The sequence below is a fragment of the Hemiscyllium ocellatum genome, chromosome 33 (genome assembly GCF_020745735.1).
Source record: "Hemiscyllium ocellatum isolate sHemOce1 chromosome 33, sHemOce1.pat.X.cur, whole genome shotgun sequence".
NCBI classification, from domain to species: Eukaryota; Metazoa; Chordata; class Chondrichthyes; order Orectolobiformes; family Hemiscylliidae; genus Hemiscyllium; species Hemiscyllium ocellatum.
Window position 1 is genome coordinate 6,572,826 of NC_083433.1, and position 68,581 is coordinate 6,641,406.

Here is a 68,581-nt window from a genome sequence, read left to right on the forward strand (position 1 = left end):
CTATCTTCCAGATCTCTGATTGGTTCTGGGTCTCAGCTCCTCCCTCACAGTCCTCCCTGTTGTGTTCATTGGTGCCTGGATTGATTGGAAATTCCTGATTGGCTGTCAGGGATTGTCAATCATGATTGGTGCTGACACACCCTGGTTGAGTGCAGGGTGTCCCAGGAGAATAAATACAACAACTCAGGAGCATGAGGTTCATTTCTAGAGTTGTCTAGGTGATAGTGAGCAGGAATAGTGAAGATGGCTGCCCAAGTGTGTCAGAACTACCACAAGGACTGTGAGGATGCTGTTAACAAGCAGATCAACCTGGAGCTCTATTCCTCCTATGTTTACCTCTCCATGGTGAGGCTTGTGAACTTGAGACTGAAACCTGAAGAGTTGGAGTTTTGTTGATTTAATGGATTGTGCAATGTTCTGGTGATTTTGAACATAAAATAACCTCTGAACAGCTCCTACAGCAGCTGCTCTATGGTTATTTAACGTGCAGTGTGGGCTCCTTGTGGTCCAGTGGTACTGTCTCTACCTCTGAACCAAGAGGCCTAGGTTTTAGTACTATCTACTCCAGCGATGTATCTGAATGTTGCTGAATTATAGTTGGGTTTTTGTATCAGACCATGGACCTACTTATTGCCAGAAAGTCACACTCTAGTGTCACTGCTGTAGTCTGGTACATCCTCATTTAGTATTGTTCCCTCATTGTTGTGGTTCTGTTTGCTGAGCTGGGAATTTGTGGCAGATGTTTCGTCCCCTGTCTAGGTGACATCCTCAGTGCTTGGGAGCCTCCTGTGAAGCACTTCTGTGATTTTCCTATGGCATTTGTAGTGGTTTGAATCTGCTGCTTCCAGTTGTCAGTTCCAGCTGTCCGCTGCAGTGGCTGGTATGTTGGGTCCAGATCGATGTGCTTATTGATTGAATCTGTGGATGAGTGCCATTCCTCGGAATTCCCTGGCTGTTCTGTTTGGCTTGTCCTATAATAGTTGTGTTGTCCCAGTAGAATTCATGTTGCTTGTCATCTGTGTGTGGCTACTAAGGATAGCTGGTCATGTCATTTTGTGGCTAGTTGGTGTTCATGGATGTGGATTGTTGTCTTCCTGTTTGTCCTATGTAGTGTTGTGCGGTCCTTGCATGGGATTTTGTACACCACATTGGTTTTGTTCATGCTGGGTGTTGGGTCCTTTGTTCTGGTGAGTTGTTATCTGAGATTGGCTGTTGGTTTGTGTGCAGTTATGAGTCCTAGTGGTCACAGTAGTCTGGCTGTCAGTTCAGAAATGTTTTTGATTGTTCCCTCACTTTTTGAATGTTATGCTCTCGACCTTCTGATGTTGAGGCTTCATTCACAGCAATGATCACTGTTTTCATTAGTGGAATGGAAAATGTGTATAATTAACTTGCTCAAAGGTATTTGAAGTATCTCAACTGCTTGTTCTGGAATCAATTGAAGTACTTTTCTTTTTCTTTCCCTAATTCAGTACAGTCACTGGTAATCTTTGAAAGAGTATCTGGCAGTAAACCCTACCATATCAGTCTCACTCTATGATGGCCAGATACTGGTGAGATCTACCCTGTTATGACCAATCTCCTCTACTAAGGCGAGTAGGGCACTTTGGTTTAATCCATTGAAAGCAGGATGTACTACAGACTCTGACACACACTAAACCTAAATTCTTGGCATGAAACTGAAGTTCAGATGAATCTAGCTTAGATCTCCATGGAATACAGGGAGAACTAGCCATTTGGATACAGAACTGGCTCACAGGTAGAAGAGGGGGTGGTGGTGGAGGGTTGTTTTTCAAACTGGAGGCCTGTGACCAGTGGAGTGCCACAAGGATCAGTGTTAGTTCCACATTTTTTCATCACTTGTATAAATGATTGGGATGTGAACATAAGAGGTATGGTTAGTAAGTTTGCAGATGACTCCAAAATTGGAGGTGTATTGGAAAGCGAGGATGGTTACCTCTGATTACAACAGGATCTGGACCAAATGGGCTGTGAAGTGGCAGATGGAGTTTAATTCAGATAAATGTGAGGTGCTGCATTTTGGGAAAGCAAATCTTAGCAGAATGTATGCACTTAATGGTCAGGTCCTAGGGAATGTTGCTGAACAAAGACCCTAGAGTGCTGGTTCATAGCTCTTTTGAAAGTGGAGTCGCGGTAGCCAGGATAGTGAAGAAGGCATTTGGTATGCTTTCATTTATTGGTCAGAGTATTGAGTACAGGAGTTGGGAGGTCATGTTGTGGCTGTACAGGACATTGGTTAGGCCACTGTTGGAATATTGTGTGCAATTCTAGTCTCCTTCCTATCTGGCAAGATGTTATGCAACTTGAAAGGGTTCAGAAAAGATTTACAAGGATGTTGGCAGGGTTGGAGGATTTGGGCTATAGGAGAAGCTGAGCAGGCTGGGGCTGTTTTTCCCTGGAGTGTCAGAGGCTGAGGGGTGACCTTGTAGAGGTTTACAAAATTGAAGGGCATGGATAGGATAAACAGGCCAAGTCTTTTCCCTGTGGTCAGGGAGTCCAGAACGAGAGGGCTGTTACATATTGACTGAATTGAAAACTATTTCAATTGAAGATCTTGAATTGCTTTTGGAGCTTTAGATGACACTTGGTTTTTTTTCTCTCCTTCCCTCAGTCTTACTTTGACCGGGCTGATGTTGCCCTGCGTCACTTTGCTGAGTTCTTCAAGGAGCAGTCCCATGAACAGGAACACGCTGAGAAACTGATGGCATTCCAGAATAAACGTGGAGGCTGAGTCCTCCTGCAGGATGTCAAGGTTGGGTTTGGTGTTTATTGTAGATGGACAGTAATTCTGAATTAAAATGCTTCATATCAGCATCTATGGTTTTTATGGTAACTCTGACACCACAGTTCTCTAACTTTTTAGTGTAGAATGTAAAGCCCCTACTTTTCTCTCCCCTCCAGAAGCCAGAGCAGGATGAGTGGGGCAATGGTCTGGAGGCAATGCAGAGAGCTCTGCAGATGGAGAAGGATGTGAACCAGAGTCTGCTGGATCTGCACAAACTCTCCTCTGGCCACACTGACCCTCATGTGAGTTCTTGGTATTGTTAATCTTTTGCTTCTAGTGTAATAAGTCGAACAACAAGTCAAAAATCAATCCCTCTCCTGCTTGTGGAGGGTGTTGTATGGGAGTGGACCAAGCTTCTGGTGTTGCCAAGATCTAAACTTTAAGAGGTTCCTCAGCAGTTTGTGACATCACTTAAGTGTCCACTCCCCTGTATTAATGGGAATATTTCTCTCTTGGTGGGGGTGGGGAAGAGAGGAGGCAAAAGTGCATTTGATCTTGACCTAATCAGTTCCCCTCTTTCCCTTCCAGCTGTGTGACTTCCTGGAGAGGCACTACTTGGATGAGCAAGTGAAGATGATCAAGAAGCTGGGAGATCACATCACCAACCTGAAGAGACTGGGAGCCCCTGAGAATGGCCTGGGAGAGTACCTGTTTGACAGGCTCACCCTGGGGGAGAGTGACTGAACTGACTGCAGGGAGCAAGCTGTGTAACTTTTTGGTATTAATTGGAGATGTGCAGAGTAAGGTCACTTTTCTTTTAAAAAGTGACCTGCCCTCTATTGTGAAATATGCCAACTGTAAATAAACTGCTCAATACTGTACTTTGTTGTTTACTTGTTTGGATGAATGTCTCATTTGTGAAGAGGTATGATGAGATGTAACCTGTTGTGGAAAAGCCATTACCACAATAAAAAGGAGCAGTTTATCCTGAGATTGCTATTCAGGTGGCTGCAATCCAGTTTGAATCCTCCCTCTTGGGAGGGTGTAATATTAGCCATTGGCTGAGACATTAGGCTTATAAATCTCCTCCTCCTCTCCAAACAGGAGGACTGGCCACAAATGTAGTCATGGCACAAGTGATCAGATTTATTCCATGTAGGTTTTTTGAGGGAGTTTGGCAACACTGGCTTCCTGGCAAGTCTGGACTTAGACCAGTCCCACTGCTGTTCCTAATTCACTGGGAATGCCCTCCATAGAACTGCTTACTTTATGTCCAATCTGTCTTGGCACATTGTGCAAAGCTCAAATGTCTTCATTGCTTTTCCAGTGTTGATCCTGTTTGTATTCTGCTAAATGCAGATACTAGCAATCCCTCCCAGAGTTCTGTAGGAGTGAAATTGAGGGAGTTTTCTCCCCTCAGTAGGGGAGGCTAAAATAACCAGGCGTACGTTTAGAGGGAGAGATGTAGAGGCCAGAGGGTGCAGTCTCTGGACTGGACTGCTTAGAGGTAGTAGTGGAGGGGAATATAACTGTCACTTTCAACACTCCAATAACTACATGGATTGGATAAGTATGGTGACTTACATCCCAACTGGGAGTAGATTAATCGAGGAAATGGGTGGTATGGAAAAGATGCTGCACCTTTTTGAGGTGCATCAACGTAGTCCTAATGTCACTGCTCTGCAGCGTCTAAGAGGCTGTCTTCATAGACAATGCTTTGTACAATAACAATTGCTGATGTGTCTGGGCTTGTTGGAAAGGGACCCTCTCCAATAGTTCTGGGCTGGGTGTGAACTCACTTGACTGGGATAGACTTCCTGAGAACTTGTGACCTCTTGGTCAGTCAGAGCTCAGTGCAAGGTCTCTGGATTCAAAGCACCAACATATGCTGCACTCAATCAAATCTGACCTATAATTACTGTCTCCTGTTGTAAGGGAGCCAATTAATACAGGAGCACAGTGATCATCAAATAACATCCTTCAGCTCCTGTCCAGTACAGATATTAGGAAGAGGAATTCTGCTCCAGGAATTACAAAAAGAAGGTTCCTTGTGTATATTTAAGGAAATAATCCAGATGATTGAGCTGAATATTCCCTCCTTGCCCCCAAAATATTCTCCAACCATTTGTCAGCAGCAATCGGGTGACAACTAACAACTTGTAAATCTACACTGATTGTAGCCAAATGATTTAATCTTTATATATTCTGCTCCATCTGGTTGTATCATTACCCCTCTGAATGGGTGCCAACCTGGTTGCTATTGCAGTTGTGATTACCCATTGTTTATGTTGGTCTCACGTGTTTGAAAAAATGCCACATGATTCATTAAAACTTCAATCTTCAGTCATCCATTTTAGAATCCCAACAGTGTGAAAGTAAGCCATTCAGCCCATTGAATTCACACTGACCTTTAGAAAAGCATCTTACCCATACACCCCTTCTTACCTTATCTCTGTAATCCCTCATTTCCCATGGCTAACCCAGCTACCTACACATCCCTGGATGCTATGGACAATTTCCCATTGCCAATCCACCACAACCTGCACATCTTTGGACTGTGGGAGGAAACTGGAGCACGCAGACACAGAGAGAATGTGTAAACTCCACACAAACTGTTGCCTGAAGGTCCCTGGTGCTGTGAGGCAGCAGTGCTAACCAATGAGCCACCGAATCACCCGATGCCTTTGTGAAACAATAAAAATGCAAAAACGTTGCAGCCTCTTTGTTTTCACACCCATCACCATTCTCACTTTGCAGGTAGTGATTGTGAAATCGGTGAGTCCCAACGAATAGGAGCAGAGGGAGCTTATTCAGCCCATTGGGTCTGACAGCCACATGTTGTGGAAAACCCATTACCACAATAAAAGGAACAGTTTATCCTGAGAGCTTGCTATTCAGGTGGCTTCAATCCAGTTTGAATTGTCCCTCTTGGGAGGGTGTAATATTGGGAGCCACCCCACTGATCTGATAATCCTCATCTCCATATTCTCGTTTGTCTCCGTAAACTTTGATCATTACAAACTTAAAAACCTATCTCAACCCATCCTTAACAGCCCTCTGCAAGAAAGAATTCCATAGATTCAGAAGGGATTGGGAGAAATTTCTCCTTATCTATCTTCAACTGGTGATGTCTTACTCTGAGATGACGCTCTCTTGTGCTGGTCACTCTCACAAGGGGAACCACCGTCTCTGCATCCACTCTGTCAACCTCCTGAAGAAACACATGTTACAGGTCATGTCTTTTCTCATTATTCTGACCCACTTAACTGTCTCTTCATGAGAGAGTCCTTCCATAGGATCAGCCCAGTGAACCTTTTCTGGTCTGCCTCCAACCCTTTAGGTCAGGGGCCAAAACTGTTCCCAGTACTCCAACTGTGGTTTGGCACGAGTCAACATTATGGTGCTGGAAAAGCACAGCAGGTCAGACAGTGTCCGAGAAGGAGAATCGACGTTTCGAGCATAAGCCCTTCAATCAGGCTTCATCAAGCCCTTCATAAGCCTTTTTGGGATTTTGCCCAAAACATCTGTTCACCTGCTCCTCAGATGCTGCCTGGCCGGCTGCGTTTTTCTAGCACCACACTCTCAACTTTGATCTCCAGTCCTCACTTTCTCCATCTGTAATGGAACCCGATGTCATTGTGTCAAACCTCAGAGAAACTGTCCCATAAAGCAGAAGAACCAGTTTAGGTCAGATTGTTCAAATTCATTCTTATCCATCCATCGACAAACAGAAAGTTAGGAGTTTGTTCAGGATCTATTCATCTATAAGCAATGATCGCAAGATTGATTCCAAATCTCTGATTGGCTCTGGGTTATGGCCCCTCACCAATCCCCTCCTCCTTTGTTCATTGATGCTTATATTGCATGGTGATTCCTGATAGGCTATTGGGGATCATTAATCATCATTGGTGCTGCCACTCCCTGTTGGGTGCAGTGTGTCCAAGGAGGATAAATAGAAGAGCTTGTGGGTGAGAGGCTTAGTTCTACAGTTGTCTAGGTGATAGTGTGTTGGAATAGTGAAGATGGCCTCCCAAGTGTGTCAGAACTACCACAAGGACTGTGAGGATGCTGTCAACAAGCAGATCAACCTGGAGTTCTATTCCTCCTATGTTTACCTCTCCATGGTGAGGATGGTTCTCCTGGTCTCTGTGTTTGTAGAAGTTGCAGTTTCTCCAGTTTAATGAAATTGCTTTATGCCATACTCTATTCCTGGGAGGGAAACCATTTTGAGTGGTGAAAGATTTCTTGTTGAAGTTAACATTGAGCAATGCCTGCTCCTTGTAGCAGCTGTCTTCTGTGGGGGTTTAATGCTGGACTAACTCAGCTACTTCCTATGTAACTAACCAACAACACAATCAGGTTAACTGGCCAGTAACTTGAAGCAGTGGTTATTATTAGGTGACCATAGCTGGAGCAATGTTGTATGTGTCCTCACTAATGTTTGTTGTCTTGAGCTGAAGATAGCAATGTGGGTCTAATGTAACTTTTCTTGGGTACTAGAATGTGTAGTCAGGAACAATTTCCACAACAGAAAGGAACATTGGTCGGTTTCTGACAGTAAACTGTCTCCTTGATGCCTGTTCTCTTGGAGTCAGTTCCACTATCTGCAGAAATGGAGTGGCAAGAAATTCCTTCCCACCCCCCCCCCCCCCACCTGAGGGCAAGGGGTGGTATATTCTAACAATTTCAGTTTTAAAATTGTTCTTTAAGCAATTTGCTTGTCTAAGAGCTACCTGCTCAACAAGTTTTAAATAACAACAATCTTAAACTTGGCTTTTTAACTTCTGAAACAAAATTGCTTATGATTTTTAAATGTGAAATGGCTTGTTTGACTCCTGCCCCCTCCAGTTCTCTTACTTTGACCGGGATGATGTTGCCCTGTGTCACTTTGCTGAGTTCTTCAAGGAGCAGTCCCATGAGGAACGGGAACATGCTGAGAAACTGATGGAATTCCAGAATAAACGTGGAGGCCGAATCCTTCTGCAGAATATCAAGGTTGGACTTGATTTTTAAAATTAGATTAAACAACTGCTTAATTTGAAACAACTTGATTCTATTGGCTTAAGACTCTAGTTAAATCCTTCATTTTCAACTTTTTATCCTCCTTTCCTTTTTGTGCATTTTTTTTAACTTAATTCTGTCTGTTTCTTCTCTTCCAGAAGCCAGAGCAGGATGAGTGGGGCAATGGTCTGGAGGCAATGCAGAGAGCTCTGCAGATGGAGAAGGATGTGAACCAGAGTCTGCTGGATCTGCACAAACTCTCCTCTGGCCACATGGACCCTCACGTGAGTCGCTGATGTATTTATGTCTGGGCTCTTCCATTAAATGGATAAGACACTTGGCCTTTAGCCTCTGATTTTGTACCTAAACTGTAGTGTGTAGCCTGGGAGTGGACCCAGCTTCTGGTGTAGTCATGATCTGAGCACTTTCTCGAGGCTGTTAAGCAATCTGTGGCATCCCTTAACTGTCAGAATCCTAGAGATGTACAGCATGGAGACACCCTTTTGGTCCAACCTGTCCATGCTGACCAGATATCCCATCCCAATCTAGTCCCACCTGCTAGCATGTGGCCCATATCCCTCCAAACCCTTCCTTTTCATAAACTCTGCCAAATGCCTTTTTAAATGTTGTAATTGTAGTAGCCTCCAATTCCTCAATCCTCCACTCCCTAGCTTGAGGGGAATACCAGTCTTGGTGGAGAAGGGTATATTTGATCTTGACATAATCAGATTTTATGTTTTCCTTTCCAGCTGTGTGACTTCCTGGAGAGGCACTACTTGGATGAGCAAGTGAAGATGATCAAGAAGCTGGGAGATCACATCACCAACCTGAAGAGACTGGGAGCCCCTGAGAATGGCCTGGGAGAGTACCTGTTTGACAGGCTCACCCTGGGGGAGAGTGACTGAACTGTGTACTTCTCAGTTGGGCTTTGAAATGTAACTTGAAATAAAACACTTAATATTTACTTGTTTGTGCCTCTTAATTTGGAACCAACATCTAAGCAGTGATGGAAACCATTTAAGATCACTCTTTCAATATGCCAATTCTGGGTCCCAGCTCAAGGCCAAAGAGCATTGTTTGAAAGACTTTTAATGTAAGTTGCCTTTTTACAATCTAATCTTGGGCTCTAGAAAATGGAACAATGTCACTTGGTCCATTGACTATTTCAGCACAATCATGACTGAGCATTCAACTCTACCTTCGATATCTTTAGCCTTAATTCTATTTCTCTGATCTGTGTTTTGGCTTCCACTGCAGTGTTAGGGAAATCTGTGTAGGCTTTTCAAGGATGGAGAAATGTTTCATTAGTCCTAAATGACCATATTGCATCTCTTTAGAGACCTCTGGTTCCTGACTGCTCAGTTACCAAGACAACTTTCTCACAGCATTCACATGATCTAGTCCTATCCATGTACTGTGGATACAGACCCTTCAGTCCATACTGACTGTAATTCCCAATCAAGCAAGTCCCCTCTACATGTTCTTGGCTCCTACATTTCCACTTGCTTTTTGTATGAACTTATACAAATGTCTCACCAAGATTGTAACTGTACTTATTCACCACTTCCTCTAGCAGTTCATTCCACACATGAACTAATATGGTGGTTTCACAAAAAGTCAAACTTTATTCTTGTAATTTTATATAAAAAAAGTGTCTGAAATTCCTTTCTAGTCTCAGGAAAATACACCCGTCAATCACCTTATCTAGACCTGTCGGATGTCATTTAACCTCCTCTGTTCTAGCCGCTCCTTTGTAATTCAAAGCCTCCAATCCTAGCAATATCCTGATATGTTAACTGAAACCTCGAAGTTAACTGCCTTCCTATAGTAGAGTGACTGCAGGAAAAACCCCTCCAATGTCCTGTACAATCCCAACATGATGATCTAACTCATGACTAAGCAAGTATGCTAAATGTCTTTAAAAGCCTTGTCCACATGTGACACAAACTTCCAAGAATTATGAATCAGAGTCCCTTGGTCTCTGGTCTACAGTACTATCCAAGGGTCTTCTTTGCTTGTATAAGTCATGCCCTTGTTGTTTTACCAAAATGCAATACCTTTACACTTATCCAAAATCAAGTCTCTCTGCTACTCTTTAGCCTATTGATCAAGATCTCTTTGCCCTATTATAATTTCATGGGCTTCTGGCATTCTTTCCCCTTATCATCACCACCAACCTTCTAAGCTCCAGTGTGTATATATAGTCCAAATGATCCAGCTATCCTTCATTCAGTCCTGCCATCTGGTAATTTTTATTGGAGTCATAGAGCCCTCCAGCACAAAAATAGGCCCTTTGGTCCAAACCAGCACATGCCAACCAAAATGTCTATCCATGCTCACCCCATTTCCCTGCAAGTTGGCCCATATTCTTCTAATCCTTTCCTATCTGTATATTTGTCCAAATGTCTTTGAAGTTTTGTTAATGTACCCACTTTACCCACTTCAACCACTTCCACTGGCAGCTCATTCCATATGCATACCACCCTCTGTAAAAAAAGTTGACTCTCGGGTTCCCTTTTATTCTTTCTCCTCGATTCCCCAACCCTGGGAAAAAGACAGAGAGCATTCACCCTATCTATACGCCTCATATCTTATACACTTTTGTAAGATCTTCCCTTAGTCTCCTCCATTCTAAAGAAAAAAGTCCTAGTTTGTCCAACCTTTCCCTATAACCTAGACCATTGAGTCAGTGTAAATTTCTTCTGCACACTTTCCAATTTAATACCATCCTTCCTATAGCAAGGTGCCTGAAATTGAACACAATACTCCAAGTGTGGCCTCATCAAAGTCCTGTAATAACTGCAACATTTCCCAACTTCTATACTCAATGCTCTACCCAATGAAGGCCAGTGTGCCAAAAGTATTTTTCACTGCCCTGTCTACGTGTGACTCCACTTTCAGAGAATTGTAAACCTGAACATCAAAGTCCCTCTGAACCACTACACTCCTTAAGATTCTACCATTCACCATAAAACTCCTACCTTGATTTGACTTTCCAAAATGCAAGGCCTCACACATACCTGTATTAAACTCCATTTGCAGTCAGAATATCTATCATGAGACCAAAACTGCACACACCATTCAGAGTATGGTCATAATAATAACTTGTACAATTCCAGCAAGATGTCCCTGCTCCTATATTCTCATCTTCCTGTTGCAAAGGCCAACAGGCCATCTGCTGTCTTCCCTGCCTGCTGCAGCTGCATGTTTCTTTCAGCAGTTGGTGTTCAAGGATACCCAGGTCTTGTTGCATCTTCCCCGCATTCCAACCTCCCAAACTATTGCCATTTGGATAATCTACATTCTTCTTGAGAACTGCCATCAGCAATATGAGATTTAAGTCCCTGCATTGTTTTATGTTTGCAGTCATATTTCATTTTGCTGCTGTATAGGGCACAATGGCTCAGTAGTTAGCACTGCCAGCACCTTGGTTTGATTGCAGCCTCAGGTGACTGTCTGTGTGACATTTGCACATTCTCCCCGTGTCTGCGTGGGTGTCCTTTGGTGCTCCTGTTTCCTCCCACTATCCAAAGATGTGCAGGTGAGGTGAATTGGCCATGCTAAATTGCCCATCATGTTCAGGGATGTGCTAGGTGCATTAGTTAGGGGTAACTGTAGAGTAGTCCAGGAATGGATCTGGGTGGATTACTCTTGGGAGGGTCAATGTGAACTTGTCAGGCCAAATGGCCTGTTTCCATACTGTAGGGATTCTGTGATGATTCTATGGAAGTTGATCAATAAGAATTTATGCTTCTTACCACTTGGATGTTTTAATCCATGTCCACAGGTAGGTATTGATTGGAAGCAGTTCCTGTGGGAAGGATCAATCAATAATTGCCCTCAGAGCCAGTACAACCATAGGCTTTCATCAAAGCCTGTGGGGACCATTGAGTGACCACATGATGTCTGTCAGTTTGGTCAAAGCCCATTGTGACCATTGGACGTTCACTGCATCTTGAATTCTTGTTTCATCTAGAACGGGTATCAAGATCTGAATGCATTTTCTGTTCATGTGGATTGACTGTGTCTGCTGGTGGTATTTCTCCCTGGAAGCTCCTGCCTGTCATGTAACTAACAGTTCCAGATGGGAATCACTGTTGCTCTGTCTGGTGCACCTCAAGCAAAAGTTAATCCAAGGGAGCACATCTCATCACTTCATCCAAGAATAAACCCTTCTCAAATGAAGCCAGAAGTCAACATAGGAGATCTCAGTAACACAGCCACTTGAAGCAAAAGGATCAGAAAAATCACTTGAAAAAGCACTTCAAAAGTAATTTTTTAAAAATCATTCCATTTTTATCTAGCTGTAAACAACCAGCTCGTTGGAAGTTTGTTGAGAACTTATTAATCTGAAAGCAGTGACCTCATCAAGAATAATATCCCAAATATTGACATTTCAAACCTCTGATTGGCTCTGGGTTTTGGCCCTGCCCACCCCCCCCCAATCTCCATCCCCTTTGTTCATTGGTGCCTGGATTGATGAGAGATTGTTTGGCTATTAAGATTTGTCAATCATCATTGGTGATGTCACCACTGGTTGAGTGCAGGGTGTCCCAGGAGGATAAATGCAATAGCAAGGGGGGGGGAAGAGGCTCAGTTCTAGAGTTGTCTGGGTGATAGTGAGCAGGAGTAGTGAAGATGGCCTCCCAAGTGTGTCAGAATTACCACAAGGACTGTGAGGCTGCTGTTAACAAGCAGATCAACCTGGAGCTCTATTCCTCCTATGTTTACCTCTCCATGGTGAGGCTTGTGCTTCTATCAAAGTATTGTGGAAAATGTTGGACTTTCTCCAATTTAACACTAACCTGAACTTTTTTCTTCTTGAGAATTGAGGTACTTCAAATATATGGTTCACAACATTGCAGTGACTGCTCCTTGTTGCTACACGCTGATGCAAGGCTTTAAAGCTGAAACTATCTTGGCTCCTGCCTTTGCTTATGTAATGAATATGAACCTGGATGAATGTCTGTTTGTGTTTCTTATTGACACAGGCAAAGTTTGTTCTGTGCTGACTACAACTAGAAAATGTCTTTTTTTTTAAAACTTAACACTGAATCAGTGTTATCAGTCTTAACTCCATTTAGAGTCAACTGTCTTACTGTTGTGAATCTGTCTCTACAAACTCTTTGGTTCTGGCACCAAGATTCCAAGACTGAGTGAAGTGGTTTGTGTTGAAGTATTAATTTGAAATCTAGGCATCACTGCTTTATCACCTTCTCAGTGAGGTCAGCTGAGTTGATCAATATCATAAGAGAATCCTTGAGGTGTATGTTGTCCCAGAATGTAGGATAATCTCCTGTTATTTGAAATAAAGCTGAAGCTCTCCCTATCAGGTGCCAGTGTATCTGTAGTTCAGGTCAATTTGTAATTTACATGGAAGGTAATTCCAATAAATCTCTGGGTTTTAACAAGTTATTTTATTAAGTTTATTAACATTCACAAGTGAATTTGATCTCATTGACTAATGAAGTTTATTCCCTCCCTCCCCTTGACCTCCTGTAGGCTGTGCATATAAGTTAGTCACTTGGAATAACTTGGGAAACGTACAAACCTGGGTGACCAGCTAGTGGCTAATAGATCAGGAAAACCTCCGGAGTGGCCTTCCCCTTGAGGTAGTGGGCCATTCAGTTATATACGAACATGTCTGTATATAAAAAAACATTGTTAGGGTATCTTGGAGCACAGTGTCACGACCACTGAATGTGAAGGCCGGCCTGCTTGGCAGTGTATAATAACACCACCTGAACAAGCTTATCTTTAACCACCACATCCCAATTTAGATTCTAATGTGATTGGGCTTGAAACTGAGGCTTGGTCAGATTCTTGGGATTTGGGTTCAAATTGAATTCAATTTGATTAAGTGACCAAGATTCTCAGTCCACCTCACTACTGATGAAGGAATTTTAGTGCTGCTTTGGTGCAGTGGTAGTGTTTCCTACTCCTGAGCCAGGAGGCCCAGGGCTCGCATCCCAAAGGTACGACATGACAAACATGTTTTAAAGTGGCCGACAAGAATCATGCTGCATGCTGTAATTTCATTATGAAATCTGTTCTACTTTATCCCCAGTTCTCTTACTTTGACCGGGATGATGTTGCCCTGCGTCACTTTGCTGAGTTCTTCAAGGAGCAGTCCCATGAGGAACGGGAACATGCTGAGAAACTGATGGAATTCCAGAATAAACGTGGAGGCCGAGTCCTCCTGCAAGATGTCAAGGTTGGGTTTGACTAATCTCTCCTAGATTAAACAATTATACTTTATATTACTTAAAGCAACTTGATTTAAATGTTTATTTGGTTAGATTTGCAGTAATTGTGCTAATGTGGATTTGAAGCAATTCAATTCCACTTTAATCATGCTATAAGCCATATTGCTTCATTCACTAAAAATGAACTTGGCCTGTAAGAAAGTGACCACTTTTCCTTTCCCTCCCTCCAGAAGCCAGAGCAGGATGAGTGGGGCAATGGTCTGGAGGCAATGCAGAGAGCTCTGCAGATGGAGAAGGATGTGAACCAGAGTCTGCTGGATCTGCACAAACTCTCCTCTGGCCACACTGACCCTCATGTGAGTTGACAATGTGGGCTTCAGTCTAATTATAAAGCAATTCCTTTGCACTAAACAATTGTCTTGACATCCACTGTAGTTCAAGAGGGGCTTGAAACTCAAACTAATGAGGTAAAATTGGTCTTTTTCACCTAAAATTCCTTTCGCCTTCCAGCTGTGTGACTTCCTGGAGAGGCACTACTTGGATGAGCAAGTGAAGATGATCAAGAAGCTGGGAGATCACCTCACCAACCTGAAGAGACTGGGAGCCCCTGAGAATGGCCTGGGAGAGTACCTGTTTGACAGGCTCACCCTGGGGGAGAGTGAATGAACTGACTGCAGTGGAGAAACCTGTAGAGCTGCTGCTTCTAATACATGAAAGTGTCCTGGGCTCTCTTTTGTGAATAAACAATTCCCCAATGAATTGGGTTTTTCTCTTGTGGATGAATTGATAGTTGTGGATTTTTCCACGTTGTGGAATGGGATCACTATCTAAACATTCTGGGTCAATTGGTAAATCCTGTTATGATCCAAGATTTACAGGATGCACTCCAATGTGAGAAAACAGACTTGTTTTAATCCAAAATGATGGTCTACAGATGCTAGAAGTCAAATTGCTGGGGGGTGGAGAGAAAGCAACTTCTGATTTTTTTTTTTGCTTAACTACGTACAAGTTTTTTTAGTGACTTTCCTTGTGCTGTCAAAGTTCTCAGAATCTAAGTTTCTTGCCACAACAAAACTGCTGCAGGTGATCTGGGTATTGGTTTCCCAATGACTCCAGTATTGGGTCACTTCATTACAAGACCAAACCTAGTCAATGGTCCTCACCAGTATAGGAAGTCTCTGAAAAGCCTGTTAGAAACCCCAACAATCAACCAAATGGAGTTTGTCTCCATGGGAGTTCCCAAAGCTCACCATATTTGCCACTGTTACTAGAGGGAGAATTAATTTCCTTCCCCCTAAAGTTGTTAATGTAACATCCTTGGATTGTGGGCCCTGTCCCAAATGGGAGTCGTCCATGGGCAATGGAGTGCTGTAATCATTCAAGTTAAGGTAGTTAAACTCCTTCATAGCTTATAAAATATGCAAAGAGTAGGGATAGCTAAATATCACCTCCCACCATGCTATACCTCTAAGTATTGTTAAAATCAGTCTCACATAACTGCCTATGACAATCAATTTGTAGTGGGGGAATTACCCAGTTTATTTACGCAACTGGCAATCTTTCCTCCTCCTGCTCCTTGTCCTATTAATGCTGTCGAATGGCTTCAAATGATGTTTCGGTTGTAACTATCCAGTTTCCGAAGAGCTTTGAGGAAGGCAATAGGTTTAATAAGATTTCAGTGTTTTATTCAACGTTAATGTCTCTTCATTTCAGGGTTCTTTTTGTTTTTGCTATTGAGAAATTCATGGAGGGAAATGAATTTAAGATTTAAATAATTTCTGCCAACAGGGGATACTGAATTTAAATACTCCTTGGGGAAAGATCGCTCCTGTTAGATATTTCCTGACAGTCCTTAAGATCACTGTACGATGTCAAGTGTGACATTGCACTATAATAGCACCTGCTCTGTAACAGTCCGCTCGGTCTGTTGTTAGAATAGACAGTGACACTAAGGCACAGAAACCAGACTAAATGTGCTCAGTGTAAACCACAAATTAAACCATGGGAGCAGCCCATGGAGGCTAACACTGAACTGGTGAGAGTAAGCCTGCAAGTCGATGTAGAGATAAACAGAAGTGTGGTGAGTCTCTGTACAGTATGAGAGGCTGCTGATCCAATTTTTGAGAAAGGAAATTTTAAACACTCCTGAAAGGCCAACCCAGAGAACTCTGTTAAAAAGGAATTACCTCTGTCAATATGCCAGCCATCTGTCATTTTCTACTTCCAAATTATTGGAATAGTTAGGGAAACGTGCTGTTGGGAGATTGGATTCCCTTCCGATAGGAATTAATGAAACAAATGCGAAACCTCCCAGATACAAGTACTGTAAATAAAAGACAAGACTCACTACAAAACATGTGGATGAATGATACATTTGAGAGGTTAATCTCAGACATTCCTGCTGCCTCACAGCGCCAGAGACCCAGGTTCAATTCCCACCTCAGGTGACTGACTGTGTGAAGTTTGCACATTCTCCCTGTGTCTGTGTGGGTTTCCTCCGGGTGCTCCGGTTTCCTCCCACAGTCCAAAAATGTGCAGGTTAGTTGAATTGGCCATGCTAAGTTGCCCGTAGTGTTAGGTGCAGGGGTAAATGTAAGAGAATGGGTCTGAGTGGTATACGGTTCGGTGTGGACTTGTTGGGCCGAAGGGCCTGTTTCCACATTGTAAGTAATCTAATCTAATTATTCCCAACATCAGAACAGAACTGATGATATTAAATGGGCTGGAAGCTGGGATATGATCACAACAATGGCACAGGATAACCACCATCATGTTATCTAACTGAGGCATGGAGGAGGATATTGAAGAACCAAGTGGTCCCAAACAACTGCCATTCAGAGGATTGGATTGTGGAAATAATAGCATTGAGCGGGTCTGTCTGGATCAAAGAGGGGGCTACGCACTGACCACTCAGCAGGCTAGCTTCAGGAAATGTGCTGATATTATTTCCATAAGGATCATCCTGAATGAAACACCTGGCATTGCAGTTGGAAGATGGGATAGGATCGGTTGGCCTGACTCCAGCCTCTAATGAAAAGCAGACGGAGCCGTGGGGTTGGGGGTTTTGGGAATGGCGAGTGTTCCTGTCAAATCGGAGTGATCCTGGACTGGAGGGGTCTGCAGCTGGAGGGAGGGTGCGAATCAGTCAAGCCATCGTTCTCACCAGAAACTGAGAGGAGGGAGGTCCATCATCAGCTATATCTGAGGGGCACTGGGGCTGAGAGCTTTACACAATTTTTAAAAATTCTCTCATGGGATGTGGGGTTGCTGGTTGGCCTGTCCCTAGTTGCCCCTTGAGAAGGTGGGGGTGAGCTGCCTTCTTGAACCACAGCAGTCCATGTGCTGTAGGTAGACCCACAATACCCTTAGTGAGGGAATACCAGGATTTTAACCCTGAGACTCTGAAGGGACAGTGATATATTTCCAAGTCAGGATTGGAAGAGGTTTGCTCCCTTGCTCCTTTGCTCTTCTAGATGGAAGTAGTCATGGGTTTCAAAGGATCTTTGGTGAATTTCTGCAGTACATCTTTCAGATAATACACATTGCTGCCACTGAATGTTGATGGTGGAGGGAGGGAGTATTTGTGGGTGTGGTGTCAATCAGGCGGCTGCTTTGTCCTGGATGGTGTCGAGCTTCTTGAGTGTAGTTGGAGCAGCCCCCATCCAGGCAAGTTGTAGGCTGTGGACGGAATTTGGGGAGTGAGGAGGTGAGTTAATCACCACAGCATTCCGAGCCTCTGCTCTTGTAGACACTGTGTTTATGTGGTGAGTCCAGCTGAGTTTCTGGTCAATGGTAAGTTAAAGGATGTTAATAACGGGATTATTCAGTGATTGTAGAGTCATTGAAAGTCAAGTGACCTTTGGTAGATTGTATTGCAGGGGGTCATTGCCTGGCATTTGCCTGGTGTAATTTTATTTGCCACTTCTCAGCCCAAGCCTGGATATTGTCCAGATCTTGTTGCATTTGTATGTGGACTGTTTCAGTATCTGAGGAGTGGTGAATGGTGCTGAACATTGTACAATCATTAGCGAACATCCTCAGTTCTGACCTTATGAGGGAGGGAAACATAAAGTAATTTACTGGCAACAAACCAAACCAGGCGTTTTTGGAATTGAATTGTATACAATTTGGACAAAAATGTAAGGTTATGTTGGTTGAAGTTTCATTCGAATTAGCCATGCCCCTCTGCTGTCTGTTTTAGGTGAGTCTTAATATTAAATCAGGGTGAGATTTAAATTGGACAAACCAAGCAAGATGTTGTACCGTTTAGACAAGCTGAGAGGTATTGTACCAGGGCATCACGGTGTTTATTCTAACAAACAGGTTTGTGGTTGATCAAACACTGCATCTGTGTGATAGTGTTCTTTATGAAATTCTAAATTCCAAGGACCATTGTCAGAGGGAACAAGAATAGGAACCGTTAGGATATATTCACCCCGTCTTTTGGTGAGGATGCTATCTGCAGGAAAATCCCACTCCTACAGGACTGCCATTCTCAAATGGGCAGAAACATACAACTAACAAAAGAGCACAGAAGCCAACAAAAACATAGAAATGCATTATACCGTACCATTTAAAGATCACAAAAATGGAAAGCAAAACCAGGTTTGATACACCGTTGACACTCTGTTAGAGCTCCAGTTATTTTAATAAAGAATCAATCTTACTTTATGCATCAGCCGGTAACTGACAATGTTTGACCAAAGTCCTTTGTGATCACTGGATATTCCCTGTATCTCAGACCAGGACTTTGACCAGGACATGTATCAATCTCAAGATACATTTTGTTTCTGGGTGGGTCAAATGTGTCCATTGGTGGGGTCTGTCTCAGGAGAGCAATGTTTAGATGGTGATTGGTGGTTCCTGCTGTCAATCACATGCTTCCCCCATCTAGCCAATCTGAACCAGAGTTTAATCCAAGGGAACAAATCTCATCACCTAATCCAGGACTGAACCACTTTCAGAATGAAACCAGATGGAAAGTTGAGGCAAAAGCTTTGGTCAGATGATGAAAAAGTGCTTCCCTAAAAGTAACATTCTTTAATTACTTTGTGAGTTTTGAGAAGACTTGTAGCTCAGGTTGAGGTTTTAATTACCTCATTTGCCAAGAAGTTAGTCCCTTTTTTTCTAAAAGCTGTTCCTTGGTTCAAGGAGACTCTGTCCTTGATTTTTTTTTCCGAGGGGCAATAAACTGGGCCGGGCTCCAATCAGTCTGGTTTGACACAGAGATGAAAAGGATTTGAGAGGCCTTTTGTTTATATGTAAACAGATGAGATTTCAGGCCAAAGTGGCCATGTTTTAGAAGTGACCTGTATAATGAAAGGGGAGTGGTCAGCTCACTAGCAGCAGTTTTAGTTCAGTCTTGAATAGGGAAGTTCAACAGGGGAGCTGTGTGGAAACTATCTCTCTTTTCTGCCCTTTAAATTCAACCTGTAATCATGTGTTCCATTTATACTAGTTTCTAAAGGGAGTTTTTAATCGGCACTATTGTGTATATTCTGAACAGCATAATTAAGTCTAGTGGATAGGTTGAGTTCTGTAAGGGTTCTTTATTCTGTCCTTTGTGTTTCATTGTATAATTTTATGAATACTTTTTTGTCTGTTTTAAAATCTAGTAGTCAACCTAGTTATCTTCACTGTACACTGATCAAATCAAATTGCAAAGTTATGGTCTGGGGCTTTCTGCTTCAGAATGTTTTGAGCGGTCTGGCGAACTCCATAACACATTCCAATCCCATTGTAGGTATTTTCTGGGCATCTAGTTCCAGAGACAGGGAAATCTGAACCTGGAGTCTTCAGAACCAGAGGTATGGACACTACCACTGCATCACATATTAAACAGCAAGCAGCCAGTTAGTTTGCAGTGTGTTGAAGATCCATCACTTCAAACACACTTGTATAATCAAGACTAATTGTCCAAACCTCTCTGTATTCCCAATCTCTGATTGGATCTGGGTCTCAGTACTGGCCCCACAGCCCTCTCTCCTTTTTCATTGGTGCCTGGATTGATAGAGATTCCTGATTGGCTGTTATGGATTGTCAATCACCATTGGTGATGTCATTCCCCAGTTGAGTGCAGGGTGCTCAGGAGGATAAACAGAAAGCTTGAGAGAGAGGCTCAGTTCTAGAGTTGTCTGGGTGACATTGAGCAGGCATAGTGAAGATGGCCTCCCAAGTGTGTCAGAACTACCACAAGGACTGTGAGGCTGCTGTTAACAAACAGATCAACCTGGAGCTCTATTCCTCCTATGTTTACCTCTCCATGGTGAGGCTTGTGATCCTGAGATTGTAGTTTTCTTTTGAAAGTTAGAATTTATCAGTTTCAAAGAAATGACTACGTTCTTGTTTTGTTGGGTGTGAAATCTGGGAGTAATGTTTGAGTAGTGAATGCTTCTTCTTTGTCATGTTAACTGCCTGAGGATCAGTTTTAACAGCTACTCTGGAGAAGCTTAACATGAAACCTGTTTAAAGAGCACTCTCATGGAGCAGTCTGTGTCCCTGTCTCTGAACTTGGTCTGGGTTCAACTCCTACCTGTCTACTATCTCTGATCAGAAGATACCTGGGGGAGAAAAAGATAGCTGTTGTGTGGTTTGCTGAAGACTGTTATAGTGGAGTACTTAATGTTAGTTAAAGCCCCAGCATTAATGGGATGCCACTTTTCTTTTTAAAAGAAACTAATGTCACTAATACATCATTGGGATATGAGGTTAAACCGAGAATCTCCAACTATATGGTGTAAGACTGGAGAGTTTTCTTCCACCATATAGGTGTGAGTATTACATTTTAGTATCTACTGCATCAGATTGTCCCAATTTTCATGGCTAATAATTATCACTTTGCAAATCAATTAACTTCATAAGTTTGAAGCTTCCTGTAGTAATTAATGCTCTTCACACTTAGTGAAATCATTGAATTGCTTATTTGTCTAGGGTTCATGATAAATTACTCCAGAACATATTCCATTAGAAATGATAGTGTTTAAATATCCAAGAACCTCCAGGCTCTTGCTTAACTTAGAAAATTCTGTGCATCAAACTAAATTTATGAACTCCATATAATTCACTTTTTGCTAGCTGCTCATGCTGAATGAGTTGTTGCCCATATTTGGGATTGATGAAACTAATAGCAAACTTGTAACTGTCAAATTGAGAATAAATCTTAATGAGGATGGAAGAATTTCTGACTGGAAGAATTCCTGTTTTAAAATTCAATTCTCTTGTCAGTCCTCTCACTTTGACCGGGATGATGTTGCCCTGCGTCACTTTGCTGAGTTCTTCAAGGAGCAGTCCCACGAGGAACGGGAACACGCTGAGAAACTGATGGAATTCCAGAATAAACGTGGAGGCTGGGTCCTCCTGCAGGATGTCCAGGTATCTTTTTCATTCCCTTATGAGGAATAAGCTTCTGTTAGTAGTGGCTGAGGCCAAAAGGAAATGGGATTGATTTGAGAACAAAGCACTTTACAAAAACTATTCTGGAATTGGCTATTTGCTGCACGTGTTGAGTCCCGTCTTCTCCAGTGTGATTCAATTTTGATCCATTTGGAGTTGGCTCGGAGATTGGTATGACTGGCTTGAATTGTTGTTCACTACTCTATCCTGCCTCTTATCTTGCATGGATCATTGCTTTGACAGGAACCCTCCTGATGCTTTTACATGCTGTACCTGAACTTTTCCTTTCCTCTTTCAGAAGCCAGAGCAGGATGAGTGGGGCAATGGTCTGGAGGCAATGCAGAGAGCTCTGCAGATGGAGAAGGATGTGAACCAGAGTCTGCTGGATCTGCACAAACTCTCCTCTGGCCACACTGACCCTCATGTGAGCTCTCCATGATTGAATGGTGTTTTGGGCACAATTATTGAAAGATGCTGCTTTTCTGTCTTTAATTGATGCTAATAACTGTCCCAGTACCTGGAGATGTAGGGATTTGGAGAGAATGGGCAGATAAGTGTCAAATATTTTTACACAATCCTAGCATTTCCCTCTAAGGATTTAGTAGTTCATTAAAGGAAATGTTTATGTTAGATCATGTCTTCTAGTCAAGAATTAAATTCCAATTCATGGATTAATATTGGTCCTTTGGAAACTTCCTTCCAGCTGTGAGACTTCCTGGAGAGGCACTACTTGGATGAGCAAGTGAAGATGATCAAGAAGCTGGGAGATCACATCACCAACCTGAAGAGACTGGGAGCCCCTGAGAATGGCCTGGGAGAGTACCTGTTTGACAGGCTCACCCTGGGGGAGAGTGATTGAATGGACTGCAGAGAGCAAGTTTAGTTTTGTACTATACTAAAATAGACAACATTCTATTATTTGTGTAGGAGGAAAGAAATGTGATTTGCTTAAATTGTACCAGGGCTGAAATCTGGGCTCTTTATTGTGAAATGTATTAGACTCTGGCAAAATAAACTGTTCAAATATTGGACTTTGGTTGGCTTGCTAATTTTCCAAAACTTTGGTTTTATAGCTGCCTTGTCTAACATTGGGTAGAGGCCCAATTTTGCAACACTCCATTCAAATGCTCAACAGCAGAGATAGTAGTACAAAAAAAACTGCCAGATGCTCTATAGTTATTCCCTGTAGTGCCAACTAAAACCATATTTGTTTTAACTTGAGTCTGAGCACCAGGGTCCCACTAGCAATAACGATGCCTTTGCATCCCAGGGAAATCACCAAGCATAATGTTCCAAATTTTAGTTCAACAGAATTACATGGTCAACATCATTCATGAGGGATTTAAATCCCTCCAGCTGCCATGGTGAGATTTGAATCCATGGTCTCTGAGCATTAAACCTGCAGGCTACTAAACCAGTGACACTACAACAGCACTTCTCCACAGGTTTCAACTGTCTGAAAATCTCTCTCTGGAATGAACTTGAGGAAATAACTGGGACTTAACACTCCAGCAAAATATTTCCAGTAACTATTTTTCCTTGAGTTGCCACAAACTGTTCATGATTTCCTGGGGGCAATACTTTAAGTCCTTCTTTTCTCACAACTTCCATGCAATTTCAGTTTATAGACAATAACATTGATGGTTTTTTTTTTGGTAATTAATCACTATTTCCAAGTTTTTTTTTTTGGATTTGCTACCATAATCCAATTGCAGCAAGCTAATAGAAAGTGTAATGGTTGTTGTAGTATACACTAAACTTCATTCAATGGGGTTTGCATTTTAATATGGTCTTAGTCGCTACTTGAGAGTAAGTGAGTAAACCATACAACCCGTCACTGTTACTCAGCTCACCTGGATGTGAGCACTATTGACTGGGCCTGTATTTATGATCCATCCCCTGGTGATGTAATGCCACCTTGAATGGCTGAGAGTGCATCCAATTACCCAGAGGGAAGGGCTTCCAGGTATTCTGATCCAACAACATGGAATTACAAGTCAGGCTGGTGTGTAGCTTGGGGTGGGGATCTTGCAGGAAGTGGTGTCCCATGTATCTGCTGCATTCTTCCTTCCAGATGAAGTGCTTGTTGGTTTGGAAGAGACTGTTAAAGGTGTTTGAATTTCCAAAGTGCATTGTGTAGATGGTGTACACTTCTACTGAGTGTCAGTGATGGAGGGAGTGGATGTGGCTGCATTCCTGGATGCTGTCAAGCTGCTTGTGGTATTGGTACTGCACCCATCCAGGCAAGTGAGGAGTATTCCATCACATCCTGACTTGTGCCTTGCAGATGGTGGACAGTATTTGAGGAGTCAGGAGGTAAGATACTTGCTACAGGATTCCCAGCCTCTGACCTTTGACTGCTTTGCCTGTTAAGTACAATAATGGTTGACTTTGGGCTTCAACTCAACTTTTCCATTTCCTTCTATAGCCTTGAAGTCCTGAGTAACTCAAAGTCCATCTAGACCAGTGTTACATAAGTCTAACTTGGTATTTACATATCTCCAGTGCAGGAATTTCAAAAAACACCCAATCTTTCGAGCAAAGTACTTTATGCTCCTCTCCATCTCAATTAGCAAAGGATAACTTTAACTTTCACCCCCGTCGCCTATGCCACGGTCCTAAATTCAGACTCCTATTGACATGAGAATACAATATTTAGGCTATTAAACAAACAATACGTTTTGCTCACCAGCTTTGTGGAGATAGGTTCAACTGAGCTATTCAAGAGGGAATGGGATTATTTCAATGGGAATAAAGTACAGGGTGACAGGGAAAAGGCTGGCTAATGCTAAGTCAAAACGCTCATTCAGAAGGCTAGTACATGCACGATGGGCGAAATGGCTGCTTTCACCACCATTATATTTTTGATTATCCATGTGAATGTTTAGAAAGGGTCAAGAGCTGACCTCCAGTGCTGGGCACCAAGGGAGATGACCATTCTGCTGTCTTGGTAGCTGCCCAATACTCACTGGGGGCAAGGGTTCAAACTGATGGTTGACGCAAAGTAAATGTGCAGCCACTCAATGGGTCCATGCTCTTGATGTACAGTGGTAGTGTCTCTACCTCTGAGCCAGGAGGCCTGGGTTCAAGTCTCACCTGCTCCAGAGGTGTGTCACAGCATCTCCATTGGTTTGATTTGAAAAATAACTGAAACTAGCTTGAGATGGTAATCAGCAGTTGGACGCGGTGACATCAGTTCCAGAGGACACTGCTGAACATGAATCTCGGAGATCCACGCAGCGGCAGGAAACATCTGCGGGAACGTAGTTTACAGCCACTAAGGGAAGGACCCATCACTGCCACAGTCTCAGGGTAAAGGGACACCCATCGAAGACTCAGATGAGGAGGAATTCCTTCCCTCAGAGGGTTGTGGGTCTTTGGAATGCCTTGCCACAGACAGCTTGGGATATCTTGCGTATATTTAAAGCCGCGATAGATTCTTGAGGAGTTGAAGAATCAAGGGTTATGGGGAAAGGGCAGAAAGTAGATGGGAGGAACATTGGATCTGCTGTGATCCTATAGAACAGTGGAACAGGTTCAAGGGACTGAACGATCTACTCCAACCCAGGGACCTAATGGTTTTATGGTTTATGATCTGTGGAGGAGGGGTGAGGGGAGTTAAGAATTTGCCAGGGAGAGGAACAAAACCTTGCTGGTGTCTCAGCTGACCTGGGAATAAAACAATAAAGAAAAGAAAGAGCCTTACCATCAGTAAATGCTGAAAGACTGTCACTCCAAACGACACGACCAGCTATCCCTAGTAGCCATACACTCAGACAACCAGGAACATGAATTTGACTGGGAAAACACTACCATCATAGGACAAGCCAGACAGAGAACAGCCAGGGAATTCCTAGAGGCATGGCATTCATCCACAAACTCCATTAACAGACACATAGACCTGGACCCCATATACAAACCACTACAGCTGAAACTGACACCCGGAAACGGCAAGAAGATCCATCAACAGACACATCAACCTGGACCCCACATACAAACTACTACAGCTGAAACTGATACCTGGAAGCGGCAAGAACAAACCACTCTAAATACCGGAAGAAACATCAAAGCAGCGCTTCACAGGAGGCTCCAATAGCACTGATGATGTTCCCTAGCCAGGGAACGAAACGTTTGCAGCAAAAACTTCCAGCTCGGCAAACAGAACCACAACAACGGACACCCGAGCTACAAATCTTCAACCAGACTTTAAACTGTCACTCCTGCTATCAAATGCTATAGAGATTGGTTGCATCCGTTTATCCATTCTCTGGGGTCAATAAAACTCTCCATTATCTCACATGTCTAAACCGTTACTATAAACTGAATACACTATCTTAAAACTACTTACAAATCCTCAACAGCTGACCTTAGGTATCAGTAATCCCCAAATCCAAAATCTTACAAATGTATAGATCCCACTGAGACTGTCAAATGTTGCTGGGGATGTCACTTCTCAGGTATCACCTCAGCAAGGACAATCAACCAAAACCCCAAAAAGAGAAGGGTGAGATGTTGCCCCACTATCTGTGTTAAAGGATAATTGGGGATCTCTGATAGTGGAGAAAGTGAGGACTGCAGATGCTGGAGATCAGAGATGAAAATGTGTTGCTGGAAAAGCGCAGCAGGTCAGGCAGCATCCAAGGAGCAGGAGAATCGACGTTTCGGGCATGAGCCTTTCTTCAGGAATGAGGAAAGTGTCTTTCATCACTCCTGAAGAAGGGCTCATGCCCGAAACGTCGATTCTCCTGATCTCTGATAGTGGGACATTGAAACTCCCTGTTACAAATGGAAGCTCCCTACTGTGGAACAGCAGCTGAGTGTGTGGGTGACACTGGAGTTGGTCACATTCACTGCCTCTCATTCACACATTTCCATTTCTCTGTCCAGTGGCCGGTTGGCAAAGTCCCACAGAATGACTTAATTTGTACTGTATCAGCTTCACAGCTCCTCACACACAACAAACATGACCAGGTTCTGAAATGTTATTTCAGCAAAAGTTACAAGTTATCATTAACAACAAGAACAGAGATTACTGGAGAAACTCTGCAGGTCTGGCAGCATCTGTGGAGAGAGAAACAAAATTAACGTTTCAAGTCCAGTGTTCATTCTTCAGATAATCTATTCTGACGAAGGGTCAGGGCTTGAAAGATTTACTCTGTTTCTCTCTTCACAGATGCTGCCAGACCTTCTGAGTTTCTCCAGCAATCTCTGTTTTTGTTTCAGATTTCCAGCAGCTGCAGTTCCTTATTTCATTTTCGTCGTTATCACTAAGTTCAAACAAGAATGTTAAACACCTTCAATTTGAAACAAAACCTAAGAACAGTGACATCATTGAGAAAAAGCCTCTCAATTTGTTTGCATTCCAAAGCTCTGATTGGCTCAAGCTCATATCCTTATTCATTGGTGCCTGGATGCATGAGTGATTCCTGATTGGCTGTCATGATTGTCAATCACGGTGACATCATTCCCTGGTTGGGTGCAGGGTGTCCCAGGAGGATAAATGCAAGAGCTTGTGGAAGAGAGGCTCAGTTCTAGAGTTGTCTGGGTGATAGTGAGTAGGCATAGTGAAGATGGCCTCCCAAGTGTGTCAGAACTACCACAAGGACTGTGAGGATGCTGTTAATAAGCAGATCAACCTGGAGCTCTATTCCTCCTATGTTTACCTCTCCATGGTAAGGTCCTATTCCTATGAATGTGTTCTGAAAAGTCTGATGTCAGTAAATTGAATTTAAACTGTGTTTTGGTGGAAGGTTGGGTTTAGGACTGAATCTTTAAACAGTGAGTGTTTGGTATGGTGTTATAAATTAGTAGACCTTGTTATAACATCTGCTTTTTCCCTATTGCATACAGAAATAACTCCATTCTGGAGTAGGTGGGACTTTTGGTTCAGATATGTAATAATGTCTCTCAAGTGCACTAGAAAGGTATCTAAAATGAACACTAAACTCCCTGAGTTTGTGGATCTGGTCAAATTGTTGTTAAGTTCACTTGGTGAGCTGACTGACTAGAAGTGTAAAGTTATGGTAAACTTGTCTAATGACAAAATCCATGGCTGAAAAGAAACCAAGAATGCTGTTGATTCAAGATCTCACTTCCTGTCTAATTGGTTTAAGACTAAACTATTGACCAATATTTGGTCAGCACAGTTCAGATACACTTGTGTCCCTTCAGGTGTCCTCATGCACCTAACAAGTGAGATGGTGGCCTAATGGTCTTTTCTTAATCAAGAGGTTCAAATGTTCTTGGGGTTTGGGTTCAGCTTATACCATGGCAGATAGTGGTGTTTGAACTTAATTAATTTAGAATTAAGGATCCAATGATCATGAATCTATTGTTGAGAAGGCCCACTTTGTTAACCGATGTCCCTTTTAAGGGAAGGAAACCGCCATCCTTACCTGGTCTGGCCTACCATGTGACTTCAGACCCACAGCCATGTGGTTGTCTCCTAAATTGTCTTCTGGATAACCATAATTGGGTAATAAATCCACTAGACAGTGGTGTCCTCATCCTGAGACTTTTTCAAAAAGCAATAACTTGCTTTCTTACTGTTCTCTAATGTATAGGATCCCAAAATGCCAATGTATGTGCAGCAAGGACAGAGCCAGATTCTTCTGTTTTGACCACTTTTTAAAAAGTAACTTGCTAAATCTCTAGAATACAGCAGGGTTTCTATTCTTTAAAAAAAAAAATTCCTCCCTAATTTTCTTTTGATATAGAAGATGCTGATGTGAAATGAGGATTCCAAAGCCCACCTAATGGGGGGAGGGGTAATGTGAATTTTACTTTTTTAAAAACAAAAAGCCTTCATAGTCAAGATTTGACTTCCTAAGTGAGAAGGAAATCTGGTACTAATTAATGTGAAATTATCCACAGTCCTCTTTCTTTGACCGGGATGATGTTGCCCTGCATCACTTTGCTGAGTTCTTCAAGGAGCAGTCCCATGAGGAACGGGAACATGCTGAGAAACTGATGGAATTCCAGAATAAACGTGGAGGCAGGGTCCTCCTGCAGGATGTCAAGGTATCTTTTCATGCCCTTCTAAGGAATGAGATTCTATTAATGGTGGTTGAAGCCAAAAAGAAATGGGATTTTGTTTGAGAACAAAGCTATTTTATAAAACTCTTCTAGAGATCAGTTATCTATTCCATGTGTTTTGAAACTTGTTGTCTCCAATGAGGTTCAATCTTTAATCTGGTCAGAGTTGGCTAGGAGACTGGTATGATTGCCTTGAATTGTTATTTATCTCCTACTTTGCACAGATCATTGCTGTTTCACAACTGACTTTAAATACTTTCCCTCCAGAAGCCAGAGCAGGATGAGTGGGGCAATGGTCTGGAGGCAATGCAGAGAGCTCTGCAGATGGAGAAGGATGTGAACCAGAGTCTGCTGGATCTGCACAAACTCTCCTCTGGCCACACTGACCCTCATGTGAGTTCCTTCTGCTAATTGGGGAAGTTGCAATGACTTAGTGCCTTGGGATTCCTGCAGCTAATGACTCTTTGTGGGGGTTACACAGAACAGGTGTTGTGACTGAGGTCTAGCATTCTTGACAATTTGTCATTGCTGTATTTTGCTTCCCAGCTGTGTGACTTCCTGGAGAGGCACTACTTGGATGAGCAAGTGAAGATGATCAAGAAGCTGGGAGATCACATCACCAACCTGAAGAGACTGGGAGCCCCTGAGAATGGCCTGGGAGAGTACCTGTTTGACAGGCTCACCCTGAAGGAGAGTGACTGAACTGACTGCAGTGAATGAGTTTGTGGTCTTTTTTTTTGTACTAGTACAACGAAGATACTTGTAACTAGTGAGGTTCTGTTTGTCAGTTACTAACAGACAATAAACAGTTTGAGTGGACTCTCGTGGTTTTGTAAATGTATTAGTTCTGTAATCCTTTCTATTGCACCAGACCAGCTAAATGTTTCATTCCCAAAATAACATGGACAAACTCAATATTTGCACAATCTTTTGTGCACTGCACTGTCAATAGTTAGAGATACTATAACAGTTTGTATCTTTTTGCCCAACTAAAATTTGACAGTGGGGCCATGTGCCTGGATTTTTGGCAGAAGTGCGTTTTAAGGAAAATCAATAAACTTTCAGTTTTTAAATCAATCGGTTTAAAGGTACCCTCCTTAGGAGGGAGTTGTTCAGGGCCTCCTGCCTTGTATGTAGAGATACAATAGCATGCAAGAGGAAGCCTTAATAAATACAAATGGCTGCTGTCTGTAAATAAGGGACAAAGTCAAAGGATTTGAGTCAATTGACTGAGTTTTCCAATCCACTCACTTTCAGATTTCTAACATCCAGTGTTAGGTCAGTTTTTCTTATCTGGTCTCCTCTTCAGCACTGCCAGACAAAACAGCTCCTGTGAACTTCACAAACATTTGTTGAACTTGATTTAAACACCATTTTGGCCCAAACTGTTACATTAAAAATATTTTGTAATGTTTTACTTAAATTCCAATGGCTTTAAAAAAAATCAGCTAGTCTGGTTGTGTTCACTTAAACCTTTCTCACTCTTCTTAGAATTCTGGTAGCATTTGAGCAAAGTTGTAAATGATAAGCAGTCTCAAATTCTGGAATCTTCTGTGACCTCCATCTTTTACTGAGCATGCTCTTGGCAATGTGGAGTGTACTGTTACTGGGGTTGGAGACTAAAGCTGGCTCTGCATATCTGAGCTTTAAAGTGATCAAACAGTTGAGCACCTCTCTCTCCCTCCCCAGGATTGGAATTGATGTGGGCCCACTAAAAGTAAATGACTTGGTGCCAATTGAATGGAGTAGTTCATTTGACAGGCTGGTTCCATCAGTTTATAAAACTTAATAGCAGCAACTCCTTCATAAATTTGTTCGGTGTAAAATGCAAATGAAACATCCATTTCAATCCTGTTGGATCACTTCTCAATGATTTAATCTTCCTTTTGTTCTGACTGAATTTCTGATATTTAGCAGTGAACTTGGGGAACTTAGTAAAGATCTGGCTGTTACAGCAAGAAAATTAATCTTCAGTCACTTGAGTCATAACTTTGCATCTCATGACCCTCAAATAGAAAAGATGAGCATTTTTCAACCCAAAACCATTCCTGTTCCCTAAAGGCAGATGTTGAATTTGGTGTTCCTATGAAAAGTCCAAACAGACCATCCTCAAAGTCTTTGATGTCCACTGCAGAGGCTTTTGAGTAACCATGTGATGTTCATGCACTTGGACAAAGCCCTTTGTGACCACTGGACACTCCCTGCGTCTTTTCAACAAAGACAGTTGTCCATACCCAGATACGTTGTCTATTCAGGTGGGTCAACTGTGCCCATTTAGTGGCATCTCTCTGAAGAAGGTTGTGTCTGCAACATGAGCAGTTGTTTCTAGTTTGAATCTTAACCTTATATTTCCATCTAAACCAGAGTTTACTCCATGGAAACCACATATTCATCTAGAATCATAAAATCCCTACCACATGGAAACAGGCCTTTCTACTGAACAAATCCACACCAATCCTATGAAGAGTATCCCACCCAGACCCATTCCCTGATTTCTCTACATTTAGCCCTGACTAATGCACTTAGCCGAGATGCTATGGGCAATTTAGCTTGGCCAATCCACCCTAATCTGCACATCTTTGGATTTTGGGAGGAAACCCATGCAGATACGGTGAAAATGCGGAAACATCGCACAGACAGTTGCCTGAGGCTGGAATCAAACCTGGGTCCCTGGCGTTGTGAGACAGCAGTGCTAACCACTGAGCCACCGTGCTGTCCCAGGCAAGAACCACTTCTCTCATAAACCCAGACATCAACACTTGGGATCTTAGAGAAAGGTAGAGCTCGTACAGTGCAGAAAGAAGCCATTCGACTAGTCTGGCCTGTACAACTCTCCAAACATCATCCCAACTGGACTCCCGACCCCCATCTCTGTAACTCCCCTAATTTCCCATGGCTAACCCACCTCGCCTGCACATCCTTGGACAATTACCCATGGCCAATCCACCCTAACCTGCTCATCTTTGGACTGTGGGAAGAAACTGGAGCACCTGAAGGAAACCCACACAGACACAGGGAGAATATGCAAACTCCCACAAAGAGTCACCCAAGAGTGAAATTGAACCTGGGTGCCTGGTGTGGTGAGGCAGCAGCACTGACTACTGAGCCACCGTGCTATAATACCAATGCAAGGCCAGAGGGAGAGACTAAAATTATTTTTAGGTAGTGAGTTATTACAATTGGGAATGCACTGTCAAGACAGGATAATGGAAGCAGATGCCTTGAAAACATTAAAGAGGGATTTGGAGACATAGAATGACAGGAAATAAATGGCAGCATTATTGGGAAAGCCAATAGGAGTAGGACTAATTTGAAAATGCCAGCAAAAACAAAATAGGCTAAATGGTCCCCCATTGAGTCTGAATCAAAGAGGTGGAAAACATCTGAGTTACAACATTTCACACAGATTCAAATAGTCCTCACCCAGACTGAAAGTCAACCAAAAAAGTACTCATTGAACAAACAACAAGATGGGCAGGAAAAGACCAGCTGCTCCATCAAGCCTGTCCCCAACCCCACTGCAGCCAATGGGGGACGAGTCTGTGGGTGGCACTGGGTATAGTCACGTTCACTCCCTCTCAGTCTCACACATCCATTTCTCTGTCCAATGGCTGGTTTACAAATTGCCTCCAGGTAATTGAACTTGTTTAGGGTACTGTATCAGCTTCACAGCTCCTCACGAGTAACAAACCTGACCAGGTTCTGAAAAGCTGTTCAGAAGAAAGTAAGAAATATTTTGAGAGTATCAAACTTCCAGAGATTTTCAGATTTGAAGAATGTCAATGGGATCAAAATCATCAAGCCTATTCCATCAAACGCTCTCTATTTTCCCAACTTCTGATTGGCTCAGGGTCTTGGTTCCACCCCCACAGACCTCTCTCCTCTGTTCATTGGTGCCTGGATAGATGAAGATTCCTGATTGGCTATCAGGGATTGTCAATCATCATCACTAACATCATTCCCTGGTTGGGTGCAGGGTGGCCTTGGAGGATAAATGCAAGAGCTTGTGGGAGAGAGGCTTATTTCTAGAGTTGTCTAGGTGATAGTGAACAGGAATAGTGAAGATGGCCTCCCAAGTGTGTCAGAACTACCACAAGGACTGTGAGGATGCTGTTAACAAGCAGATCAACCTGGAGCTCTATTCCTCCTATGTTTTCCTCTCCATGGTGAGGCTTGTGTTCCTTGGTTATGTTCTTAATAAGTTTGATTTTTCTCCAATATGAAGTTCCTTTAAGCTGTTTCTTGTTATTTTGTGGGGGGGGGTGGGTGGTGATAATTAGTGAGGTACTTCACACTGCAGCTTAATTATAGGCTGACTTGTTCCCTGTAGTAACAAATTATTGAGGTTTTATGATAGAACTAACTTAAGGGAGAGCCCTTGTGGTGCAGGGATAGTGTCTGTGTCTGAGCTGTGAGGCCTGGGGGGAAATTCCAGTTTGATTAGAAAATGTCACTTGTGGTGTAATGGTACTGTCCCTACATATGGGCTTGCTGGTATCCTATTTGAATCCTCTAGTCCCAGAAGTGATGTGTTTAAATAAGCTGATGAAAATCACTTGTGAATAGTCTTCCTCTATGCTGAAAGATTGTTCAGTCTGTTTGGCAAAGTTCAGTTTTGAGACTGCCTTAGGGTGACTATCTGGTTAAACTCCTGTGGTAGTGTTACTACCTCTGAGCCAGGAGGTCTGGGTGCAAATGTTACCTGTTCCAGAGATGGTGTCATAACAACTGCAAGTGAACCTGTTCAGTAATCTAAATCAAGGTCTGTAGGCCATAGTGAGACCCATCAAGGGATCATTTTAAGGGTTCTTGGTGCACTGGCAACATTCCAACCTATGGACCAAGTTGTCTGGCCTCAAATCCCAATTGCCTCAGGCATGTGTCATAGCATCTCTACTGGTTTTTAGATCAGAAAACACCTGAACTGAATTGCCATGGGTTGGTAACAGGGCAGAAACCAGTCTGACACTGAACAAAGGTTGGACTGTTAATGTGATCTCTAGAGGTTCTCCTGGATTTCTTTCATGATTTTTGAAGGTGATATCTTGTTCACTGAAAGCTCTTCGCTTCTACTTAACCATAAATCTAAAACAAGTGGATTAAGCTCTAACCAACTTTTTAGATTTTGTGGTGTCTCTATTTGGCAAAATGCCTTGTGGTTGCTGAAGAACTCTTTGGAAATGCAGTGACTGTTGTAAGGTAGGACATGACTTGCATCCAGCAGTGAGCTCACTCAGGTGAGATATTTGGGGCCTAATTCTTATGCAAGTTGAATGTTCTCTCAGACAATGGAACAAATGCCTCTCCATTGGAAATGGAGCTGGAGGGAAGCTTTGTGACTGAGTGGGATGTAGCTATCCTGTCCTAAGTCCGTTTCATTTGAAATACAAATGACACTTCAATAATGAGTGTCACAAATCCTATGATGTAATATCAGACAAACTGAATTAAATTCCAGTTAATAAACAGTTCTTCAGGCACCCTGAAGTCTTAAGTTAGTGCTGAAAGTGATGACCCTTTAGAAAATCTAACACTGGGCAGATGCTCAGACCTGAGTTTCCCAGCAACTTTTTACTTTCAGATCTTCAACATTTGCAGTTTGAATTGTTCTACTTTCCCCCCAGTCCTCTTACTTTGACCGGGATGATGTTGCCCTGCATCACTTTGCTGAGTTCTTCAAGGAGCAGTCCCATGAGGAACGGGAACATGCTGAGAAACTGATGGAATTCCAGAATAAACGTGGAGGCCGAGTCCTCCTGCAGGATGTCAAGGTTGGGTTTTTATTTAGTATTTGAATCCTCCTAGACTGGAACTGAGATGTGTATTAAGCTTGTGGAAAGAGTTACCTATTCATCCTTGTGTACTATTTTAATACATTGAGTGAAATACCACTGTGTTTATCCCCTCCAGAAGCCAGAGCAGGATGAATGGGGCAATGGTCTGGAGGCAATGCAGAGAGCTCTGCAGATGGAGAAGGATGTGAACCAGAGTCTGCTGGATCTGCACAAACTCTCCTCTGGCCACATGGACCCTCATGTGAGTTCCTGATGTAATGCATTTTCAGCTAAAGGTAATATTGTTATCTATCTTGTCCTTCTTCTAGTAAAAATTCCAGAAGGTCATTGTTGACTTAATCTTGAAAGCAGTGTGCAAGTGGAGGGCACCTGGATTTGAAGTCTGGTGTTTCATGGAACTGATGTGTAGTCTGAGCCCAGTTGTGGTCTCCCCACTGGGATAGTAATATTTAGACAAGTAATGCTGTTGGAGCTGACTTCACTCTCTCTGGCTGCTTGTTCCAGCTGTGTGACTTCCTGGAGAGGCACTACTTGGATGAGCAAGTGAAGATGATCAAGAAGCTGGGAGATCACATCACCAACCTGAAGAGACTGGGAGCCCCTGAGAATGGCCTGGGAGAATACCTGTTTGACAGGCTCACCCTGAGCTGAGTGGGATTCTGGAGTCCTGTATGTGAAAGCAGAATTGATTTCTCTATTGCTGAATGTGGAAATAAAATATTCACTGGTATAGTGTCTCTTGTATCATTCAGTAGTTAATTCCTAGAATGTGACTCCAATATCTGCCTTCCATGTCCCTTTACCAGTCTTGGTTCAGTATTGCCTCCCCAGGATGTTTATCACTTGCTGTATGGGGGTCATTGGCCAAGGCACATCCTGCTCCATTCTAACTAGATTCTGGATCAGTGGTGCTGGAAGAGCACAGCAGTTCAGGCAGCATCCAAAGTTCAGCAAAATCGATGTTTCAGGAAAAAGCCCTTCATTAGGAATAAAGTCAAGCACATTGCTGTGCTTTGGGTATAGGCCTATACCCAAAGCAAAGGGTAAGGACAGTACGTAGGAGGTGGCAATTTGTCCCCTCAGTCTGGTACAATCCTGGTGGCCTACCTGCCCTCCATAGGACATGCTTCTTCATAAACTTGTCAATCATTATTAAATGTCTCTTCCTTTAAATTCACTGCAATCCAGGCTAGCGAATGACTCTTTGTGGGAAGTAATCCCACCTCCTCCATATTTTTAAATCTGCTACCCTACCTTAAAACTGAGATGGTGAGGACTGCAGAAATCAGATGATCACATGTGGCAGTGGGGGAAATACCACAGGAGATTAGGCTGCATCTGAGGAACAAGACTTCACCCTAGATTTAGCAGCAAGACTAAGTATCAGCTGTATCTAACCACACAATCCCCTGAGCATCATGTAATAATTGGATTGCCTCTTGTCCTTCTGACATTACTATAATCTATTGTAACTCACATTTGCAAGCAATGAAAGGCTTTTCTTACTGATCAGTAGCTTAGTGAACTGTTGCTAATCTTACTTTTAAAGTCCCTCTATTCCCCTCAAGAGGAGCATGGAGTGATATTCCTGATGCTTTTGTACCAACACCCTGTACAATTGCAGCAACACTCCTTTGGTGATATTTACAAAGTTCCATTTGTTTTCATAACTTTCCACAATTCCTGCTGGTGAGCTCCCTCTGTAGTGAAGTGTTCTGCCTTCTGTCTATTTTGCCCACAAGCTACCTCCTTTGTTCTACTGATCAAAATGGATACTTTTCCTTCACCAAAGGCATTGAGAGAATAATGCAGGATTTTTTTTTAATAGTGGTTTTGCGATTGTTATTAGACTAAATTGAAACTTTAAGTAAATTAAAATCACAGGCTGCTGTAGTTGAATTCATGCCTGGGCTTCTGCATTAATAGCCTAGTGATAAGGCCATTAGCTTGATACCACAATCTTTATTAAGACCCTTTAGGATATTCAGCTCGGCTATCCATATAGTGAGTCTAATTAAAGAATTGCAGATGCTGGCAATCTGAAGCAAAACTGATTACTGGAGAAACTCAACAGGTCTGGCAGCATCTATGGAGCGAGAAACTCAACAAGCATTTCAAGTTGTGACCCTGCAGAACCCATCTGTTTTCTCTTTTCCCCCACAAATGTGAGCTTTCAATTCCTGTTGTACAGGGACTGTGTCACTGTCAGCTATAATATCATGAGGCAGTGAAATATCAGGAAGGGACTGATTATTGCATTCAGTGTCTGGGACAAAGCTGTTCCAGTCTCCCTCTCTGCAAGGGCCTGGGGGACAGTGTGTAATTCAGGTGTTTCTACATAAGATTGTCACAAACCTTCCTGGATTGCCAAAAGTTCTAATTCTTTTGCAGACGCTAACTGGGGAAAAGTCTCTGACCAGGTTGACATCTGAATCCTTGCTGCTTTTAACTTTACATATCAATCCCTAACCTTCATGAATCTCCAGTAAATGCAGGAATACATGTTAATTAGTCAAAATACTTAACACCCCAGGTAGCAAACCAATGCACACTGACTGCAGACTCTCTGAAACAGATCGGAATCTCCCCCTCGATCGGCAATTTGTCTGCAACTTGGTCTCATGGATGTGCTGGTACATTTCATCACCCAGAGAGTGGTGAGCCTGTGGGACCTGCAACCACGGAATACAGTCAAGGTCAGAATTTTGACTCCAAGGAGTTAGATCGAGCATTTGGGGCAAAAGGGATCGAATGATATGGGAAGAAGCAAGAACAGGGTTTGATGGGATCCACCATGATCATATAAAATGGCAGCGTAGGCTCAAGGGGCTGAATGGCCTCCTTTTTATCTCAGTTTTGATGTTCCTCTGTCTTCCCCACAGGCCTCTCAGACTTCAATATGTTTCCAGGTGACACTGTTGAAAGAATAGAGAGCTATATCACACTTCCTGATTACGTTCAGTTCGATGGCACCATAAACAGGCAGAATATTGTGGGGAACACTGATATAATAAGCGGACAAGACTAGCCAACAATTCGATGTGAGGAAAAGTGCACTTTGGACCTCGATAAATCAGACTTATTTCAATATAATGAAGAGCCAAGAACTGAAGAGGAGCAGAGAGTTAGGAGACCACGTGCAGAAACTACTAAAACAGCACGGTCAGTAACAAAACTGAATTTAAAAGGCTGACATCATTTTAGTCTTCATCTGTTGGGGAGAGGCAACTGGAATGTACAGGTTGTGTCACATTCGTATAAAGTGCAGAGTACACACATCTGGAGGATTGTATTCTGTATTCATACTATGGCCTTGGAGTGAGTATGTTTTTTAAAATTAATCCATGGAATGGAGCTGTTGCTGTTGATGCCAACCAGTGCTGACCATCCCTAATTGCCCTTGGACTGAGTGATTTGACACCATCTCAGAAGCAAGCTCTAAGTCCACACACTGCTGTCGGCCTACGGTCACCTTTAGGCTTCCTTCTGTAATTAAGTGCAATCACAGGTTAGATTAGATTAGATTCCTTACAGTGTGGAAACAGGCCCTCTGGCCCAACAAGACCACACTGACCCTCTGAAGAGTAACCCATTTCCCTCTAACTAATACATTTAACACTATTGGCAGTTTAGCATGGCCAATTCACCTGATTTGCATATCTTTGTGCCTGTGGGAGGAAACTGGTGCACCCAGAGAGAACCCACACAGTTGCCTCAGACTGGAATCGAATCTGGGTTCCTGGCACTGTGAGGCAGCAGTGTAAACTACTGAGCCACCATGCTGCTATTTCAAACCTCTGATTGGCTCTAGGTATCTGACACCACCCTATGCCCTTCATTGGTGTCTGGATTTATGGATGATTCCTGATTGGCTGTTATGATTGTCAATCATCATTGGTGAGTCATTCCCTGGTTGGGTGTGGGATGTCCCAGGAGGATAAATACAAGAGCTTGTGAGAGAGTGACTCAGTTCTGGAGTTGTTCAGGTCATAGTGAAGATGTCCTCCCAAGTGTGTCAGAACTACCACAAGGACTGTGAGGCTGCTGTTAACAAGCAGATCAACCTGGAGCTCTATTCATCCTATATTTATCTCTCGATGGTGAGACTTGTATCTTTTAGGTCCTGTTTTTAAGTAATTATTATTCCATTGTAGTAGGTAGTTGCTTGGTCAGTGACCTGTAGTTTAGGGTGTAGTTCTGTCTCCCTCCCTTGAGTAAATGTATTGAAAATAGCTGAGAACAGTCTTACCTCTACTCTGCAGCTATTATGCTCTGTTCAGAAATGCTTAAATCTGAAACTTCTGCTCATTCCGGTGGAGAACACAAATGATCTGAATGAATACATGCAGTCAACTTCCTAGTCTTAATGGTAAAGCAGAATGCAATTAGATGGTTTACTCCTTGTTAGGATGGGGGGAAATGAAATGTAAATGCTGAGACTGTTTGTTTGTTTTTTTCAAGGAAGCAGTAATTCCAAGTGTCAAACTACTGTTTAGCAGATTCTTCACTCTCCTTTTGATGTGACCCTGATAATGAGGGAAGAGTTCTCTGGAGTGAGATTGTATGCTGAATAGGTTACAGCAAATATTATTGCTGTCTCTGGATTTCTAACCCATAGCATTTCCTAACCTGATCAGGCACTCACAGGGATGGCCTTTCCAATGTGTTCAAACTTTTTTTCTTGCTTAAAGATGCTGCTAGGCCAATACTGTCTAACTATGAAATATCTCTAATTTGGCAGGTAGAAAATGAGCAATGAGATGTTTGCCCCTCTTGGATATGTCTGTCCTAACTTGGTCTTTTCTTTCTCCACATATCTTCTTCACCCCACCCCCCAAGTCCTCTTACTTTGACCGGGATGATGTTGCCCTGCGTCACTTTGCTGAGTTCTTCAAGGAGCAGTCCCATGAGGAACGGGAACACGCTGAGAAACTGATGGCATTCCAGAATAAACGTGGAGGCAGAGTCCTCCTACAGGATGTCAAGGTTGGGTTTGGTGTTTATTGTAGATGGACAGTAATTCTGAGAATTAAAATGCTTCATATCTGTATCTATGGTTTATTACGTTAACTCTGATACCACAGTTCTCTAAATTTTAGTGTCTCAAATGCAACTGTAGAATGTGAAGCCCCTATCCTTTCTCTCCCCTCCAGAAGCCAGAGCAGGATGAGTGGGGCAATGGTCTGGAGGCAATGCAGAGAGCTCTGCAGATGGAGAAGGATGTGAACCAGAGTCTGCTGGATCTGCACAAACTCTCCTCTGGCCACATGGACCCTCATGTGAGTTCTTGGTATTTCTAACCTGTGCCTCTAGCTGCTTTTAAATGAATAAGACACTTAGCTCCTTAGCCTCGATCTCTCCCTCCATCGCAGGGGTTGACTGACATACTGGTGTTGCCAAAATCTGAGCACTTCCTGGAGGCTTGTCAGCAATCTTGGTGACATCACTTAATTGCCTACTCCCTGTATCAATCGGAATTTAATTCTTGAGGAAGAAAAGGTGTATTTGATCTTGACCTAATCAGTTCTCCTCTTTCCCTTCCAGCTGTGTGACTTCCTGGAGAGGCACTACTTGGATGAGCAAGTGAAGATGATCAAGAAGCTGGGAGATCACATCACCAACCTGAAGAGACTGGGAGCCCCTGAGAATGGCCTGGGAGAGTACCTGTTTGACAGGCTCACCCTGAGCTGAGTGGGGTTCTGGAATTATTGCAGTTTGACAATGTATAGTACTAAATTGTGAATTCTCATTGAACTTGGAAATAAAATCTGTGGATGACAAAACACCTTTTTTATAAAATTCAATGATTGCATTCATATCCATGGTTCTTAGCTGCATGACATGTGAGACCTTTAACTTGCTTTGAACTATTTTTCTTAATCACCCTTTTCAGACATTGTTACACATGTGGAGCAGGTAGGTCTTGTATCAGGGAAGGGACACTACCACTGCACCATAAGAGCCTGTTTAAACATTCTTCTGAAGTTTCTTGTCCTCCTTTAGACTTTGGTGCTTAATCATCCTCCCAAGTGTCACCTTAATGAAAACTGCAGCAACATACAACAGCTGTCTCATGGGGTTTTTAATCATTGTAGATAAATAGCTGAAGCTGTCAAATATTAAACACCCAGCTGTTTCACCAATACTGTATCATTGGGAATGAAATCTGTGGCCTTAGATGTAAATGCAAGTTTATATTTATTATTAAACAACTTCCTGTACTCTACATTCAAGGATGATGCCCTCTGAGCATGTGGAAAAGCAGAAAGAATGGAATGTTGCCCTGAAATGATGCATATGTTCATATTTTTAATATCCTACCTCAAATCCAATAGCTGTCTTCATTATAGAAGGAGAAAGGATGGATAGTAGCAATCCTGTGATTGTCAGGATCAAGATCCATATGAAAAACAACAACAATGGAAATAACATTCATCGACTAGAAGCATCCCACCACTCTACTGTCCATCTCCACAACCTGATTGGTTTACAGATTGGGTAGTGCACCTAGTACAGATCAATATCCTTCAACTGCTGTGATCAATATCAGTGACCCTTAGCTGAGGTGAACCAGTTCTTCAAGTATCATTGTATTCAACACTGTGTACAGGGAGAAATATCCATTGCCAAACTTGTCAAATACTGAGGTGAATTGGGGAGCTCTGATTCTGGACAGCTGATGCTATCAGTTTGCAGAAAATCAATGCAACTAAAATCAATTCCATTGCTGATGAGATAATGGAGGGAGGGGTGGGAGTGGGGGGAATGTGTGTACATGGAATAGGAAGATACCTTTTGGATGTGGGGTTGGGATTCAGGGAGAGTGAAGGAGGCAGGGAGTGTGGCTGCTAACTTTGACAAAATTTGTCTCTCCCTCTCAGCAATCTCTACGTGGGCTTCAAGTTTTACATTTATAGATTGATCTATATGAAGGGGAATAGAGAGATGTATGTCCACGTTTCTGGGTGATAAAGTAAGTGGTGTGGCTGGGAGCTGAAAGTTTGCAACAAGACATTGTAAAAATGAATGAGTAAACACTAACAGACAGGACTCAATGTGAGGAAGAGTGAGGCTTTCTGTTGCGAAGTCCTAACCTAACTGGGCATGATGTAGATACAGGAGATGTTGTTCTGATTAAGCAACATCCTTATGGGCATAACAATCGAAAGTTGACACAGGTTTAGAAGGAACTAGGGCACATGCTCCAAGATGGCATAATCAAAGTGAGTTAGAGTGACTGGAACTCACCGATAGTCATGGTGACAAAGCCAGATAATACCCAACAGTTATGTGTGGACTATCACAAAATCAACGCTGTTACAGAGATTGACGCATATCCACGGTTGGAGGACTGTGTCAAAAAAGTGGAGCAAGCAACTTACGTTTCTAAGTCAGACTTGCTCAGAGGCTACCTGCAAGTACCCCTGTCAGAGAAAGCAAAGGCAATTTTGGCTTTCATAATGCCAGATGGACAATATCAGTTCAAAGTCATGCCATTTAGTATGAAAAATGCTCCAGCCACATTTCAGAGACTGACTAATAAGGTCATTGCCAGATGACCCAACTGTGTGATGCATATTGATGACCTGGTGATTTTCAGTCACTTCTGGAAGAAACATTTATTGGACTTAGTCAGTCGACTTCAGAAGGTGGTAAACCAGGCTAAAAGTGAATTTGCCAAAGTCCAAGTCACCTTCCTGGGCCATGTTATTGGACATGGACAAATGGCCCCATGGGATGTGAAAACAAAAGTAGTTGGGGAACTTCCCACACCGTTGACGAAAAAAGCTGTACTACCGTTCCTGGGGTTGAATGGATTTTACTGAAAGTTTGTGCTGATCTTTAGCAGTGTAGCTGCTCCACGAGCTGCATTGTTAAAAAAAGAGCAAGAAGTTTCAGTGGACAGCAGACTGACAGCCTAAACACTGTGTTAACCACTGCCCCAGTATTAGCCACAGCGGATTACACGAAGATTTTCAAAGTGGTTATTGATGTCAGTGATGTGGGTATCGGTGCAGTGCTCCTGCAGGAAGATGATGAGGCAATAGAAAGACCCAGGAGGTATTTTTCCAGCAAGTTGGACATTCATCAACAGAAATATTCAACGGTGGAGCAAGAGACTTTAAGCTTGGTGTTGGCATTACAATATTTCAGTGTCTATAGTACCAGCAATACATCTGAGTCAATCGTATTCACTGATCATACCCTGCTGACATTTATGGAAAAATTTAAGGACAAAAATACCAGACTGTTAAGATGGACAAAACTGGTTTCTTTTTTCTAAAAGCTGGTCCTTTTCTCAAAGCTATTATGTCCTTGGTTTTTTTTTAGAGTGGTAATACACTGCTCTCAGTGCTGATTAGACTAGTTTGGGACAGAGATGAAAGGGTATTGAGAGGCCTTTTATTTATATATAAACAGATGAGCCTTTAGGCCAAAGTGGTCATGTTTTAGAAGTGACCTGTATAATGAAAGGGGAGTGGTCAGCTCTCGAGCTGAGCAGTTTAGTTCAGTCCAGAACCGTTTGGGAGTTAACAATGAGCTATGTGCAAACTCTGTCTTCTGCCCTTCTAACTTCAACCTGTAAGCATCTGACTCTTTTTTGTGCTGTGTGTTAAAGTGGGTTTGCTTATTCGGACTGTTGTGTATATTTGAATTAAGACTAGTTTGGATAGACTGAGTTCTGTAGGCGTTCTTTATTCTGTTCTTCATGTTTCACTGTGTAATTTTGTGAATAAATTTTTTGTCTGTTTTAAACCTGGTAGTCAATCTCGCTAACTTAATCCGGGTAATCTTCATTGGACACTTACCGAAACAAATTACAAAGTTATGGTCTGGGATACCTGCTTAAGAATGGTTTGAGTGGTCTGGCCTAGTCCATAACAAATGTATAGACAGAAAAATGCCTGAACTACAAAGAGCTAGATGTTCGAGTCACACAGTCTCTCAGCACAGATGAGGTCCTTCCTTCCATTGGGTCTGTGCTGACCTGTCTACATTAGTCCCACTTTCCAGCACTTAGCCCATGGACTTAATATAATGTCACTTCAAGTGTTCCTCCGTGTACTTTTTAAAGGTTGTGGGGTTTCCCATCTCTACGCCCCTGCCTGGCAGCCCACCCACCCTCTGGGTGACAAATGCTTTCTTCGACCTGTCCTGCCTTTCACCTTTAAATGATGCCCCCTCAGGTTATGCATCTGACAGTTCTGTTACAGTTTTATTAAATGCCAGTGAGTGCACATCTACAATATTGTATTCAGTCCTGATCTATTCATCTCTGAGGGAATGCAGCACCGATTCACTGGGGTGACAGCAGGGTTAAAAATGAGGACCATTTGCATTGAAGATACAATTCAGATCCTTAGACAGAACCTTCCAAATCCACACCCACTTCCATCTAGAAGGACAAGGACACCAGATACATTGGAACACCACCTCCAAGACTCGCTCAAAGCCATTCACCATCTTGACTTGGAAATATATCACCGTTCCTCAGTGTCACTGGGTCAAAGTCCTGGAATTCCCTCCCTCAGTATAAAGGGTGTCCCCACACACCACGGACTGCAGCGGTTCAAGAAGGCAGCTCACCCCCAACTTCTCAAGGGGCGACGAGGGATGGGCAATAAATGCTGACCCAGTCAGTGAGGCCAATGACAGAATTTTAAACATTTTTGTGTTTCCATGAGTACAAAAAAAGCAAATAATTATAATTAAGATTTGAAGGTGATTAATTGATTTGATCGGGTCAATGGAGAAAAATGGTTTCTTCAGGTGGGATATTTCCAGACTTGAGGGGACTGTCAGGGGAGCAGCAGATCCTGAAGGTGAGAGCCCATACATGAGGGATAGTGTTCAGAAACACCTACACACACACACACACACACACACAACTGAAAATGTAAGCCTTGCTCTCCCAACATCTTGGGAATCAATTGAACATTTCAGTCGGAGTAAATGGGTGAAGGGATAGTTAAAACAACGTGGAAGCAGAGTAAGAGTGATGTGAGCAAAAACATTTTTACACATAAAGTAGTTAGGGTATGGAAAGTGCTTCCTGGAAATGTGGGGGAGGCAGGTTCAATTGAAATTGGGTTTTCCTCTGGGACAGTAGCGGTGTGCAGGAATATGGAGAAAAGGCAAGAGATGAGCACAATGGAGCTGGTGCAGGCACCATGGGCCGAATGGCCTCCTTTGGCACTTTAATGTTTTTATACTCAGTTGTGGGACCTGGGTGACAGTGGGCTGGCCCAGCATGTATTGCCCGTCCCTAGTTGCCCCTTGAGAAGGTGGGGTGAGCTGCCTTCTTGATCCGCTGCAGTCTATGTGCTTCAGGTTGACACACAATGCCTTTAGGGAGGGAATTCCAGGATTTTGACCCAGTGAAGGGACAGCAGTATAGTTCCAAGCCAGGATGGTGAGTAGCTCGGAGGGGAACTTGTGGATGGTGTTCCCATGTATCTGTTGCCCTTGTCCTTCTAGATAGAAATGGTCATTGGCTTGGATGGTGCTATCTGAGGACCTTTGGTGAATTTGTGTTGGAATTCTATGATACTGCAATATGGAAGAGGGTGGGTGACATGGAATTGAAATGGAAACTAACCAAGGTGTGGTTAAACAGTGAAACAGGTTAGAGGGATGAGAGGGCTTCCTCCTGTTCCCATGGTCCTAAATTGTTTAAACACCTGATTAGTTTAACACTACTCTGATTGGCTCTGGTTTGTACATAGCTCCCCCCAATACCTCTCTCTAATTAGTACCTGGATTCACAGGAGATTCCTGATTGGTAATCCCCAATAGCCAATCATTATTGCTGATAACATTTCCTGTTGGAATGCAGGATTTCCATTGGTATAAATACTAGGCTCCTAGCAGCTCAAGTGTGCTTGTGTTTTTGAGTTCCCTTTTGTTAGTAAGTGTGAAGATGGCCTCCCAAGTGTGTCAGAACTACCACAAGGACTGTGAGGATGCTGTCAATAAACAGATCAACCTGGAGCTCTATTCCTCCTATGTTTACCTCTCCATGGCGAGACTTGTATTGTTTAAGTCCTGTTTTTAAAGTGATTATTATCCCATTGTAGCAGGTAGTTGCTTGGTCAGTGACCTGTATTTAGGATGTATTTCTGTTATCCTCCTGAGACCAAACACTGAAAACAACTGAATAGTCTTATCCCTACTCTGTTAAGCTCTGTTTGGTAATACTTCAATCTGAAATTTCTTCTATTCATAAAAGTGGGGAACATGAATGATATTAATGAATGTGTAATCCACTTCCTGGTCTTAATGGTAAAACTGAATGTAATTAGATGGCTTACTACTCTGGGAAGGGGGAAATTCCAATGTAAACACGGAGACTGCTTTTTGCCTGGAAGTAGTAATTCCATCTGTGAAGTTACTACTGTTTAACAGATTCTTCATTGCCCTTTTGTGACCCTGATAATGAAGGAAACGTTCTCTGGAATGAGATGGTATGCTGAATAGGTTACAGCAAACAATATTGTTGTCTCTGGATTTCTAACCCATAACACTTCCTAACCTGATCAGGCATTCACAACTTGTTTCTTGAAACTTGTAGGCCAATACCTTTAAAGTATGGAATGTCTCTAACTTTTGAAGATGGGTAGAGAATGAGCAATGACATGTTTGCCCTCTTTGAATTCCTGAGCCAGATCTGGGTCTGTGCTAACGTTTTTTTTCTCTTTGCCCTGTTTCTCTTTTTTCCCTCCCCCTCCCCAGTCCTCTTACTTTGACCGGGATGATGTTGCCCTGCGTCACTTTGCTGAGTTCTTCAAGGAGCAGTCCCATGAGGAACGGGAACACGCTGAGAAACTGATGGCATTCCAGAATAAACGTGGAGGCAGAGTCCTCCTGCAGGATGTCAAGGTTGGATTAGTTTAGTTTCTATTCTACTCGGTTAGAAATAACTTCACTTAATATGGATTTGAAGTGGCTTAACACAATTGGTTTATACTTGTGCCTTCTTTCTTGTGACCACTTTTACTGGATTGGACACCTTGTAAGAAAGTGACCACCATGTTTTTCATTTCCTCCAGAAGCCAGAGCAGGATGAGTGGGACAATGGTCTGGAGGCAATGCAGAGAGCTCTGCAGATGGAGAAGGATGTGAACCAGAGTCTGCTGGATCTGCACAAACTCTCCTCTGGCCACACGGACCCTCATGTGAGTTTCTGATGTAATGCATTTTCAGCTGAAGGTGATATGGAGTTGGTCCTCAGAATTGGCATATTGGCACTGATATCCAGTACTAAGATCCCCTGTTTTGAGTGAACTACTGTTCCCTCCTTTTTCCAGCTGTGTGACTTCCTGGAGAGGCACTACTTGGATGAGCAAGTGAAGATGATCAAGAAGCTGGGAGATCACATCACCAACCTGAAGAGACTGGGAGCCCCTGAGAATGGCCTGGGAGAGTACCTGTTTGACAGGCTCACCCTGAGCTGAGTGGGATTCTGGAATCACTTCATATTGCAGTTTTATCCTATGGTACTGAATTGCAAATAAAACCTATCATGATCAATCACTTCTGTATAATTCAGTTATTAATTAGATTCATATCAATGGTTCTTGGCAGCATGACATGTCAAAGTTAAAAAAGGTTTCACCTTTTTTTTTCCCCTAATTGCCCTGTTCAGGGTTTTTTCCACAGCTGAAGCAGGTGGCCCTTGTACCTGGACATCCTCCCCCAGGGAAGGGACATGACAACAGCACCATCAGAGCCTGTTCAAACATTAAGTTTCTTGCCCTTCTTAGACTTAGTTTGGTCAATCTTCCTCCATGTGTTAAGCTTATTGAAGTTTTCAGCAACACACCACAGCAGTCTCATGGGGCTTTTTTAATCATTGTAGATAAATATCTGAAGCTGTCAACTATGAAAAATCCATCTCTTTCACTAAGACAGTATCATCAGGAATGTAATCTGCTGTCCTTACCTGGTCTGGCCTAAATACATCCAGGGCTGCGCTGCTGTGACTCTGGAGTTTAAGTGCAGATTTACTTTTTTTTTGTCAACTTCCTGCACTCTACTGAGCAGGGATGTAGAAAGTTTAAAAAGCATGGACTGCTGTCCTGAAATGGTGCATATGTTCATATTTCTAATATCTTACCTCAAATACATAGACCCTTCCATCACAGAAGAAGGGATGGATAGTAGAGATCCTGAGATGGTCAGGATCAAGCTCCACATGAAACAACAACACTGGAAATAACATTCTTTAAATAGAAGCATCTTATCACTGTACTGTCCATCTCTACCATGTGATTAGTTGGTTTAGATTGTGCAGTGGATCTAGTACAGATCCATATCCTTGGACAGTTGTGATCAATATCAGTAACCCTGCCCTCTTCTGGATCTGACAGCAGGTGAACCAGTTCAGATGCCATTGTATAGATGTCATTGTATTCAACATTAAGTATATAGGGAGAAATATCCATTGACAAACACTGATGAATTGGGGAGTTCTGATCTGGATGGCTGATGCTATCAGTTTGAGGAAAGTCAAAGCAACTAAAATCAATTTTATTGCTGATGAGATAATTAGGAAGGCTGTGTGCACATTGAATAGGAAGATACCTTTTGGACATGGTTGGGAATCAGGAAGGGCAGAGATAGAGAGCATAGCTGCTAACTTTGACAAAATTTGTCTCTTCCCTCCCAGCGATCTCTGTATGGGCTTCAGTTTCACTATGATCGATTTAGATGAAGGGGAACAAAGAGCTGTATGTCCACGCTTCTGGGAGGCTGGGAGCTGAAAGTTTGCAACAAGACATTGTTAAAACTAACAGAGAGGACTCCACGTGAGGAAGAGTGAAGCTTTCCGCTTTGGAACGAGAAAGAGAAATCAGTTAAACTGTGACAAGTGAGGAACTGAAGAGATGGTGGGACTGATCCAGAGAAATTACAAAATCCATTGGAAAAGCCTGGAATCCAATGAGCTAGATGTTCGAGTCACACAATCTCTCAACATAGAAGAGGCCCTTCGTTCCATCTGGTCTGTGCTAACCTGTCTACACTAGTCCCACTTTCTAGCAATTAGCCAGTGGACTTGAACGTAATTACACTTTGTGTTCCTTCATGTACTTTTTAAAGGTTGTGGGGTTTCCCATCTCTATGCCCCTGGCTGGCAGCCCACCCACCCTCTGGGTAACAAATGTTTTCCTCAAATCCCCACTAAACCTCCAGCATAACCTAAAGGTTAGAGCCCATTCATTAGGGGTAGTGTTCAGAAACACTTCCTCAGACACAGGCACAATATTGAAAACGCAAACCTTGCTCTCCTTGGGAAGGTTGGGAATCAATTGAACATTTCAGTCGGAGGTTGTTGGCTGTTGTTATGTAAATGGGTGAAGGGATAGTTAAAGCATTGTAGAAACAGAGCAAGAGTGACGTGAGAAAAACATTTTTACGCAGAAAGTAGTTAGGCTATGGAACGTGCTTCCTGGAAATGTGCGGAGGCAGGTTCAATTGAAACATTCAAGAGAGCATTGGGACAGTAGCAGTGTGCAGGGATATGGAGAAAAGGCAAGAGATTAGCACATTCGGCCGAACGGCCTCCTTTGACACTGAAATTTCTTTATGTTTACTTGTGGGAATTGGATGTCAGTGGGCTAGCCCAGCATGTATTGCCCATCCTTAGTTGCTCCCTTGAGAAGGTGGGGGTGAGCTGCCTTCTTGAACCGTTGCAGTCCATGTGCTGTAGGTTGACCCACAATGCCCTTAGGGAGGGAATTCCAGGATTTTGACCCAGTGACATTGAAGGGACAGCATATATTTCCAAGCCAGGATGGTGGGTAGCCCAGAGGGAAACCTGTGAGTGGTTTTCCCATGAATCTGTTGCCCTTGTCCTTCTAGATGGTTGTGGATTTGGATGGTGTTGTCTGAGGGTCTTTGGTGAATTTGTGTTGGAATTCTATGATTCTGCGATCTGGAAGAGGGTGGTTTATATGGAATAGAAATGGAAACTAACCAAGGTGTGGTTAAATAGTGGAACAGGTCAGAGGGCTTGAATGGCTTCCTCCTGTTCCCATGGTCCTAAATTGTTAAAAAAAAACCCTGCTTAGTTTTACACTGCGCTGATTGGCTCTGGTTTGTACATAGCTCCCCCCAGTACCTCTCTCTAATTAGTACCTGGATTCACAGGAGATTCCTGATTGGTAATCCCCAATAGCCAGTCATTATTGCTGATAACATTTCCTGTTGGAATGCAGGATTCCCATTGGTATAAATACTAGGCTCCTAAGCAGCTGCTGTTAGCTTGTTGTTTGAGTTTACCTTCTGTTAGTAATTGTGAAGATGGCCTCCCCAGTGTGTCAGAACTACCACAAGGACTGTGAGGATGCTGTTAACAAACAAATCAACCTGGAGCTCTATTCCTCCTATGTTTACCTCTCCATGGTGAGGCTTTTATCTGTTGGATCCAATTTTGAAAATGATTACTATAATGAGTGGCATGGTGGCTCTATGGTTAGCACTGCTGCCTCATAGCACTAGGGTCCCAGGTTCGATTCCAGCCTTGGGAGACTGACTGTCTGTCTGTTGGGTTTCCTCTTGGTGCTCAGGTTTCCTTCCACAGCCCAAAGATGTGTGGGTTAGGTGAATTGGCTATGCTAAATTGATCCTAGTTTTAGGTGTATTAGCCAAAGGGAAATGGGTCTGGGTGGGTTATTCTTCAGAGGGTCAATATAGACTGGTTGGGGTGAAGGGCTGGTTACCACACTGCAGGGAACCTAATCTATTTCACTGCATTCTGAGCAGGTAGTTGTTTGATCAGTGACTTGTAGTCTAGGATGTATTTCTGTAACTCTCTACAGAATAAATCGGCTGAACTAGCAGGCTGACCTCTGCTCTGCAATGACACTATCCTCCTCTGAAATGTTTTTAAACTTCTACCTCATGTGCATTAAGCACAACTATCTTAATGCATACAACTGGTCACCTAACTTTTTTGAAAACTGAATGTAACTGTGTCAACTGTGGGGAAAGCTGTTTTAATTTCTCCTTCCTAAATGAGTATGCTGAAATCTAACCTCCTGCATGAAGAGGTAATTCTAAGAGTTAAATTGCTCTTTATGATTAACTGTCTCTTCCGTTTTCCTGTAGTAAGGGAAGGAAGACCTCCTGATTACTAAATAGACTGCAAGCTGAAAAGTTACAGTAAATCTGGGGTGGTATGGTGGCTCAGTAGTTAGCACTGCTGCCTCCCAGTGCCAGGGACCTGGGCTGGAGTCCCATCCTGGGTGTCTGTTTGGAGTTGACACATTCTCCCTGCGTCTGTGTGGGTTTCCTCCCACAATGCAAAGATATGCAGGTCAGGTGAATTGGCCGTGCTACATTGACCATTGTGTTACCTCTGAGTCAGAAGTAAATGTAGGGTAGGGGACTAGGTCAGGGTGTCTTGCTCTCTGGAGGGTCAGTGTGGATTTGTTGGGTCGAAGGGCCTGTTCCCATGCTGTAGGGAATCTAATAAGAGCTTAAATTGTTTCTGGATTATTAACAGATACCACTTTCTAACCTGACCAGGCAATTGCAGGGAAGGCCTTTGCAACATATTCAAACTTTCTTAAAGCAGTTGATAAGCCAGTAGTTTTAGCTTTACCAAAAAAATGAAGTGCTTTTTTTTATTTTGGTTAACTTTAATTCTAGGCAGAGAATGGGTAATATGCTTAGTGTTTTGGTTTCTGGTGTCTGTTCTAACTTGATTCTTCCCCTCTTTCTACCCCACCCCCAAACCCAGTCCTCTTTCTTTGACCGGGATGATGTTGCCCTGCGTCACTTTGCTGAGTTCTTCAAGGAGCAGTCCCATGAGGAACGGGAACACGCTGAGAAACTGATGGAATTCCAGAATAAACGTGGAGGCCGAGTCCTCCTGCAGGATGTCAAGGTGGAATTTTAAAACCCATTTGAGGGAACAAGGTCTAAGTTTTCCATTTGGAATGGTTATCCATAGAATCCCTATATAGTGTGGAAACAGGCCATTCTGCCCCTCAGAGTCTGTGTGGACTCTAAGTGCATGTCAACCCACCAACCTATAACCCTGCATTTCCCATAGCTAGACCACCGAAGCTGCAAGTATTTAGAGGAGATGTATGCAGACATGTAGCGAGCGTTCATGTTCTCCCCAACTATAGTTGTACAGCACTGAAAGACCCTTTGGTCCAACCAGTCCATTCTGATCAGATATCCCTCAAACCCTTCCTATTCATATACCCATTCAGATGAATTTTAAATGTAGTAGTTGTACCAGCCTCAACCACTTCCTCTAGCAGGTCATTCCATTCATGCATCACCCTCTGCACAAAAATGCTGTCCCTCAGGTCCCTTTTAAATCTTTCCTCTTTCATCTTAAACCTATGCCCTCTAGTTTTGGACTCTCCTACCCTGGGGAAAAGACTTTGGCTATTTACCCTATCTATGCTCCTCAATTTTGTAAATCTAAGGTCACCCCTCAGCCTCCAACACTACAGAGAAAACAGCCCCTCCCTATAGCTCCAATCCTCCAACCCTGGCAACATCCTTGTAAATCCTTTCTGAACCTGTCAAGTTTTACAACATCTTTCCAATAGGAAGGAGACCAGAATTGCACACAATATTCCAATAGTGGCCTAACCAATGTCCCGTACAGACGCAATGTGATCTCCCAACTCCAGTACTCAATACTCTGACCAATAAAGGAAAGCCTACCAAACACCACCTTCCCTATCCTATCTACCTTCAACTTTCAAGGAGCTATGAAGCTGCACTCTAAGATTGTTTTTAGCAACACTCCCAAGGACCTTGCCATTAAATGTATAAATCCTACTAAGATTTGATTTCCCATAATGCAGCACCTCTCATTTATCTGAATTAAACTCCATTTGCCACTCCTCAGCCCATTGGCCCATTTGGTCAAGATCCTGATGTAATCTTTTGTCCACGACCCCTCCAATTTTGGTGTCATCTGCAAATTTACTAACTAGGCCTCCTATGTTCACATCCAAATCATTTCTATAAATGATGAAAAATAATGGACCCAGCACCGATCCCTGTTGCACTCCATGGTCACTGACCTCCAATCTGGAAAAACAACCCTCCACCCTGTCTTCTAACTCCAAGACCATTTTGTATCCAAATGGCTAGTTCTTGTATTCCATGAGATCTAACCTTGCTAACCAGTCTCCCATGGGAAACCTTGTTAATGCTTTATGTCCATATAGATCACATCTACCACTTGCCTTCATCAATCCTTTGTTAGTAATTCAAACACACAAATCATCATCTCCCAAGAGTGGAGTTGAATCTGGGTCTCTAGTGATAAGGCAGCATTACTAACAGCTGTGCTAACCTATTATATTACTGCTACATGTATTTGCGAGTGCATTCACTTTAAAACTTGGGGTTTTTAATTCAAATTAATCACTTTTTTGACTCCTGAGGGAGTGGATCTAATGGACACAATTTGTCAGGATGCAGAATGTTTCTTCTGCACAACATAACCAAGCTCCAAGGGTTTAGTTGAAGAAACCAGGTGTGGAAAACATGGTATCTACCTGAATGGATAGGATAGCATTAAAGATTTCACCAGGGGCTCTTTAATGGGGAAATTGGATTGGAATTTGTATGGCTTAATTGGACTGATTAGTGGAAATAGTACACATCATCCTGGTGATAAAAACACAGGTCCAGATGTTTCCAATGGTCTGGGCCATTCACTTTAGTGTAGATGGGAGTTGTACATGTGAATCCTTACTTCAGTAGGAACTATTTGGGTTGTGGAATATTTTACACCAGTCATCCCTCAGTCTCATTTAAATATGAATTGTGGTTCTAATCAAAGTAAGCAAGTTACTTTGCTGACATTAAAGCAATAAATGTCACCTAACTCTACATGTGAGCTATACCTGTCAATCTCCTTACTCTGGGTGAAAAGTGAGGACTGCAGATCAACACAAGATTGTGGTGTTGGAAAAGTACAGGATTACTGATTTAAAGAGCTTTTGCTCAAAATATTGATTCTCCTCCCCCCTGATACCACCTGACCTGCTGTGCTTTTCCAGCACCACAATCTCCTAATGCTGACTGCTCCAACTCCTGAATTTCCTATTTCTGAACCCAACTTTTCCAACCCACCCTGACTTGCTGCCCACATTATGAGGCATTCTAATTAACATCACACTTACTTACTGTCAAATGAAGTACACAATGTATGTGTAGACCTTCAAATGTCAGGACATGGTAGGTGACTGCTGTAAGACACCACTTCCACATTTGAAGGGGCCTGATCAAACCCTGAATCTTCCCTCATTGATATTAAAGATTTAAAAGTGGTAGTCTGAGAATACAATGTTTCTGCCTTTGCCATTTGCTTTTAAAAGGCAGTTTTTTTTTAGTTCTAGTTATAATATCCATGGGAGTTTTTATTTTATAGACTAATAAACTTTGTTCCCTCCCTCCAGAAGCCAGAGCAGGATGAGTGGGGCAATGGTCTGGAGGCAATGCAGAGAGCTCTGCAGATGGAGAAGGATGTGAACCAGAGTCTGCTGGATCTGCACAAACTCTCCTCTGGCCACACTGACCCTCATGTGAGTTTCTCATGTCATGCATTATCAGCTGAAGGTGATATGGAGTTGGTCCTTAAGGTTAAATGTAACTATTTGCACTGACATAGTGCAGAGATCTATGTTGTTTTGAATAAAGTATGCTCCCTCATTTTCCCTTCCAGCTGTGTGACTTCCTGGAGAGGCACTACTTGGATGAGCAAGTGAAGATGATCAAGAAGCTGGGAGATCACATCACCAACCTGAAGAGACTGGGAGCCCCTGAGAATGGCCTGGGAGAGTACCTGTTTGACAGGCTCACCCTGAGCTGAGTGGGATTCTGGAATATTTTTCTCTAAAATCCAATACTGCTTCTCTTCTACTGGATATAGAAATAAACAATTTATCATTTAATCAATATTTCTAGTTTTATAACCATAGCCAACACTTTGAACTGAATGAATTAATTTGCCTAACTGACCTGACCATGACTGTTCTGCCCAATGTCTGAGGATTGGTTACTGTTTGTCCATGTCCCACAAGTTAGCTGTAAGGAGTGAACCTTTTTATGGTAGCCAAATTCCTTGGAACAGATGGATAGGAATGTCAAGAGGGAGGGAAGAATAAACTCCATTCAGGGTAAATGAGTGGACACACCTTTAGCTCAGTATTGAGGGGAGTTAGTTGTTTTGAAGTGCTGTCATGAAGAACAGTTTCTTCCAAATAAAAGGAACCTGCAGACTTTATTTCTGTAGTAGAGATGGGCTTTCTGATGCAGATCTAGTGCGTGTGCTTAAGCTCAATGGTACTGTTTGGTGTCCATGTCAAAACCAAGTGATTGTCAATGACATGTCACTGCAGTTGATCAGGGCCTCAGCTAGATGTTCTAAAATTGGACTACTGTCCATTTTTGACTTTTGCAGTAAATACTACTTAAACTTCATGTTAGAGGGCCACTAGTTTCTATCTCTGATTTTCTGAAAGTAATAACCTTTTTTTTGGGGGGTGGGGAGGAGAAGGCCAGGCTTGTATAAAATCAAGTATAGAGGGTGAAATGTCTAGAAGGATATGTTTCTGAATAGAACTTTTTTAATAGTGTAGATTCCTGAAAGGCTGTTTCACTTGTGTTGACTAACCCAAAGCTAGGTCATTGAGGTAAGAAAGACCCTCTGAAAATGTCATAGTGACAGTTTGTCAACCAACGCTGTTTTTGATAGATGCAAAGGTAGTCACTGCCACTGTCCTTCTTTTAAAGCTGAAGGGATAAGAGGGTGAGGGCCTGACTGGGGAAATTGAGATTGCAACTTTTGAGCAGTGGTGGAGCAAGCTTAAATGGGGTTTTAGCATATGTAGTCTGTATGGGTTTTCTCCCACAATCCAAAGCTGTGCAGGTGAGGTGAATTGGCTAATGCTAAATTGCTAATACTGTCAGGGATGTGTAGGTTAGATGCATTAGCTAGGGGAAATGCCAAGTAATGGGTTTGGATAGGATACTCCTCAGGGTCAGTGTGGACTTGTTGGGTCAAAGTGCCTGTGTCCACTCTGTAGGGAATCTAATGGAGTGTCATAAATTTGACAAGGGAGACTGACACTCCTATAATCCTGTTTCTCCTTATTCTGTGAGGATCTACTTCAGACTCCTGTCAGGACAGAGGGGATACAAGGTGTGAGATTTATTAAGATTGTCATGAAAGGATCCCATTTTGGGGAGTGCTGTATTTACACTAGCACTTTACTTGTCTTTGGACAGGCTGACATGCAATAAACAGCAAATCTAGTCACTAAAGTCTTCACTTTAAATTTGAGGAAATGCAGGAATATTTGTAATTAGCCAAACCATGCGCACATTCCACATATAACATCTTACCTTACAATGTATTGCTGGTTACACATTCACTGTAGACTTTCTGAAAGACAGTCAGTCCCTTTCAGGTTTGGGATCAATGTATGAATGCTGTTATTGGGGCTGGTTTGGGAATCCTGAAGAGTTTCTTTGGTTAAATGGAATCAATTTAGGTAAAGGGGCAGTAGAAAGAGATCTGGGTGTTCTTGTACACCAGTCAATGAAGGTAAGCATGCAGGTACAGCAGGTAGTGAAGAAGGCTAATAGCATGCTGCCCTTCATAACAAGAGGGATTGAGTATAGAAACAAAGGTTTGTCTGCAGCTGTACAAGGCCCTGGTGAGATCACCCCTGGAGTATTGTATGCAGTTCTGGTCTCCAAATTTGAAGAAAGACATTCTGGCTATTGAGGGAGTGCAGTGTAGGTTCAGGAGGACAATTCCTGGAATGGTGGGACTACCTTACGCTGAAAGACTGGAGTGACTGAGCTTGTATACCCTTGAGTTTAGAAGACAGAGGGGATCTGATTGTCTATTGTTAACTGGAGTCTAACTCTGCTTGATGTTGGTGAGGTACTGGTTCTGGAAGGGTTAAAGTTGGGTTGCAATAAACCCCACCCAATGTGATGATTTCAGAAGGAGGAAATCAGGAAAGCTGAAGATCAGGAAGCTCTAAAGAAAGTCCAAGGAAACCAACACCTTACATAATGAGTAAGGCTGTTACACAAGATTATTAGGAATTGGTTCAGAGATGGGAGCTGGGAGTAGGTTGTGTACTCCAATGGGCAGGAGGGGATTAGTCATCTCTCCTCCAGGAATCTCAGCCTTTCATTATACTGTATTTCTAAATGACACCAATGAAGAAATAGAGATACATATCCATGTTTCCTAATGAGGTGAGCTAGTAAATATCACTGACAGAATTGTCATGATGCAGAAGAAGGCCATTCTGCCCATCACATTTGCACCAGCTCTCTGAGCATTTAACCTTCTCCTGCCCTTTCCCTGTCACCTGGCCTGTTGTTCCTGTTTAATTGCCCAGTGCTCTCTTGAACACTTCTGTGGATCCTGCCTCTGCCACACTGAAGCAGAGGACACTAATATAGCGAGTGGACAATATTGATCAATAGAATTTAATCTGAGGAAGACCAAGACGGAGAAATCAGAGTGGTTTGGAAGTGGAGGAGCTAGGTGAGAAACAGGCACAGAGAGAGTTGGGGACCTGTGTGCAGAAACTATTAAAACTTGCGGAGAGCAAAAGAGATGATTTTAAAATGCTAATTGCATTAGTCTTCATTGCAAGGCAGCATAGAAGCAGGCCATTCAACCCATCAATCCTCTGAAGAGCATGATTAGATTACTTACAGTGTAGAAACAGGCCCTTCGGCCCAACAATTCAACACCAACCCTCCGAAGAGTAACCCACCCAGACTCGTTTCCCTCTGGCTCATGCACCCAACACAATGGGCAATTTCCCATGGCTAATTCACCTAACCTGCACGTTTTTGGACTGTGGGAGGAAACCCACGCAGACACAGGGAGAATGTGCAAACTCCACACAGACAGTTGCCTGAGGTGGGAATTGAACCCGGGTCTCTGATGCTGGAGGCAGCAGTGCTAACCACTGTGCCACCGTGTCACCCTTTGTGCCACCGTGCCACCCTTAACTATCCTCGCCCTTAACGCATCCTCAACCAATCCACCTAACATGCACATCTTTGGACTGTGGGAGGAAACCAGGGCACCTGGAGGGGACCCATGTAGGCATGTGGAGAACTTGCAAACCTTACACACTGTTGCCCGAGGGTGGAATCGAACCTGGTCCCTGTGAGACAGCAGTGCTAACCACTGAGCCACAGTATCACCCATGAAGGTTGTGTTACAGTTGTGGAAAGTGCTGGGCAAACCTCATCTGCAAAATTGTATTCAGTATTGATACATTGACCTTGGAGCATGCTTTTAAAATTGATTTCATGGAAGAGTATGTCGCTTGGAAGGCTAATCCCTGCTAACTAAAAGATTTCTGACCATCTCAGAGGCAAGTCAAGAATGAACAACATTGCTGTGGGTCTGTAGTCACAGATAGGCCAGAGCAGATTTCTTTCGCTAAGGGATATCACTGAACCAGATGAATTTCTATGACAAATAACAATTGTTCTCATGAGCACCATCACTGAGACTTGCTTTGTATTCCAGATTAATTAAGTGAAATCAAATTCTACCCAGCTGCCATGGTGGGATTTGAGCTCATGTCCTCATGGTGTTAATCTGAGCCTCTCAGTGACTGGCTCAGTGACAATACCATCATCCCCCTACAGTGTAGATTCACCGGAATGATACCAGGGCTGAAAGGCTTAAATTGTGAGGACACTTTGCAAACAGTGGGCTTGAGTATCGAAGATTAACGGGTGACTATACTCGAGGTTTGGAAAATAACGAATGGGTTTGAGGAGTCAGATGGAGAGAAATTATTGCACCGTGACCCAAGGAGAAGAATGCTATAATGATCATGTGACCATTCAGAGCAGTTGCTAGGAATCATCGCCTCATGAAAAAGGACTCTCTTTCCCAGAAACATTGGGAGCAAATAATCTGTTCAGATCTGAGATAGTTAGGTGCTTGTTGGTTAATGGTGTGAAGGGAATGCAGGACCAATGTGGACAGGGGCAGGAAGCAACAGACCAGCCATGATATCATTAAATGGCAGCACAGGCTGACAGAGTCAAACATCCTCCTCCTGTTCCTCAGTGACAATCACTGAATGATTCAAATCTGCTTCCATTTCAAAGCTCTGATTGGCCCCAGTGATCTCACCTCACCCCTATGCCCTTCATTGGTTCCTGGAGTCATGGAGATTCCTGATTGTGTCAGGGATTGTCAATCATCATTGGTGCTGCCACTCCCTGGCTGAGTGCAGGGTGTCCCAGGAGGATAAATACAAGAGCTCAGGGAGTGAGGCTTATTTCTAGAGTTGTCTAGGTGATAGTGCACAGGAATAGTGAAGATGGCTTCCCAAGTGTGTCAGAACTACCACAAGGACTGTGAGGATGCTGTTAACAAGCAGATCAACCTGGAGCTCTATTCCTCCTATGTTTACCTCTCCATGGTGAGGCTTGTGGACTTGATGGCCCATTCTTTCTCCCCACCCTGCCACAAGCAACTGGGGATGGACAATATGGCAGCAATCATTTTTTTAATCTAACTTTGGATTGGTAGAATTTCTTTCAATCAAAAGTGTTGACTTTTGAATATCTTTTTCCTCTACTAATCACTTATCCACTCCAAGTGATTTAATGCTAAGTGTTTTTGGTTGCCTTGTTAATTGACTGACTTGTCTATATTCTAAATGTGGTTTTATTCCAAGTTTTATATTGGAATTAAATCCAAGGTTCACTCCAGTCTCTTGGAAGATTGCTTTTCATGATGTGTAAACCTACTTTTTTTTTTATTCAACTTTGACTCCTATCAATTGGGTGATTTAATTTAATGAAATACTAACTATTTGAGCCCTCTTTCTGTTTCTAAAAGAATAAAATCCTCTTGTGTTGGTCTTCATCCTGGCTTCCAAGACAACATCTTGCAATATTACTTCAATGTGAAAAGATCTTTCTCTTGACTGACTAATGGTTTTTGTGACAGGGTCTCTAATGATTTGTGATTTGGATTAAGTATCCTAATTTTAGGCTCCCTGTTATTTCAGGGCTTCCTGAAATGGGGATTGGGATTTTAATTTTCCCTCCAATGAGGAAATAATGGCTATTGAGGTGATGGGTATAAGCTAGCTCCCATTCCTAGTGCACTCAGTGCTGAGGGCTTGCCCATTTCCCCACATCAAAATAAGACTCACAGTTGGAGACTTTTTATTTTAATAGGGATAAATGATCTCCTTAGTGAATGGATGACAAGGTCATATGACCAACTTTAGTAAGACATGTTCACTTGGTTTGTATTCTACAAGTTTTCTCTGGATAACCAGTAACTGCTGAATAATCTTCCTTTTTAAATAGTCAATGACAAACTCCTACCTTGTAATTTTGCATCTTGATCTAAGCTTCTCTTTTTAGTCTCTTGAAAAAGACCACTTTTATATTAAACTCAGATCTCTAGTTCTGAACACTTACCTTCCTCAATATATTCCTATTTCCTCTGTACCATTTATGTATTTCATTTTTTTTAAGCTGAAAACCAGCCAGACAAGGTCTTAGTGCGGTTCTCAGTGGGTGAGATCTAGAGCTTCCCTGACTCTGCCCTCTTCTCTCCTTCCCCAGTCCTCTTACTTTGACCGGGATGATGTTGCCCTGCGTCACTTTGCTGAGTTCTTCAAGGAGCAGTCCCATGAGGAACGGGAACACACTGAGAAACTGATGGAATTCCAGAATAAACGTGGAGGCCGAGTCCTCCTGCAGGATGTCAAGGTTGGTCTATCATCCTACATCACTAAACAGTTTATAACATAAATTCCTTTGGTGTAATGCTATATGGCACACGTTACCTTTCACTTATTTCCATTGCACTTCAGTTCCCTTTTCACATTGAATGAAGCATGTGCCTTTTTTCTCCACCCCACCCCCCTCCAGAAGCCAGAGCAGGATGAGTGGGGCAATGGTCTGGAGGCAATGCAGAGAGCTCTGCAGATGGAGAAGGATGTGAACCAGAGTCTGCTGGATCTGCACAAACTCTCCTCTGGCCACACTGACCCTCATGTGAGTTGCTGATGGCTGAATTGTCAGTGGTGTTGAAGGTGATATTGGAATCTGCCCTGCACTCCATGTTGGTCTAGGGCTGTGTAGGCTTGTTTTGGAGTAAATGCCATTTGTTAACTGTTAACAATCTGATTCATGTTGGTGTTTTGAGTTTGTTGTGAATAACTATGGGATTTATTCCTAGTTAAATGGAATTAGCTTGACACTTGCATGCAAGTTTAGTTTACTCTGCCTTTAGCATAGCTAAGGAGGCAGTTTTAGCCTGTTATTGTAGATAGCCAGCTGTTGTACCCATAACCAGCAGAAACTAAAATTAAAACTAATTCAATCGTGTCTGTCTGAAATAAATACTCTAACACCCTCTCCTTCTAGCTGTGTGACTTCCTGGAGAGGCACTACTTGGATGAGCAAGTGAAGATGATCAAGAAGCTGGGAGATCACATCACCAACCTGAAGAGACTGGGAGCCCCTGAGAATGGCCTGGGAGAGTACCTGTTTGACAGGCTCACCCTGAGCTGAGTGGGATTTGGAACACTAGTGCTGACCATAAAGTTGAAGTGTAAACTGTTCTGCTTTTGTCTTGCTGGATATGGAAATAAATATCTGAAACACTTATGGCTGTGTAGTTCAGTACCTGGCAAAGGATCCAGGATTGCTAGCTGTATAAATTGCATTTGTGGAATCTTTAACAGCTTTTGGTCTTCCTGACCTAACACTTTGTTTCCTGTGATCATGTTAGTGGGGAAAAATGATCAATTCTACAATTGTTGATCTCAAATGTTTGTAGCATCAGTGGGTTTTTTAATATTGCAATGGGATGTTTTTAGGATCATGGTCTAAATCAACCTGGGTTAACATACAATGTTATGAAACACATTACTGAGCTAAGCATGGAGTTAGAGGATGGAACTCCTTTTTACTCCTGCTAAGAAAAAGCTACTGGGACACTTTCTGCAAAACATTCCCAGGACAGGTACAACATAAGGCTGGATAAAAGTAGAGTTGCCTTAATTGAAGGCAAAGCCACTGTTGCTTTACCTTTGTAGGGATAGAACTAAGGTTTTTTTTTCCTTATCAGCCTCTCCCAGAACCGGGTTAGATAGAATGTAATCCCTCTCTGCTATCCTCACCAAACGCTTTTTTTGATTGGCAGCTTGAGGAATTGAAAGTGTCAAATGATTTGAGGTAGACTCTTCATAGAGGTGAAAGGGCAACAGAAGTAGGTGGGCTAAAGTCAGTGTTTTGAGTTCACAGGAACCAGAAACTTAATAATTCCACAATTCTACTGGATTATTGAAAATGCAGTTCTCCGTGTGCTTGATGGGCTGACATAACCTTGTGCAGGAGTTGAATATCACTGCTGGCTAGAAATCCTCCACCATTATTTCCTCCCGCAATGCTTTCCCAAGCTCTTCCCTGTTCTCCCCTTTGTTTTCAGGTTTAAATGGTCTCAGAGCAGGGGTACAGCTGTTACACCACCAATTCCACTATGGCCACTGCTGCCTTATAACTTGCAATTCCCTCAATTTCAGCTCGTGGCCCCACTTGAGATCTCTACCTTCCCCCTCTCTAGCAAACCCTCGGTTATTTACAAACACTATCGTAGATGTGACTGCATTAGACGTGGTCTTGTCACACAGTGAAGCCAGTTGTAGTGGTCAAATAGCTAACTGTCTCCTGTTCTTTTGTCTGTTGCTCACAAAATGATAAGGTTTTGTTTTGACCTGTTTACATGGCCAAGCATTGATCATGTTATGATGCCCCTCACAAGAGTTACCAAATGTGGAGCACTATTACCTGCACCTGTTCTCTCCAAGGGCTAGGATGAATAAATGCAGAAAGAGTCAGGTTACAGACCGAGACTCTCCACCTTTCAAGTGTTAAATCTTGTCTTCAAAAAATCTCAAAATAAACTCAACATTGGCAGAAGGAACAGAATATTAGACTTGGTGACTCTTGTCGTTAGCAAGAAAAGGTTCTACTTGAAACACAATAACAATGGGAGCACTGGAATTCTAGTAGAGGAACCTCATCGACGTACTTTCCATTTCACCAACTTGTGTGATTCACAGATTCACTGCAGACTATCTGGTGCAGGTCAATATCCTTCAACTGCTGCGATCAATCTCCGTATCACTGACCTCTTCTGGATCTGACGAGAGCTGTATCAGTTCATCTAGAGATGGGAGAACACCGATGCAATTGTACTCCACATTATATCTCAGGAAATTCAATCCTGGAGACATCGGGAAACTCTGATTTAGAGAATTCTATCAGTTTCAACTTGAGGAAAGTCACAGCAACTAAATGCCATTGCAGACAAGAGTCCATCACTTCACTCTAAGAAAGTGAAGCATGTGGGATTGGAGGAAACCATCAGAAATGGTTTGGAATTGGTCAGGATGTGGGAGATACAGGAGAGCTAATGGCTATTTACTTCAAATAGCAAAACTATATCAATCTTTCCCAGGATCTGTACAAGGGCCTGACAGTCATGTTTAGAAATGACGTTAGTGAAGGAGTAGAGCACAGGGGTTTCCTTCCCTTCTTCACACACAGAATACCATGAATCTGGACATCGCTCTCTCAAAACCTTAAATGAACATGGAGTCGATTGAACATTTCAAACTGACATTGGTGACCATTTGTTAAGTAAGGGAGTAACGGGATTTGGAAGAAACATTGGTTACACAGAGTTAAAATACAAACCGACCTGGATCCAGTTGGATGATGAAATAGACTTAAGGAGTTGAATGGCCTCTTCCTGTTTCTGTGATCCAAATTATGGGAGGCTACTTGTTTTTCATTGGCTCAGGCTGTTACATACTCCCTATCTTAAATTAGTGCCTGGATTGATGGGAAATTCCTGATTGGCGATCAGGGATTATCAATCATTGGTGATCTCTCTCCCTGGTTGGGTGTGGGATGTCCCAGGAGGATAAATACAAGGACTTGTGGTAGAGTGATTCAGTTTTAGAGTTGTCTAGCTGATAGTGAGCAGGAATAGTGAAGATGGCCTCCCAAGTGTGTCAGAACTACCACAAGGACTGTGAGGATGCTGTTAACAAGCAGATCAACCTGGAGCTCTATTCCTCCTATGTTTACCTCTCCATGGTGAGGCTTGCATGTTTGGATTTTACTTTAAAATGAAGATTACTCCTTAATCTGAGTAGGTTGGTTGAGGGTGCACTTCTGTGGCCTTTGGTAGTGACCAGGTGCAAATTCGTCCCCTGTGATGTGATGGTTGTATTCTTGAGCAACCCAGTTCTAGAAAAACTTGCTTTTTAGAACCAGCGCTTAGTGTTCATGATATAACCGTTAAGCAAATGCCATTTTTCTGAAATCTTTAGAAAGTGTCCTCAATTGAGTTGTTAGTGAACTTGATGGAATGTATTTTGTAGCAGAATAACCTGCACACTGAAAATAAGTCAGACCCCTCCTCTGTAATTGCTATGTTCTCAAGTGTTTAAGTTTCTAACTAAGTTGGGGTTTTTAACACTCTAGTTATCTTTAAATGTGTAAACCTGTTCACCCATTCCCTGTAAGGAAAGAGGGAGCAAACTATTGTGAATGTTAGAATCAGTACTGGAAATCAGTGGGTCAGGCAGTATCTGTGGAGGAAGAATAAACTCTCATTTTGAAACTCAATGACTCTTCAGAATTGATGTCTTTAGTCTGTGTGCAAGCTTAACCCCTTGACCTTCCTGTAGTTGGCCACTTTAACACTGGTGTCCTGCATTGCTCCAGTGAATCACTCCCCAAATTGGAGGGACAAGATCTCATCTCCAGACTAGGCTCTGAACAGTTGCCTTGAGTTCAATGCCTTCAATGTGAATGATCCCATTTTGCTTTTGTTTTTCTTCAGCTTAATGCATTACCTGTCATTATGTTCCTTCCCCACATTCCCTACTCCACTAGTAAATCTACTGAAATTTCCAGAGAATGCCTTTATATGATGTGATAACTCCAAGTTACTTGGGAGACTTTTCATCTGCCAATAAGTTCTAAGGAAAAGATAGTTAGCTGTAAATTGAATGCTGAAGGAGTTTTAGTACAAAAGTCATTGTTTTCTCCTTCTGCCACTTACTCACCTGCTGAGGTGTTATAGGAAGGAGATTTTTGGTGCACTCAGTCTTCATTAGACTAATCAATTATCTTTTAAAGCCAGGATATTGGATTGTATAGTGAGCTACCAATTTTGAATTCTGTTCTGTTTTTCTACTGTTTGCTTACACTAAAGATGCTTTACCCTTTAATTTCCCAACTCTGGCTTGTTATCATTGGACACCACAGACTCAAACCTGACCCTTGCTTTCATTTGTAAGCTCCTAGCCCATTATGAAAGCTTTCATAATGTAATGGATCATCAGATTCTGACAACACTGGAGGTTTCCCCAGGTCGAGACTTTCTTCCCATGTAAGAATGTGTACACCTTACCTGGCAGAAGGGCTTTGTCCCATATTCTCCCCTCTAGGATCTGTGCAGGGCTATCAATCTTCCACTTGTCTGTTCTATTCTTTCAGAAATAGAATAGAACCATATCCCTGTTTCCTGACCGTTCCTGTACTGAGGAAACAGGAAATTGCAAATGTCGTTAAAATTGAATCTCATGGAGCACAAACTCATGGGCTGATGAGCCTTTCTGTACTGCAACAGTACAGAGTAGCATTTCCTCGCTCAATCTCTTGCTTCCCCCTACCCACCCTTGCACAAGATCTTTTTTAATCCAAATAATGACCTGATGCCCTCCTGAATGTGTCCCTACCCCTTGCAGGTAGGACATTTCATACCAACCTAAGGTTTTCTGTATTTAACCCTTATTTCCTTTAAATATTACTTTAAACTTCTGTCCACTTGAGTGGAGCAGCTTCTCCTACACTAATCTATCCAGCCTGTACTGAATTGTTTTGAAAATCTACCTAATCTCCATGAAGAACTGTCCCAATACTTCCCTGTATAACTGCAACACCATGTTTAAATAGGATTTCTCTAGGTCAAGGAATTGGCTTCAGGATATTGCTAAACACTTTCCAGTGAATTATTAAATATTATTCCTGCTTGGTGTTTGTAGAAATTCCCAGGAACTGGCCTCTAAGCACATTTCCAATAACTGAAGTAGTATAAGTCAAACTTAGCCAACTGGAAAGGGATCCAATTTTAATGTTGTAACTGATGGTGGTTCTGATCGGTTTTCACTTCTAATTGAATAATGTTTAGTCCTGTCTTGCTTTTGCTATGAGCTAACAAGTTAATGTTGAGCATAAGATTGTTCTTAGCTGTTTTTACAAGATTCTATCTAAACCATGATCTCACAGCTCAAACAGACTTAAGCCAAATTGTTTATGCCAACAGTTTCCCAAACTGAACTAGCCCCATTTGCCTGCATTTTGCACATTTCCCTGTAAGCCTTTCCTATTCATCTAACTACTTAAATGTAGCTGTATTTGCAGTCATCACTTCATCTGGCAGCTCATTCTATATACACACCACCATCTCGGGTCCCTAGTAAATCATTCCCCTCCGCTTGAACTTCTGCCCTCTGTTTTAAACTCCACTGGCATGAGAAAAGGCATCCTCTATTCCCATTATCTACATGGAGTTGATAGGCCTCTAAGGTCACCCAGCACCATCACCCCACCTTCCCTTTGTTTTCTCCAATTGGAGAAAGGTCCCAACCTCCCCATAGAACAAGCCTCCCTGTTGAAGTGATCTCCAAATCATCACAAACAGTTGAACTCCAAGTATGGCTACCATTTCACCACCTAGCTGAATCCTGTATGTTTGGCATTTAGAATTGCCAACATGAATCAGTTACTTGGCAAAAACACATTCTTAATTGGGAACAAAGTATTGTCAAATTCTCAATAGATGATGACTGACCTCATTTTTCTTTTTCATCCATCTGCAGTTCTCTTTCTTTGACCGGGACGATGTTGCCCTGCGTCACTTTGCTGAGTTCTTCAAGGAGCAGTCCCATGAGGAACGGGAACACGCTGAGAAACTGATGGAATTCCAGAATAAACGTGGAGGCCGAGTCCTCCTGCAGGATGTCAAGGTTGGGTTTGATGGAATGTGTGGTTTGAGTCAAGTCTTTTCTAAGCACTGAAGAGTTAACTGTATTTACTCCATTCAAGAGTGCACTTAACTGGATTAAAATTTGAAAGGATGTCCCTCCCTGATTGGAGGGACTAAAAATAGATTGGTTTTTTTTCTGAAACCTTCCCTCTGACTGACTGAGCTGAGGAAGACATGAGGGCCAGGATCCTCCCAAACAGCACCAGATTTAATATTGTGGAGATTACTACTCTTCAGAAAATAAGCCATGAACCATTTATTCAATGTTCTACAATTGAATTAAGCTCCACTTGATTGCTCTGCTATCAACAACTACAGCCAGGTCAATGGGCTGATTGGCCTGTTCTTGCTTCTAAAATCTGTATGGTTCCTGATGACCATGGCTTTGTTGCCTTGTGGCTGCTTCTTTACATGTTTTTCAATCCATTGAAACATCTGCCTCTTTCCCTCCAGAAGCCAGAGCAGGATGAGTGGGGCAATGGTCTGGAGGCAATGCAGAGAGCTCTGCAGATGGAGAAGGATGTGAACCAGAGTCTGCTGGATCTGCACAAACTCTCCTCTGACCACACGGACCCTCATGTGAGTTGACAATGTGGGCTTCACTCTAATTATAAAGCAATTCCTTTGCACTAAACAATTGTCTTGACATCCACTATAGTTCAAGAAGGGCTTGAAACTCAAACTAATGAGAAAATTGGTCTTTTTCATCTAAAATTTCCTTTTGCTTTCCAGCTGTGTGACTTCCTGGAGAGGCACTACTTGGATGAGCAAGTGAAGATGATCAAGAAGCTGGGAGATCACATCACCAACCTGAAGAGACTGGGAGCCCCTGAGAATGGCCTGGGAGAGTACCTGTTTGACAGGCTCACCCTGAGGGAGAGTGACTGAACTGACTGCAGGGAATGAGCTGTATGTGATGTATAAAATGGGAGACCTGTAGAAGCAACTCACTGTCCTGTACTAAGTGTGAATAAACTAGTCCAATATGGAGCAGGTTTGTCTTATTTTCTGGATTAGCACTAGCTAGAAGCTGTGCAGCAGCTTGTGATCATTCTGTTCTAAGACATTGCCACACTGGGATCTGGGTTTCACTGTTCATCCTGACCATTGCTGGTCCCTAGTTGCCCTTGGGAAGGTGGTGAGCTGCTGGATTCTACATCTACCTTGGGTGGACCCAATGGCCTGAAGGAAGGAACGTTTTTCACCAAAAAGTGAAGGGTCAGGAATGGCTTGTGGACCAATTGTTCTCATCAAAAGGACCACCTGAGTTGGGGGGGGGGTGCAGGGAGGAGTGTGGGGATTGTAACACCTGAGGGGTATTGGGAAATCTGGAAAATTCAAGTAACTGAGTCCCCAAATCCAGGAATTGGAGAATGAATTTTGGATTGGAAATTTTTGCTTTTCATTTGAATGTATTTCCAAACCAGCTTGTGCAGATATTATTAACCTCCTTAGAGCAGGTGGAACTTGAACCCAGCCCAGAGATAGGGATGCTATGACTGCTCCAAAGCCTATTCAAGTAGGCCAGCTATGGTGTGCATTTTAGGTGAGCAAATGTTAAATCTGAATGAGATTTAAATTGGACAAATTCAATCCAAATCCAATAGTTGTATTACCTAATGGTAGTGCCCTGGAGAACCAAGTCAGACCTAGAGGGTGCAAGTTGCTATTTCTTGAAAGTCAGTGAAGATGTTTGCCTCCTTTCATTCTTCAGTGCATTGAGGAGTTGGGATGTGCAGTTGTATATGACTGCAGTATTCCAAAAGTGGCAAAATTTAATATTGGTCTCCTGCTGTAGGAAAGATACTGTTCTTGAACTCTTGTAAATCTTCTGAACTTTAAAATGTTGTCAGGGTTTTGAATTGTAGGGAGAGGCTGAAGTTGTGTCCCAGAGCAGAGGCTGTGGGGTGACCTCTTATGGAAGCTTTTAAAATCATGAAAGGTGTGGATAAGATGAATAGTCACGTCATTTATTCCCAAGGTAGCAGAGCATCAGTTTAAGGTGAGGGTGGGAGGAGAGGTGAAGACTTAAAAGGGACCTAAGAGCAGCTTTCTTAGAGGGTGGAATGAGCTGCCAGAGGAAGTGGAGGTTGGGTTAATCAAACCCATCCAGCTGCCTTTTGAATGTATGAGTAGGAATGGTTTCAAGGGATATGGCCAAATACTGGCAAATAGGACTAGTTAATTTAGGATATCTACTCCACATGGATGAGTTAGACCAGAGGATCTGTTTCTGCTATATAATACCCCTCCTCCGCTTTAG

General features: G+C 42.7%; 8 protein-coding genes and 2 pseudogenes across 8 annotated transcripts; all 10 read left to right on the forward strand.

Moving 5' to 3' along the window:
* The first annotated feature begins 243 nt into the window (after positions 1 to 243).
* On the forward strand, positions 244 to 3,490 carry LOC132831187 (ferritin heavy chain, oocyte isoform-like; annotated as a pseudogene).
* Positions 3,491 to 6,768: 3,278 nt separating this feature from the next.
* Positions 6,769 to 8,652, forward strand: LOC132831394 (ferritin heavy chain A-like). Its single transcript, XM_060849515.1, has 4 exons — positions 6,769 to 6,870; positions 7,595 to 7,741; positions 7,906 to 8,031; positions 8,497 to 8,652. The coding sequence occupies exons 1-4, from the start codon at positions 6,769 to 6,771 to the stop codon at positions 8,650 to 8,652; spliced, it is 531 nt and encodes a 176-aa protein (XP_060705498.1).
* A 3,733-nt stretch (positions 8,653 to 12,385) lies between these two features.
* On the forward strand, positions 12,386 to 14,619 carry LOC132831393 (ferritin heavy chain A-like). The gene is made up of 4 exons (XM_060849514.1): positions 12,386 to 12,487; positions 13,815 to 13,961; positions 14,184 to 14,309; positions 14,464 to 14,619. The coding sequence occupies exons 1-4, from the start codon at positions 12,386 to 12,388 to the stop codon at positions 14,617 to 14,619; spliced, it is 531 nt and encodes a 176-aa protein (XP_060705497.1).
* A 5,497-nt stretch (positions 14,620 to 20,116) lies between these two features.
* Positions 20,117 to 22,204, forward strand: LOC132831481 (ferritin heavy chain A-like; annotated as a pseudogene).
* Positions 22,205 to 26,915: 4,711 nt separating this feature from the next.
* Positions 26,916 to 29,082, forward strand: LOC132831482 (ferritin, middle subunit-like). The gene is made up of 4 exons (XM_060849645.1): positions 26,916 to 27,017; positions 28,219 to 28,365; positions 28,648 to 28,773; positions 28,927 to 29,082. The coding sequence occupies exons 1-4, from the start codon at positions 26,916 to 26,918 to the stop codon at positions 29,080 to 29,082; spliced, it is 531 nt and encodes a 176-aa protein (XP_060705628.1).
* A 3,362-nt stretch (positions 29,083 to 32,444) lies between these two features.
* Positions 32,445 to 34,826, forward strand: LOC132831269 (ferritin, heavy subunit-like). Its single transcript, XM_060849297.1, has 4 exons — positions 32,445 to 32,546; positions 34,005 to 34,151; positions 34,291 to 34,416; positions 34,680 to 34,826. Exons 1-4 carry the CDS (start codon positions 32,445 to 32,447, stop codon positions 34,824 to 34,826), a joined length of 522 nt encoding a protein of 173 aa, XP_060705280.1.
* A 3,347-nt stretch (positions 34,827 to 38,173) lies between these two features.
* On the forward strand, positions 38,174 to 39,866 carry LOC132831270 (ferritin heavy chain, oocyte isoform-like). Its single transcript, XM_060849298.1, has 4 exons — positions 38,174 to 38,275; positions 39,015 to 39,161; positions 39,329 to 39,454; positions 39,720 to 39,866. The coding sequence occupies exons 1-4, from the start codon at positions 38,174 to 38,176 to the stop codon at positions 39,864 to 39,866; spliced, it is 522 nt and encodes a 173-aa protein (XP_060705281.1).
* A 5,218-nt stretch (positions 39,867 to 45,084) lies between these two features.
* LOC132831363 (ferritin heavy chain, oocyte isoform-like) lies at positions 45,085 to 46,630 on the forward strand. Its single transcript, XM_060849464.1, has 4 exons — positions 45,085 to 45,198; positions 45,909 to 46,055; positions 46,226 to 46,351; positions 46,484 to 46,630. The coding sequence occupies exons 1-4, from the start codon at positions 45,097 to 45,099 to the stop codon at positions 46,628 to 46,630; spliced, it is 522 nt and encodes a 173-aa protein (XP_060705447.1). The 5' UTR covers positions 45,085 to 45,096.
* A 2,848-nt stretch (positions 46,631 to 49,478) lies between these two features.
* Positions 49,479 to 60,761, forward strand: LOC132831188 (ferritin, higher subunit-like). The gene is made up of 6 exons (XM_060849200.1): positions 49,479 to 49,580; positions 50,920 to 51,066; positions 53,618 to 53,743; positions 59,808 to 59,954; positions 60,117 to 60,242; positions 60,615 to 60,761. Exons 1-6 carry the CDS (start codon positions 49,479 to 49,481, stop codon positions 60,759 to 60,761), a joined length of 795 nt encoding a protein of 264 aa, XP_060705183.1.
* Positions 60,762 to 63,254: 2,493 nt separating this feature from the next.
* On the forward strand, positions 63,255 to 67,206 carry LOC132831189 (ferritin, middle subunit-like). Its single transcript, XM_060849201.1, has 4 exons — positions 63,255 to 63,356; positions 66,152 to 66,298; positions 66,772 to 66,897; positions 67,051 to 67,206. Exons 1-4 carry the CDS (start codon positions 63,255 to 63,257, stop codon positions 67,204 to 67,206), a joined length of 531 nt encoding a protein of 176 aa, XP_060705184.1.
* Positions 67,207 to 68,581: the final 1,375 nt, after the last annotated feature.

Coding starts and splice junctions, on each gene's coding strand:
- LOC132831482 (XM_060849645.1), top strand. CDS start 26,916: ATGGCCTCCCAAGTGTGTCAGAACTACCACAAGGACTGTGAGGATGCT. Junction 28,366..28,647: donor TCCTCCTGCAGGATGTCAAG/GTATCTTTTCAT, acceptor CTTTCCCTCCAG/AAGCCAGAGCAGGATGAGTG. Junction 28,774..28,926: donor CTGGCCACACTGACCCTCAT/GTGAGTTCCTTC, acceptor TTTGCTTCCCAG/CTGTGTGACTTCCTGGAGAG.
- LOC132831270 (XM_060849298.1), top strand. CDS start 38,174: ATGTCCTCCCAAGTGTGTCAGAACTACCACAAGGACTGTGAGGCTGCT. Junction 38,276..39,014: donor CCTATATTTATCTCTCGATG/GTGAGACTTGTA, acceptor CCACCCCCCAAG/TCCTCTTACTTTGACCGGGA. Junction 39,162..39,328: donor TCCTCCTACAGGATGTCAAG/GTTGGGTTTGGT, acceptor TCTCCCCTCCAG/AAGCCAGAGCAGGATGAGTG.
- LOC132831188 (XM_060849200.1), top strand. CDS start 49,479: ATGGCCTCCCCAGTGTGTCAGAACTACCACAAGGACTGTGAGGATGCT. Junction 51,067..53,617: donor TCCTCCTGCAGGATGTCAAG/GTGGAATTTTAA, acceptor CCCTCCCTCCAG/AAGCCAGAGCAGGATGAGTG. Junction 53,744..59,807: donor CTGGCCACACTGACCCTCAT/GTGAGTTTCTCA, acceptor CTCCTTCCCCAG/TCCTCTTACTTTGACCGGGA.
- LOC132831393 (XM_060849514.1), top strand. CDS start 12,386: ATGGCCTCCCAAGTGTGTCAGAATTACCACAAGGACTGTGAGGCTGCT. Junction 12,488..13,814: donor CCTATGTTTACCTCTCCATG/GTGAGGCTTGTG, acceptor CTTTATCCCCAG/TTCTCTTACTTTGACCGGGA. Junction 13,962..14,183: donor TCCTCCTGCAAGATGTCAAG/GTTGGGTTTGAC, acceptor CCCTCCCTCCAG/AAGCCAGAGCAGGATGAGTG.
- LOC132831363 (XM_060849464.1), top strand. CDS start 45,097: ATGGCCTCCCAAGTGTGTCAGAACTACCACAAGGACTGTGAGGATGCT. Junction 45,199..45,908: donor CCTATGTTTACCTCTCCATG/GCGAGACTTGTA, acceptor CCCCCTCCCCAG/TCCTCTTACTTTGACCGGGA. Junction 46,352..46,483: donor CTGGCCACACGGACCCTCAT/GTGAGTTTCTGA, acceptor TCCTTTTTCCAG/CTGTGTGACTTCCTGGAGAG.
- LOC132831269 (XM_060849297.1), top strand. CDS start 32,445: ATGGCCTCCCAAGTGTGTCAGAACTACCACAAGGACTGTGAGGATGCT. Junction 32,547..34,004: donor CCTATGTTTTCCTCTCCATG/GTGAGGCTTGTG, acceptor CTTTCCCCCCAG/TCCTCTTACTTTGACCGGGA. Junction 34,417..34,679: donor CTGGCCACATGGACCCTCAT/GTGAGTTCCTGA, acceptor TGCTTGTTCCAG/CTGTGTGACTTCCTGGAGAG.
- LOC132831394 (XM_060849515.1), top strand. CDS start 6,769: ATGGCCTCCCAAGTGTGTCAGAACTACCACAAGGACTGTGAGGATGCT. Junction 6,871..7,594: donor CCTATGTTTACCTCTCCATG/GTGAGGATGGTT, acceptor TGCCCCCTCCAG/TTCTCTTACTTTGACCGGGA. Junction 7,742..7,905: donor TCCTTCTGCAGAATATCAAG/GTTGGACTTGAT, acceptor CTTCTCTTCCAG/AAGCCAGAGCAGGATGAGTG.
- LOC132831189 (XM_060849201.1), top strand. CDS start 63,255: ATGGCCTCCCAAGTGTGTCAGAACTACCACAAGGACTGTGAGGATGCT. Junction 63,357..66,151: donor CCTATGTTTACCTCTCCATG/GTGAGGCTTGCA, acceptor ATCCATCTGCAG/TTCTCTTTCTTTGACCGGGA. Junction 66,898..67,050: donor CTGACCACACGGACCCTCAT/GTGAGTTGACAA, acceptor TTTGCTTTCCAG/CTGTGTGACTTCCTGGAGAG.